Source organism: Strongylocentrotus purpuratus, unplaced genomic scaffold, assembly GCF_000002235.5.
Source record: "Strongylocentrotus purpuratus isolate Spur 01 unplaced genomic scaffold, Spur_5.0 spur5_scaffold_5, whole genome shotgun sequence".
NCBI classification, from domain to species: Eukaryota; Metazoa; Echinodermata; class Echinoidea; order Camarodonta; family Strongylocentrotidae; genus Strongylocentrotus; species Strongylocentrotus purpuratus.
Window position 1 is genome coordinate 44,098,330 of NW_022145611.1, and position 72,089 is coordinate 44,170,418.

A 72,089-nucleotide genomic window follows, 5' to 3' on the forward strand; every position below is an offset into this window, starting at 1 on the left:
TTGCAGTCAGTATGCTTAGGTATGTGTTCAAGGGAACGGAATACATTAATGCATCTGGAAGAATGAGTAAATCTTGCTGTAAAATATTTGTTAACATGTTATTTCTGGTTGTAATATAAAGTCAGTGTACATAATATGAATGAAATGATATGTATGAGAAGAAAATATGTACAGGCAACTGAAATAAAACACACAAGACATTATACTTGTATGAATGTACATGAATTATCTTTGTTTCTCCATTCTAATATACATCAGCACACAATATAAATCTACAATGGAATGTACATTGTAATATAAGTACATATTTAAACATATATACTTTCAATAAGACCTCATCAATAAAATAAAAAAACTACACTGTGCTAAAGGGTTTCACTACATACTGCTAAGCTAAACTACCATGCTGACAAGGTCTCGTATACATGTATATCGTCAGGAGCCAAAACGGCATTAACTCTGTGTTAAGGTACATGAGTCAACGTTCTTCTGGATCCAAACAAACGATAAAGGAGCAAATGACTGACGGGCAGAGACTAGGCATACATGTGAGCTTTGTTGACTGTAGGGCCTTTCCAGCTGCAGGACTCATGTTTTATATGGATGGCCTCGACCCCTCAGGGTGATCATGTGACTTGCCGCCAATCAAAAAAGGGAAGTACATGGATGCGAGAGTCCAGCAACTACGAAAGGCTGAAGACAGACGATGCTTACCAGGCGCGGATCCAGGATTTCTTAGGGGAGGGGGCCCAACTTTTTTTTTTTTTTGCTCCCGAAAATTTGAAAATCGCGCCAGCCGAAAAGTCGCTCAGTGGGGGGGGGGGGGGGGGGGGGGGGTACAGAGCACACTTTTTTTTTTTTTTTTTTTTTGCTCCCGAAAATTTGAAAAACGCGCCGGCCAAAAATTTGCTCAGTGGGGGGGAAGGGGATAGTGAGCACATTTTTTTTTTTTTGATCCTCAAAAAAATTTCAATTTGCACCCCCCCCCCAGGGGGGGGGGGGGGGCGCAACCCCAAAAAAGGTAAAAATCACGTGATTTTACATGATTTTTTTTTCTCAAGAGGGGGGGGGGGGGGGGGGGGCCTGGGCCCCCCCCCCCTGGATCCGCCACTGATGCTTACTTGAGGCATATGTCCGTCATTTCTCTCTTATGCAAGCCCTATCAAAGGCTAAATGCCATCTAAAACATTACATGTAAGTCAATAGTTAATACTGTCATGTATCAAGGATGAATATAAAGATTCGAACCATCTGGTAGGATACATATATGATCCCAGATTGTTTTACCATTAGCATATAATCATGTTTGATTTGGCAGTACATATACATTTATAATGAAGCTGAGACTACGTAGGCCACATCAATTCTATTTTCGGGAATAGTTTCAATACAATCTAAAAGTACCACTAGCACAGTTGATCTTTATAATAAACAATTTCATTAGTTTCATGATATTGTTACTATCAAAAATCCATCATTCACTGAATAAAATTCATACTATAACTTTAAAAAACAACTTCATATGTTTATATAATGTACTTTTATATACAGGCACTGTTACAAACTCTCAAATGGACGGAGGCACTTTCAACTGCTTTTATAAGTACTTTTGTGGTAAAATGGACGGACTTTTTTTAACAATGCAGCTACATGTATACAGATTAGCACTCGTGATATAAGATTATTGATTTAAATAACATCCTCAATTTTAGAAAGAACGTCTTCAAAGAAAAGTAAAAAATTGCTATTCAACTGTATTCCGAGCTAAGCATATACAGTACATACATTAAAGATGAGGCAGTAATAAATAGCTTTATCAAATTTGAGTATTCACTAACAAAAATCAATAAAATTCTCAATTAAAACATGAAAAAGTATTTGTTTATGAAGGTACATGTACAATCTATAATACATACCATTAACAGACATCGCTAGAAACAAAAATAAAAATTTCAAGGACCCCCCCCCCCCCCCCTGAGCCATGAAAGAGGCTGTCAGATTCCTCAAAATAAAAATTGTTTAGTTCCATCCCCATTTGTGAGCAACTAAGAATACCACAAAAGCAATAGAAATGTGATTGTCATTGCCTTAAAAAAAAAACATTCATGGTTCTATCAAAAATTTGGTGAAACAGATACATGTTTGCAAATGCATGCTTCGACTTCCAAAACAATTAGCAAAATATAAAAATTACAAATGGAATCAAACCCTAAATCATATAAACTAAATACATTAATTCCACAGCACTCATGTAAATGAAGTAAATGGCATCTAGAGCTGGGCTAAGAGCGTTCCAACAATCTGTGGGGAGAGAAAAACAGAGTGTATAAGTACAGTGATAGAAATAAATATTGAAAGCAAGTGAAGATGAGAGAGAGAGAAAAAAAGAGAAAGAGGGAGAAATGGAGATTGGAGAGACAAAGTATCAATACAATGTACATACAGTGTGTGGCAATACATATATTAATAAGGTGTAAGGGAATAGAATGAGTGAAAAGACGATACTTTCAGAAATATTACAGGGCATGGAAGCAATAAAAGTACAGAAATAATTTTGTATGAAGTTCAACCCAAATATATGCTGTTTAGAAGTATTGAATAACATCAAAACTCATCAAACAAAACTTTCTGATTCTGTATAGAGTATTCATAAGAATATTGGTTGGAGAAGGTATCCTATTTTATACTTGCCACACACTTGATTAACAATAATTTCAAAAAAATGTTTCATGCTTTGAAATAAAACTAAATTGAGATTGATCGGAATTCTATGTAAATTTCTCACAATTCTGCAAGAAGTGTTTCTCTGTTTATAATAAATCAATCCATGAAATAGGAATACTAATTTGCTGTCCTGACTAACAACCCATAGGGTGAGCGTTTGAATCTCAACCAAAATCATTCATCAACAATATCAATTGTGTATATTTTCCTCCCAAATTTATCCCCTAGCCCTCATAGTCGAAGCTATTTTCTATTAACTGGTGCCAAACCCTCTCTTTATCTCTTTCTGCAAAAGTATAGATGTAGGCTACCTATAATTGACCGTGTTGCTGAGATTAAAAGACAACTAATTTACCTCTGCTTTCTTTGCTATACCATCTTTCCTCTTGCATAGTTTGGTAATGATATCAGTCATAGCTATAGCACTCATGTAGATACCAGCAACACTCCTACAATCATATAAGGTGAAATATGACATTACATATTGTTAAACACTGTAAAACCTTGAGCAATAAAATACAAGTAGCTAGATGAATTATTAAGTGACATTACAATTATACATGCATTTTCTCTAAATTGAATGCATTATCAGTATCTTGAATAACTGACTTTGAAATCACAACATTGTGTCCAGATACATCCTTGGGGGAATACAGTAAATTATTAGAACTGCATATTACACGTAACAATGAATGAGGAGTACTATGTACCATATATCATGTAAATGTCTTTAGTCCGTTTCCAAAACAGCCTGTTATAAATTCTTGTAGTTGGAGGAAGAGGGTTGTGGGGGGGGGGGGGGCACGTATACCAGCAAAGATTATGCTAGAATACATTAGCTTTCCAGCCTCAGAGAGACCATGTATCTACATGTAGGTTTCTATCTTCATCTCTTGGTAACATTTCTCATGAAACTAATTAACTATGATTGAGATCAAGGTCCACTAGTCATGTAGGATTACAAAATTAATGTCCATGTACTGAACAGATTTAAACTCAAATTGAAGCCTATTATATCTGTGTATCATACCTGCTTTGTTGTAGATCACCAGAGAAACTTTGATTTCTGTGAGCTATCAAATCATTCCACCAGAATCTGAGCATTGTACGAAGCGTATCCAGACTGGTCTTAACATAGCTGCAGTAGAGAACAAAATAAAGAGATAAATTTACCCCTTTGGTAATGATGCTGATACATGTACTAGGTTCCTACACATCGATGTATAGTCTTTGTTTGATCAGTATGACAATGCCAAGCTGCTTCAAGATACATATTTACTTTAAGTTTAAATTCTTGTAAATCATCTTATCATGTGCTTTAAACAGGCAAAACTATGCCCTATTCCTTTTATTTTGTATATATATATTGTTTTCATTTTCAAGATCACAAAGAAGTATGAGAATAATAATGAATACAAGAAAATGAAGTACATTAACAAAAGAAGAAAATTCATTAGCAAATGCATGTAGAGCATTAAAAAGACTTTCTGTTGTTTCAACTTTCAAGTATGTCTTTTTAGCAATCCTTTAGCACATGTTCAGTATTGCATGAAATTGCAGTAACTTATTAAACCAAGTTTTAGAAATATTTCAGTATGCAATATCCATCCTGTTTGCCCATCATGACAGGAAATATCACTGATGTACAAGTAAGCTACACATGTCTACATGGCACGTAGCACTAAACCATCTCTTAGACCCTTGAGATAACTTACTCTTCAAACTTGCTGCTTAGAAGTTTCTTGAGAGTAGGCAGTAATTCAAAACAAGCTCCTAGAGATAGCTGTTTACTGACTGGTGTCTTGTTCTTGAAACTATACAAAGAGAAAGGACAAAATACACATACAAATATGAAAGTCATTGCAATAAACTTAATCAGTTGTCTGTGAAAAATATTTGATTAATGATTATCTGTGTTCATGATTTGCAGTGGACAATAATTCTGACACACTTTTATAATTTTATTGACAGTGTACTAGTCCAATGAAACATTAACTGTTTCCATTGAAATGCTATTTCATTTAACAATCCATTTTTACATTATACCTGAAAACTACAAACAAATCTGTTATCCTTTATTCACTGAAAATACAATTATATTTGTTAATGGAACAAATGAAAGGAGGCACAAATATTAAAATACCTTGGGCTTGCCCTCCTGAATAGTGAGAGAATCAAACATCCTTACCAATTGACTAGTGCAGGTAGAGTATCTACTGTAGCAGCATCATCTTCAGTCCTTATCACATAGGAGATATATTCATTCGGTCCTTGACGCCAAAAGGTTAATGCAGCATTGACATGAATCAATCGATTGGACATGACGGATAGGATGGTGGTGTGACCAGAGTGCAACTGAAAAAATGAAGAGGTAGGTATACAAATTATTTCACTGTGTGACTCTAATCGTATAGCAGAGAAATATAGAAAATACAGGATGGACTACGTAACAACAGCTTCAATACTATGAGCTTCATTTTCATCAGTGAAGAAAAATAGTAGGAGCAGAAACCCATTTTGCAATGGAAAAACAGAAAAAGAACTCTAGTAAATACAAATAAATACATAACTCAATCACCTTGAGAAATCCCACTTTTTACAATGGCAACACCTAAAATGTTTCAATGAACAAATTATGAAACAGTATGTAATTAAAGGAATCTATCAAGTTTATTTTCACAAAGTCATCAAAATACAAATGTAGGACAATCATATCTGTGCAAATTTCAAAAAGGTCTGACATGCATACAAAACTCACTCATTGATATTAAAATTGTGGGGACAAAACACTAATTAGCAACTTCATCCAGCAACACTGATGTAATATGAAAGCTACTCTCAACTTTTTTTTTTTTTTTGAGGGGGGGGGGGGGGGGGGGGGGGAGGGGGGAAAGAGAGAGGAAGATTTCATTTGATAAATGTCTATTTCTCTCATATCCTTTTTACCCCCTGAGACAAAGAGATAGTGATGGTAGTACGTTCTATTAAAACCAAATTGTTTCTTTACGAACAATCAAAGGGATATTCCAATTTGAAGTAAGTCTATGTACAAAAACGAACTGTGGCTATTTCAAACAGTAATATGAATTTTTCCTTTAAACAAAATCTGCAAGGTTTGCGACTCACTTCTGGAGGTGGTGGAATCTTTCCTTCTCTAGCATTGTATTTCTCATTACGAGGATAGTTCTCCTTTTCATCCACCTCATCGTAACCATCATCGTAGCCATGATCGTAGCCAGGGACTATGAAGTCAGCCTTATGATGGACAGGTCTTCTTGAAGGCTTCTTGGGTGATGGTGTCTTCATCTGATGGCAGACAAAATATATTCAGAAAGTATTTAAATTTGTTTTTAATGAACAATCATGATTATCATTACAAAATAATGTCATAATGAGAATGACTGAATACTGGCATTGTCAACTAATATCTTACCGGTACTTTCATTTAATTTGCAATTATAATGGGATTATACTCTTATTTCTCTGTATATTTACACTACATGTCTTGCACTATAAAGTCATTATAAAAATATCAAAATAAGCATTCACGTCTGATATTGAACTGTAAGCCTTCTTAAAAATTTAAAGATTATTGTTTAAATGAAGGATTTTTTTAGCAATCCAGAGAAATAGACATATTGTATCATTATGCTTTCTGCAAAAGTACCAGGATGACTGTGTAGCATATTCATAATATCTCATGGATTGGAGTGTGTTAATGTCCGAAAAGGCCAATTAACACAATGAAATACACATAGGCTAAGGCAATTGATTTGTCCTGATTTGTCTATCTTGAGAATTTTGTATATATTATTTTTTAAAGGGGTATTAATAATTTAGTTGTTAACTGTATGTTTCATACAACTAATAATATTATTATTGAGTGGCTTTCTTTTGTAAGGGTATATCTCACTTGTTTTGAGAATACTTGAGTTTGAGTTGAGTTTATTTTATTTATACACGGTAAACGCCCGAAACAGTTCGCAGACTGGTTTCAATCAGGGCCGTGTCGATAAAAAACAACATAATCATGACATATAAACAAAAGTAATATAACACTGACAGATTCACAACCATAACACGACAATAATAGGAAATAAGCTAAAAACACTTTACTTAATTAGAACTATATTGGTAGACCCAAAAGATAAACAATTAAATAAGTTACATATATGATCATCATAATCTGTTTGCATATTTATATATATAAAGTAAAAACAAAAAGAAGTTTAACAAGATTATAAAAATAAGTTAAAAACATATTATGTATTCATGTTAAATATTAAATAATCAAACTTTAAAACAATAAACAAAAGAAAACACACATAATGTAGAATGTAGAAGTAAAATGAAGTATGGAATAATAATAAATACTTAAGAGCATTATGAATATGGATCAGTTAAATACTACATATATAATTGTTTTTGTTTTTAAAGAGACAAAAACTGATAACGTATTGCAAAGATCATATTGCACACGAATAGACATTTAAAACATATTGCGTAGGTAGACTAGGAATATTGTGTCATTTTTTAGGTAAACGTCAAACAAATTGCAATAAAATATTTTTCACTGCAATGCATTTTAGTAAGGTCCCTAAAATAACATACTAAAAGTCCAAAAAAATCCAAGTAGTGGAAGTGTCCCTAATTTGCATAAATCCAATATGGCCGCTATTTCGAGGATTTTCACATAGATTTTATCATATTTGTCAGATTGTATAGGCTGTTGTGGCACTAAAGGAGTAGGAAAAGTGATCTGCTGTAAATGTTGTTTCAACTAAAATACCCATATACTACAGGTACATCACACACCTGAAACAAATCCCCCACACACCCCCACCCACACAATCCAATATGTAATTTATGCTCAATTTATCACCTCAGCAGATGATGTTATTTCATTATGCACTAGACAAATATGTCATTTTAATTATATTGAAAAAACTCAAAATAAAAATATTCAGAAAAACTGGCCCTTTTGAGTATCCATACAAACACAAGAGCTGTTGGTAGGGCTATTAGGGGGTTCAACCTGTACCTTACATTATCCTCATGGTCATTGGAATTAGAAGTTGTTCTCAGTGCAACAGTTTATTTAATTTTAGAGAGGTGACAAACAGAAGCATACATTGCATGCTAATGGCTCATCACAGTACAAGTATCCATATTACTGCGGTATTTGTGCTCTCTTTGTGCTCTCTATATAGTCATTATTTTTGTCAAATATTCAACTAAGTTAGACCCGTAAGCTTTTATTATGTGATATCCATGATACCTAATTCAGATATTGCAAAACTCTAAAGTAGAACACCCAATAATAGTTTCATTATAATACCGATGGAAAGCTTATAATGTGCAGAATACAATACATTTTTTTAAATTAAGATATCAGAATCCACTAAGGCACAATAACTAATCAAAGTTTGTCAAATCCCCCCCCCCCTTTTTTTTTCATCTGAGGTCATTCGGAGGTCAAATTAAGCCTGTAATTCATGACGCCACAGAATGTACACCATGTGCTCCAAAAGGCAAGCCTACACATGAGCCTAGCTACATCAATAGGAAGGGAGCTTTAGTTGTTGATGTGGTACTGGTTGTACTATTACTGTAGTTGTAGTAGAGATATGCATAAAAAGAAATGATACTTCGTCGCAAAATGTGTCTGGAAGACTTGCATCGGTCAATGATCTTCCCGCAGTTGATGCAGTATACCATAAACTATGCATGGTGAACTTTAAAACTAAAAAACAAATACCAATAGTACTCTGTGAGCACAAGCACTTCCAAAAAAGCTAAAACTGGCCGACCTTAACATGAGGTGAAATTGACTGCATTCTTTAAAGTAGTTAAGTCCCTTGAGGAAAATGATGAGGAACAAACAACAGTAGTTGATTTTGTGCTCCTGTCTACATGGCTGCCGTCCTAGAGTACCTCACTGCCGAAATCTTGGAACTCACAGGCAACGCTGACCGCGACAACAAGAAATCTAGGATGCAAGAGTATTGGCTGGATACAGATCATGATGCCGACAGTGGGGTATACATGAAAAAGAAAATACAGGGGCACTTCGGTGAGAGGATTGTATAACTGAACTGAATGGAAAGTATGATGTAGTAACATTTCGTAGCACAGCTAGTGCTATTCTGTATGAATTCCAGTGGTTAAGAAATATGAAAGAAGTGCGGCAATTTCTCAAGAGTGCATTCAGTATATTGCAAATAATATCGACACTCCTGATGGATCAGGTACTTTCCACAGATGGGCACATTGCTACCCAAACCCCAGGAATAAAGTACTGTAAGCCTGTACCTAGATAAACGGTATCCGCTGAGGACTTTGCTACTGTTGGACGTATCAACATTGAATAGTAAAAGGCATCTACAACTGTACAACCTCTGGTTTACCAGCCGATTGTGATTGGGGACCAGAAGATACAACATTTAATCTTGATGTGTTGTTGAAGACATCTTTACTACTTCGGTCCCCAAGGCCTTCAAAGGTCCGGAACGATACAGATAATAAAAACCACGGTGAGTACCCTGATCAGTCATCTTCTTTGTTTCTCCCCATGATTGACATGAATCCTAGTGATCCATCCTGCATTGTGTTTACTACACTCTGTGTTTTGCTTGTACCCATGCTAAACGGTATAATACTATATACACCTGTTTTGACGTTTGATAAGCTGCTATGGTGGAAGGCACTCACAATAATCAGGAGCCAGCCAATTGACAGTGACTTGAAGCAGATCGTTCTGCAGGGCATTTGGTAACGGCCTCAGGACCCCATGAACGTCTTGAAGTAGTGTACGCCATATATGCTGGGTGGAAAGGCGATTTCTAGAGCTGCATGTGCGGGGCCATTTACTCGTTGATGCTGCTCTAAATACCATGCTGATACCAGACTTGTATAATGTACATCTGCAACAAGTACAAACAACCTCCGGAAGCTTCTATAGTGATCACTATAGGAATTTCCAGAGGTTGTTCAACACCCAGGTGTTCCATGTGGAGTAGCTAATTTCGGGGAGCAGCCCACTTAAGTTCTCTCTCGAACAACTACTAACGGACAGCATCTTCCTGATCTTCATTGCGATGGAGCAATTGAGGAAAAGCAGATTCCTGGAATTAATTGTGATGCAGCAGAAGTTTGAAGCAAGAGCATCGGTGATGACAGAATCCTTCTCATCTTGCTGATCTTCTACGCTGATCTGAATGCAAAGGACTTCTTTTTTTGGACCTGAGCCCAATTAAGGCAACTCCAAGAAGAACCGAACATGGAATATCAAACAGCTGAAGGAAACTCTAGGAAGTATAGTGTGTGTGACTACTTTCTCTTTGCCATGTGCTTCTAGCTGGACTGCGACACAACGTCTCGCATATTTGGACTAGGGAAAGGCGTAGCACTGAAGAAAATCATGAAGAATGACGACTTCTCCGAGCTTGCCATGGTATCTAGTCAGCCAGCATCATACATGAAGGAGGCCATTATTCCAGCTGGAGAGAAGGCACTGGTATGCCTGTATGGTGGTGACTCAATAGAAGATTGCGTAAAGGTATATATCACCAATCTTGTCTGCCTTAGAAGCAAAGATTTTGCAACCAACTTCAGCAGCAGAAAAGCTCCACAGTCTGCGTGTGTACTATCAGAGATTAGAATGGAAAGGAATGTCAGACAGCCTGACATCGGGAAACTGAGTTGGCAGGTCATGGATGGGAAGTATATTCCCATAAAAACTGATAAAACACCAGCATCCGCAGAACACCTTAAGGTCATCAGATGTGGATGCAAGACAGATTGTGAAGCCAAGAAATGCACGTGCCGAAAGTATGGCCTCCAATGTTCAACAGCCTGCACTGATTGTCGTGGCACTAGTTGTAGCAACTTACCACCACTATAGGCCTACCTAGAACTTGATGATACTATGATCAGCATGCCACATAAATATTTGTTTGTTGGAGACTACCAACTCTAATCAAATTAGAATATGTATACTTAACTGTAGGCCTCATGACCTGCATCCTGTAATAACAACTGCACTGGGTTTGTAAATCAACATAGACATAGCTGCTCTGAAATGCATTGTAAGGTGAGAATCAACACAAAATTTATGCAAATTAACCCGCTTTAAAAAAAATGTATGTGTACATGTATATGCAAATTAAAAAACCTAATTATGAAACATTTGTACAACATAGTGTTGTCGCAATTAGTCTGAATTAGTCTAACATTGGACAAAAAATATAATTATATATATATTCTTTACAAAAATGCTTAATTTAGCAGCCATTTTGAATTCAAGCAAATTAAAACATTCAACTGGGCATATAAAACCTTATGCAAACAAAAGATTTTGTGGAAATAACATTTTAGACTTTCAAAGTAAACTAAAAGTGTGCTAAAAGGTATGTATGGTGAATATTTTGACCAAATCTAGGAGAAAACCCTAGAATTGGCGGCCATTTTGGATTTATGGAAATGTTTACACAAGTAGTCCACTACACGGAGTAAGGTACAGGCGCTGTACCCCTACATAACCCTATAACAGCTCTTGTGTGTGTGTACGGATATAAGGGCCATTTTTTCTGAATATGTTTGTTTGAATTTTTTCAATATAAAAAGACATGATATTTGTCTATTGCATAATGAAATAAAATCATCTACTAAGGTAATAAATTGAGCATAAATTACATGTTGGATTGTGTGGGTGTGGGTGTGCGAGGGATTTGTTTCAGGTGTGTGATGTACCTGTAGTATATGGGTATTTTATTTGATACAAAATGTACAGCAGATCACTTTTCCTACTCCATTAGTGCCACAACAGCCTATACAAGCTGACAAATATGACAGAACCTATGTGAAAATCCTCGAGATAGCGGCCATATTGGATTTATGCAAATTAGGGACACTTCCACTACTTGGATTTTTTTGGACTTTTAGTATGTCATTTTGGGGACCTTACTAAAATGCATTGCAGTGAAAAATATTTTATTGCAATTTGTTTGACCTCAAAACACAATATTCCTAGCCTAAGGAGTAATATAACATAAATAACAATGATAAATAGGTTGAAATTATGAGATAAAAATTGTATACAACTATAAAACCTTAAAAACAAACAACAACAAAGCTCTCTTAAACTAATAAGTTAGCCCCTCCCCACACACTTATTTCGTATTACGTCAGCTTTGCCTTAAAAATATTTAACGATTTAGCACCTTGTACTTCATGTGGCAAGTTATTCCATGTTAAGGCCCCTCTATATTTAAAAGATCTTTTCATAGTCTCAGTCTTTGGTCTTATTGTTTTCACATTATACAGACTTGAACGTGTATTGTATGTATGGTCTGCAAATATAAACCTTTCTACTAAATACTCAGGAGCTTGTTTTGAGACAATCTTATACATCATAATTGCTACATTCTTTGTTCTATTATTGTCAAGTGTATTCCAATTTAGTCTTGTTAAATTTTCATCTGATGAGGAATACCAAGAGGACCTATTAATTATTCGAGCTGCTCTATTCTGGATTTTTTGTAATTTGTTTTTCTGTGTACTTCCACATCCACCCCATACTACATCACAATAATTTAATTCACTTGTTGTGCTGACTCTTGCTCATCAGCTCATGGGATACACCCTTGTACTCCAGTCAATGCCATTCAATATTACATAATTAGTCAGTAATGTAGATTAATCTTTTAAACAGTCAATCTGAACATCGGACAAGATTTCAATCTTCAAAGTTATGGCCGCTTATTTCATAGTATGCAATTAGAGTATGACAGCATACTTGTAGAGTACAGATTGTCTGTAGACACATTCTAAAAGTTATTTTCATCTTACTGATAGACTCAAGCTGTGAATACTAAGAATTTCGATGAACACGATTAAACATGTTTTGAGGCAATAACCTCTTTAAAAGGAAATAAAGTAGTGCCAGACATTCTACGTGCTGATGATCAAGTTTACCTTGAAGGTTGTAGTCCAATTAGTCTTACCTTGCCATGTTTGTTGGCTACCTGCAAAGGTTGTCTGCAAGCCTTCTTCACAGGAACTTTGAATGAAGGTCGTCTGGCTGCACTGTAAATCAACAGAGATCATCACCTTTAACTTCCTCTAATACTACCACATTCATACTGCAGACATATTCATGGGTGGACCTGGGCATTTCAAGAGCATCATTAGTGATTTTGTAGATACCATGGATTAAGAGAAGAGAGAGCTAAAAAGAATGGCAAGGAGTGGCATTTCATGTAGGCCTGAAGTACCGGTATGGCCTATACTTCATACAGTGTGCTACATGTAAGTGCCATGCTTTTATTACTGAAATATTGAATATAAAAAATAGGTCAAAGTCAATCACAATTCTTTCCTTTATTTCCTTAGACTTTGTGATGTTAGTCTCTTAGTTGAGCATTTTGAAAATGTACTATAAGCACCTACATGTACAAGAAATATAAAAAATGAGGAAAACATCAATATCAATAGCACTAATTTATACCATAATGTATACAAGACATAAACTTACATTGCATGTGGTTATAATATCAAAATATTATTGTTTGTGTACTCAAGGGATGGATACAGGAAGTTCTCATGTTGGCATCCTTCCAATCTTTGTAACTGGAAGTAATCATGTCCTACACACTTTCAACATTACGGCCTACCGGTATGTTCTCCTATAATTGTAAACCCTATGCATGGTTTTATGAATTTGTCCAAAATCAGGTTAGTTTAGGAGTCTGAGGTCTATTTTTCCTTTAGTTAAACATTATTTTAGACCCAGGGTCAGATTTAACTTAATTACATGTAGTATATATTATAATATAAGCCTAGAAGTTTAGAACTTACACTTTGTTGCCATCTTTCCATGCATACTTTGAATGACCTGGCTTGGATGGCTGGGGAGAAAAGAAAAGAAAAAAAGAAGAGGTTATTCTGGGTGTAAGTGAAAAAATATATGTACGTAGCACATGCTCATACACTTTTCAAAGGTTTGAACAACTGAAATTTCTAATTAGTGTTGGAGATGGTCATAACAAAATTAGAAAAACAAATTCTTTCTTTATAGTCAACATTAAATTCTGTATTGTGAAGGATAATAAACTGAAAAATAATTATCACAAATCATATATCACAGCAATATTCTAGTAATTTTTGTTTTCTTCAATGTTTGAGCTCTTCACATGCTATTTATTAATAATCTTCAGACAAACAAACAAATCAAATATATGTGCATGTTTAAACAAATTCAAAATAATCTTTCTTTCTAGTAATGTATTCTAGTAATGCTTTTATTACGATGACCTGGTTATATTGTGAGTAGCGTATATATCAATGTAATGCAGATGAACCTAGAGTGATCTACCCCCAAGATTGTTTAAAGGGGAGGTCCACCCTGATAGTTGATTATAATAAAAGCAGAACAATGAAGTCTAGATGAGTGAAACCTTCAGCAAAATCTGATATAAAATACAAAAGTTTTATAATTTGAATCAATGAAAAAACAACAACTAGGAAACAGACACAGGATCATGTGTCATACAAGTGACAAAATATGATTCATTATGAGAACATGAACAACAAACCTTATTGATTTCATCTTTAGAGACCCAGATATACTTGTTCTTGTTCCAATCCCACTTCACAAACCCTCCATCTTCATTTAGTCCTCTTGCTCTAGATGCCATGTCAATTTAGAAACTCAATTTCTGTTGAAAGAAATCAAATAAAAGCATGGGTTAATTGTACAGTCATTTAAGGGAATTCAAAATTGGTATGAACTTTCCACCACTCTTTTTAGAACATTTTTTTGCAATGTTAGTCCTCAAAAAAAAAGGATGTTGTGTTGCCCTTTAGGTACCAAACATTAGTCGGTCGGTCAGAAATTTCTTCTTGATTTCTCCCTCCTTTGGGCTGATATTTTTCAGTTTTGAATGCTTTAATATTTTTTTTTTCTCTAAAAAACTGTAATTTTTTAATTATTTTTTTAAGTCGATCGTAAATTTCAAGATTTTTGGGTCAGTCGCAAAGGGCAATAAAACATTTTTTTGGGGGGCCGGCCTTGTGCAATATTACATCTTCGTCAGCCCTGTTCTCTGCTCTTGTTTGGGATAATCTTCACACAAGGCATCTCTTGTTCAGCTCAGTCACCTCAGTGCACTCTCTTTCACAAAATTTTCCACTATCAAGGTGGTTTACCACTTCCATGGCCCATGCACCTCCCATTACCCCCAGCTACCCACATTAGAGTCATTGGACAGGATGATCACAACCTCAAATATGCAATCTCCAAAGAAGGTGATCATATCTTTGTCATGCACTCATGCACTGTTACTTTACTGTTAGAACTTGGAAGTTGCATGGAACCATCTATCGGGACCTGTTGACTGAACATAATCACCAACTCATCTGCATTCAGAGAGGCTGCACTACCAGTCATTTGTATGATGCTGCCCCCTGTTCGCTATAAACAGAGATGCATATTTCACTTACGGTACATGCACACACATTTGATTGTACATACAAGATTCTAGATCTATGTGAAAATCCTATTAGATCTACATGTATTTACTTTATTGTGGTACATATATATGTAGAGTCTTGATATTACAAACAAATCTGTCTGCTTGATTTGGGGAATTGGGCCAAGTCGCTAGAGGATTTTTTTCCCCCCTATATAGACTTTTCTTGTCTAGAAGTCTAAATCTAAACGTATTTTGCCTTGTGAGACTTTCCTCAGAATATCCACCTTGAACTTTGAAATAGGAATTCAGCAGCTCCTAATACCAAATTTATATAGACTCAAGTCAATTCTCTCTTTTTACTGGCCTTAATATGGCTAGACCATAAGTGGCATACACCCCCCCCCCCCCCCCCCACATCCCTCCACTGTCAACATGGCCCAATGTTAACGATAGAGGAGTAACTGAGACTGAGTGAGACTCTGAAACTGTTTTCACACTGGAACAAATTTGCTTAACTCCGGACTAGGCCTTATAGCCTAGGTGGGGTTAAAGGGGGATCTGAGCCCCACCTTTAGTGCGGGGTTAGCTGGCCCTGCAATTGCGGTGCCATGCAAGCAAATGAATGAGAACAGAACCGAAATTTCGGTACTAGACTATGCAATGGAGCCAATGCATGTGTGTGGGCGCTTAGTTACTAGGGGCTCGTTCCTAGAAACCAACGACAAGACAGTCATAACTTTATCCGCCAACTACGGAGATGTCTCTGATCTTCCTAAACCGTTTCACGAAGAGCTTACTAGCTAGTATCTCGTGAGATCGATATTATCGGCGAGAAGAGGAGCCGAGAATTAGCCTTAGTCGCAATACCACCAGATTATTACAAAATTAATATTAGGGAAAATGCAATTATTTAAATGAATTAGTAATAAAAAAGATTGAAAATGATACCAAGAAATAAGAGATCCAATATATTTCCAAATTTGTGTAGATTAAACAATTGAAGTACTTGTAAAATATAATTGTGAGTTTTTCATTACATGACCAGTGAATCAGTTTTGTTGTTGAGATGGGCACCCCCCGAATATTTTCATTTGATAGTTTATAAAAATACACCCTTATATTATTCTTTGAAAAAATACGATGTAATGAAATTTGTGTTCAATGTTTTTGGCGTCAGCACAATATAAAAAGTATAAAACTTCAATATTTCAAAGATTAAAACATATGTTTAAACCATTCACTTTACATAATTGAAAATAGAATTCATCTCGAAATTAATATGGGTCTGAAAACTAAAGAATACACTTCAAACTATGGCTTGCCTGCCGTGGCAAAATACATATCCCTTCGACGAGTTTACAATGTGGAAATAAAGGCGTATAATCAGTTTATTTAAGTGGAAAAATCCTTAAATACAAACATGGCATATTTTCATGAGATTATCAAATACAAAAAACGATAATTCACTGTTTAAGTGAATGTGTAGAAAAATCATAGTTGGAGGATTTATTGTCCTTTTTTGCCAGCCATAGTCTACCCAATAAATGACATGTGATGGCGCTGCCCATCGACTAAATAGTTATGACAGAGATACGACGGTGTCAGAGGTGTCATAACTCCTTAGTCAGGATGTTGTCGTTGATCTTGGCAAAGAGGGCTTGGTGAAACACGTAGCGGACAAATTGTTCACTAACGCTGATTTAGTCAAGAAGTTAGACTTATGACGGTTTGTAGGAACGGGCCCTAGGTCTACAGAGTCAGGAGTTGATAGTGTCAGGACTAAAAAAAGCGTGTGTGAAAAGCCAAAAAAATTAGTCCGGGGTTAAGGATAGTACGGGGTCAAGCAAGTAGGCCTAGATCTATACGGGGTTAAGCAAAACAAGAGTGAAAAGAGTATGAGAAGTAAAAAAGGTGACGCCGCCGCGCTGCAACTGCTCTCATCCACAACCTACACTTATATCCAGCGGACACTATCGTTTTCCTCCCCGCAAGCGGCGGGGAATGTATCCCTAAAAAAGGCTAAAGTACGTGATCTAATCGAGGCTAGCGCTAGCCTATCCCTATGCTACGTAGACCTAGATCTACGTTAGTTCATACAAAATAACAATCTCAAATTATTTACCTGAATATTATTAGTTCAAAACTTTATAAACTTACCAGAGACTATAATTGTGGATACTCGTAAACGTCGATGACGATGTGTAGCAATATATGTCGTCGTCAGCTTTGCTGTTTGACTTTGGTATTTAAATCTACACAAATCGATAATGTAAACAATGCACGTTCATTCAAAGCAGCGCTGGGTCTGATCTCTCATCTGATTGGTCCGCGTCGAACGACATCAAGGAGGTGTGTCGATCGGTGGCCTTTGACAGACCATGGACTCATGTTTCTCCCTGCTATGACATCTCTAAGGATCATGAATGGAATGCTATGTGTGGCAAGCCTCGATCAAGATTTTTGATTGTCAAGATAACTTTTGTTTAATAAGTATGAAACATCTCTATTCAATTTGAGGGACGAATTCCTCTTCTTTTTCTTCAAAAGAGAGGAAAAGGAAGCGAAGAAAATTGATTAACCTTGATCGAATAGGCCAACATAATATGTATTAGGCCCAAAGACGTTTAAATATAATTAGGCCCTATATGCGCTCTCAATGAGCAGGGTTAATTAGTCTCAATTGCGAAATTTTCATAAACTCTGGTCCCTAATTTATTATTACTGGTTTTAAAATTAACTTTATGAACGACGCAAATGGCACAGTGCTTCCCAATTATTCTAGTAACTACCTTAATTTTTTTTTTTTTTAACCTTTTGATGCAGAAAAACTGTCCCTTTTTCTTTAGAATAAAGACCCCTTCCCACTTCTCATCAGCACAGTTCCCACACAAATAAAAAACAAAGCAAAGAAAATGCAATACATTTTCAATAATGCATTGCATTTTACCCCAGCCCCCAACATAAAAAAAATCCTCTGTACGACCATGCATTATGGCTCAAAGCATGGGCACACAGATTTTTCCCCCTACCCTAGCCCCCGCTGGGTACATTCGGTTCAGTGGCAAAGCAATGGCCTCGTAACTGTGAGGCACCATGATCAAAACCGTGTCGATGTGCCATATAAGTGCCCTTTTGTGGAGCATTAACCCTCATTACTATCATTTATGACTTAAGGGCGTAGGTCCCCTAGTTGATAAGCATAGTAGCATACACATGCTTTAGCAGTCACGCAAAACAAACACTGGCAAATTATTATTCAATAAAATCTAAGAATGCTATTATCTATATCTATTAGGAATAAATAATTGTCAAAATAATTCCATAAATTGGGGTACAAAAAAATATTCCAACTTTATGAGCGACAGTGTATTTTTACTCGATGGTTATAAGTGACAGGCGCGGATCCAGGGGGGGGGGCCGAGCGGGCCTTGGCCCCCCCCCCCCCCCGGCAAAAAAAAAAAAAAAAAAAAAAGAGAAGAAAGGAAAAGAAGGGAAAGGGAAAGAGGAGAGAAAGGGAAAGAAAGAAGAGGAAGAAGAAAAGAAAAGGGGGAAGAAGGAGATCGGGGGGGGGGGGGGGGCGAAAGGGCCTTTCCACCCAGGCTGTTGCCCCCCCCCCCAATCAAAAAAATAATAGAGAAGGAAGGAAAGGGAAAGAAAAAAGGAAAATAGGAGATACTGGCATACTGATAGAGGGGGGAGGGGGGGGGGCGGGGCTTGGGGAAAATCAAATTCAAACGTGTTTTATTTCTAATTCCATAATTGTGGATTACAAATAATGCTGAAATTACATAATTTCGGAGATTTTTCCTCACTTTTTAGTAAATTATACTTTTGTATGCGTTTGTTGGAAAATGACAAATTCCTAAATTTACAGCCAGGCAAGAAATACGATTCTTGAGATTCCTACATGTCAGGGACCGAGGAACGGCGGGAATCGGGAGCCTCAAGCCCCCCCCCCACACTTTAACAAAAAAAGTATATTAAAGAGAAATAAAAAAAAAGAAAGAGAGCAAGAAAGAAAGAATAGTTAACTGCCAGTGTTAACAAATAAAGAGGCATCAAAATATGATCATCTGACCGTGATTAAATGCCTAAAACCCCTAAGCTTCCGGGGCATCTACCCCCTGGATTCCACCTAGGGCCCTAAGGTGGGCCCTTCGATGCTCATCTGACGGTTATTTAATGCCTAAAACCCCTGATTTTGGGGGGCTCCGCCCCCTGGATCCCACGCCAAATAGTGTCCTGCCAGTGACACAAAATAATAAGGATTATAACAAAATGCTCATCTGACCGTAAATAAACGCCTAAAACCCCTGAGCTTCCGGGGCTCTGCCCCCTGGATTCCACCTTGGGCCCTAAGACGGGCCCTTCGATGCTCAGTTGACGGTAATTTAATGCCTAAAACCCCTGATTTTGGGGGGCTTTGTCCCCTTGACCCCACGCCTAAGTGTCCTGCCAGTGTGACAAAATAAGGATTATAAAAAATGCTCATCTGACCGTAATTAAACGCCTAAAAACCCCGAGCTTCCGGGGGCTCCACCGCCTCGACCCCACCAGGGGCCCTAAGGCGGGCCCCTGAATGCTTGTCTGACCGTAATTATTGCCTTAAACGTCTGAGCTTCCGGGGTCGGACAAGGTATCAAAATGTGTTAATCTGACCGCAGGCGCGTAGCCAGGGGGGCGGTGGGGGCGGTACCCAAACAATCACCGCCCACCCCCCCCCTAAAAAAAAGAGGAGAGAAAAGGAAGAGGACGTAGAAAGAAAAAGGAGCAGACAAAGAACATCAAAGAACATAAAATTCAGACAAAGATTAGTGTAGAGAACGATACAACGCATCGTCTTCTTTCTCTAATAATTTAATGAAACGTAAAAGCCCCCGCGCTTTGCGCGGGAGGGGGGAAACTGAACTCAGACGAGGATTAAGCATGGAGAACGGTACAACGAATCGTCTTGTTTCTCTAATGATTTAATGAATCGTAAAAGCTTCCGCGCTTCGCGCAGGAGGGGCCGGGAGGGGGGCGGTGAAAATGAATTCAGACGAGGATTATTTTCGAGAACGGTACAACGAATAGTCTTCTTTCTCTAATGATTTAATGAATCGTAAAAGCTTCCGCGCTTCGCGCGGGAGGGGGAAAACTGAATTCAGACGAGGATTAAGATTCGAGAAAATATTTACAACGAATCGTCTTGTTTCTCTAATGATTTAATGAATCGTAAAAGCTTCCGCGCGGGAAAACTGAATTCAGACGAAGATTAAGAGTCGAGAAATGTACAACGAATCGTCTTGTTTCTCTAATGATTTAATGAAACGTAAAAGCTTCCGCGCTTCGCGCGGGAGGGGGGAACCTGTATTCAGACGAGGATTAAGAGTCGAGAACTGTACAACGAACCGTCTTGTTTCTCTAATTATTTAATGAAACGTAAAAGCTTCCGCGCTTCGCGCGGGAGGGGTGAACCTGAATTCAGACGAGGATTATTTTCGATAACGGTACTATGAATCGTCTTCTTTCTCTAATAATTTAATGAATCGTAAAAGCTTCCGCGCTTCGCGCGGGAGGGGGAAAACTGAATTCAGACGAGGATTAAAAGAGTCAAGAAATGTACAACGAATCGTCTTGTATCTCTAATGATTTAATGAATCGTAAAAGCTACCGCGCTTCGCGCGGGAGGGGGAAAACTGAATTCAGACGAGGATTGAGAGTCGAGAAATGTACAACGAATCGTCTTGTTTCTCTAATGATTTAATGAATCGTAAAAGCTTCCGCGCTTCGCGCAGGAGGGGCCGGGGGGGCGGTGAAAATGAATTCAGACGAGGATTATTTTCGAGAACGGTACAACGAATAGTCTTCTTTCTCTAATGATTTAATGAATCGTAAAAGCTTCCGCGCTTTGCGCGGGAGGGGGAAAACTGAATTCAGACGAGGATTAAGAGTCGAGAAAATATGTACAACGAATCGTCTTGTTTCTCTAATGATTTAATGAATCGTAAAAGCTTCCGCGCTTCGCGCGGGAGGGGGAAAACTGAATTCAGACGAGGATTAAGAGTCGAGAAATGTACAACGAATCGTCTTGTTTCTCTAATGATTTAATGAAACGTAAAAGCTTCCGCGCTTCGCGCGGGAGGGGGTAACCCGTATTCAGACGAGGATTAAGAGTCGAGAACTGTACAACGAATCGTCTTCTTTCTCTAATGATTTAATGAATCGTAAAAGCTTCCGCGCTTCGCGCAGGAGGGGCCGGGGGGCGGTGAAAATGAATTCAGACGAGGATTATTTTCGAGAACGGTACTATGAATCGTCTTCTTTCTCTAATAATTTAATGAAACGTCAAAGATATCGCGTTTCGAGGAGGGGGGAGGGGGAAACTCGCCCCTCCCTGCACCCCCCCGCATTACGTCACTGCTGGTCACCATTACGTTCCAATTTTTGGCTCGCATAATTTCAAATTTGGGCCCCCCCCCCCCTAAGAAATCCTGGATCCGCGCCTGATAAGTGACATCCACTTTATAGGTGTATGAAAGCATAGTTTAATAAAAAAAAAAACTTATTCTACCAAAACAATATAGTTGTACTTAGACTTAAGCAGAATACGGGAAAGGAACAAAAATAATTCATATTCAATGTTTCCTCCATTTGTGATACATATCAGTATTATTTCCATTTCCCTTTTACAGGATAATTACGAAGATACGTAATTGTTTTGCTCATAATGGCTATTTGATGCAGCCAAGTAACACTGCACGTTTTCCGCAAAGCAGCAGTTTAATTACGTTTGTAGGATAACGATATCCGGATTTTTTATTTGTTTTAATATTTTTTGTATTTATTATTTACTGTGTGTAAGCCACAAATATGTTAAAAGATATCCAGATTGTATTCTTACAGTGGATGGTTTAATTAGCACTGAAATACCTGCACTTTTCTTTATTTCGGGGATACAGGTGGCAAGTTGGGTATACCAGAATTTGTTTTTAAAAACTCAACAAGAGCCTTCATCACCCAGCTAGGTCTTTGGTATATTTTTTTCTGCTCAAAATTACAATGTCATTGATAAATGTTAGCTGGAGAGAATGAAGAATAATCGAAAATTAACAAAATATATCCGATTTTCTTTTTTGTTTTGTTTTCAAATACTTTAAACCAAAACCACCATTAAGTGGGTAGGATGGGGATTCGATAAGCAAAGGAACCCCCCCCCCCACACACACACACACACACGTTAAGCCTGACATAAGTGATTAGCGGACAGGGATGGGGAATACTCCACCCTGATCCAATTGAATAGAAGCCAAGAGGGGTGATACTCTTCAATGGCATGCAAACATGTGCCCCCCATTGTACACGATTCATGTACACAACGGATTGGGGGATCAGCATTCAAGTACTCCCCATTATCTATTATAAAACTAAAAGGGGAGAAGTAATGACAGTACTTCATCTTCAATTTTGCCCCTACCCCTTATACCCCTTCGAGAAAACACCAGATAGAGGATTGAAAAGACATAGTTGTTCCTACTATTATCAAGACGTGTGCCAATGGGGATGGGCAATAATTTACTACATCCCAACTTTACCGGCTTCCAAATGGACAGGGAGGGGCAATATGACCCTATATCTACCCCTTTAAATCTTACTCACAATTAAAAGTGCACATACCTTCTCTCTCTCAATCTGGCATCTTGTCAAAAGACTATTTCGTAATGCGTTCTGGTATTGTTAATGATGGTATTTATTTGGCATTAGATCCAACATTCATCCATGCTCTGTACTTATTCAACTGTCACCTGCAACCATGGTAACTGCACATTATGTGCTTTGTATCGCCCAAATGGCAGTTGCTTGATAACAATATGAGACATAGATTAATGTCTCTATGACATCTGCCATTATAACACGGTGGGTAGGGGCATCGAACCCTCTTAAGTACTGGGGGCAAACGCATTGATTGGAATTTTATTCTCCATGCCATACGCTGTAAATTCTGAAATTATTGGTGGGGTAACTGCCCCTACTTTCCAAAAGTATCGGCGCCCCTGGAGTGAGAGCACATTGTTCATATCTCATTGCAATAAAAAAAAAAGTATACAATTTCATTAAGCATATTGATAAATTGTATATTATACACATATATCTGAGGTTTGTAACCATGTCTTAAATTATAATCAAGGTATTTTATAAGCAAATCAAATCAAATCGATGTATTCAAATGTAACTAGACATGTTAAATATGTTACTGATTGTAATAGTCGGTTTAAAACTGTATTATTCTATGAAACAGTAAATTATATGAGAGCTTAAAATATCCATGATGTAACTTGCTGAAAAATATACAAATTTAAATGAGAACTAATCCCAAAGGAAAAGTGTACAACTGTAGGTATTCTGAAAAAAACGAGATGAATTCCTGCCTTTTGATGAACAAAATCTTACGAACATGTACAAAAAATATATAAATGAAGAGTTCTTGGCATGATGTGCAATTTTCGTTCTGGTTATTGGAGTACAAAGGATAATAGCAGGTGAATGAAATGCTTCAACACCACAAACACTTGGGATGGAAGCATCCATAAATTTGAATACATTTACGACTCTGCATATAGCACTGCATGTACGTCATGCAATCAAGAAAATGGCGATGCCCATGTCTTGCAGAGAAAATGTACTTCATTCTAGCTCGATGCCTTTCTCATACACTTTGGTACGGAATCTTGTAGATTGATGAGCAAGAATGCAGTAAATCTCTTAGAACAACTAAATCTCTTGGAATAACTAAAACAATTCTTTGGGGCGAGTTCTCCTGTAATCAATGAACAAAATGATATATGTTTTTTTTTTATTTCCGTATAATAGCCACTGTGCCGTACTTGTGTAACGATTTGTACTGCTGAATGATAAAAGTGGATTGCAAGCTGTGAAATGCCTTTATTTTCTAATATGCCTTCAATAAAAAGGGCTTATCCAACCCTTTCCATTGTTTTCTGTTCGCTGTTAGTGCATTCAATTTCCTTTTTATCCTACTTTCGAATTTTGCTACTATCCGACATGTGTCCTTCCATCATGCCTTCTACTATTCACTACCCTTTACCACAGTGCTTCTACTATCCAACCTTTCCTAAATTATATCTACTACCTCTACTACCATCCTAGCTCTGCTATCATCCGGCCTGTACTACCACCCTGCCTCTACCAACACCACCCTGCCTCTACCACCACACCCTGCCTCTACCACCACCACCCTGCCTCTATACCACCACCACCACCCTGCCTCTACCACCACCCTGCCCCTACTACCACCCTGCCCCTACTACCACCCTGCCTCTTCTACCACCCTGCCCCTACTACCACCCTGCCTCTTCTACCACCCTGCCTCTACCACCACCACCCTGCTTTACTACCACCCTGCCTCTACTACCACCCTGCCCCTACTACCACCCTGCCTCTACCACCACCACCCTGCTTTACTACCACCCTGCCTCTACTACCACCCTGCCCCTACTACCACCCTGCCTCTACTACCACCCTGCCCCTACTACCACCCTGCCTCTTCTACCACCCTGCCCCTACTACCACCCTGCCTCTTCTACCACCCTGCCTCTACCACCACCCTGCCTCTTCTACCACCCTGCCTCTACCACCACCACCCTGCTTTACTACAACCCTGCCTCTACCAACACCCTGCCCCTACTACCACCCTGCCTCTTCTACCACCCTGCCTCTACCACCACCCTGCCTCTACCACCACCACCCTGCCTCTACTACCACCCTACCTCTACCACCACCACCCTGCCTCTACTACCACCCTGCCCCTACTACCACCCTGCCTCTTCTACCACCCTGCCTCTACCACCACCACCCTGCTTTACTACCACCCTGCCTCTACCACCACCCTGCCTCTTCTACCACCCTGCCTCTACCACCACCACCCTGCTTTACTACCACCCTGCCTCTACCACCACCCTGCCCCTACTACCACCCTGCCTCTTCTACCACCCTGCCTCTACCACCACCACCCTGCTTTACTACCACCCTGCCTCTACTACCACCCTGCCCCTACTACCACCCTGCCTCTTCTACCACCCTGCCTCTTCCACCACCACCCTGCTTTACTACCACCCTGTCTCTACCACCACCCTGCCTCTACTACCACCCTACCTCTACCACCACCCTCCCTCTACTACCACCCTGCCTCTTCTACCACCCTGCATCTACCACCACCCTGCCTCTATCACCACCCTGCTTCTACTACCATCTTACCTCTTCACAACCTACCTCTGCTATCATCGTATCTTTATTCCAAATTTTCATTCAATACCATCCGTCCTCTATTTCCACCCTACCCTACTGCCACCTTACATCTACTGCCTTTATATTTCTACTTTCATCCTACCTACCTATTTATAATTCTTCTACTTATTTTCTCCATATAATTAATACATACAATTCTACTATCCTACCCCTCCTACATTCCTACCTGTCACTGTCATAAATGTTCAATCACCGCGTCAAAACTCCCCAAAGTAACTCGCTACCATTGCATGCAGCTTTGGTTCGTCAACGGCGCCAACTACGGTTTAATGATTTCAGACTATGACATATTGTATCTCAGTGATCGATTGGAAAAAATACTGCGAAGTAGACCTTTTGTTCAGAAAAGAAAAAAGTATCATTTAAATTTTTGTATCATACAGATTTTATTAACGATAGTCAAGACCCTCAGATTCAAGGTTGTCGAAAGCCAGTGTTTATAAAGATTGAAAATGGGGCTGCATCCAAAGCCCCCCCCCCCCTTGCGCCTAATGAAACTCTAATAATGTCTCCTTTTTAGCAAATTACATAATAAACATGTAGTTTCCGTAAGTTCTTGATGAAGAAGAAAAAACATACGTGAGGGCATAGCGCGCATTGTCCGCTTTAAAGAAATAATAAACATGGATATTGTTCTCAAATTCTTGCTGAGTAGTTCAACTCCCAGCATTATCTGCCAATGTCTAGGAAACAAGAATTATTATTAAGGGAACATAAAGGAGTCGCTCACAAGGGTTTACCCTTACACTCACCAAGCTTCTCTGCACCCCTTTCACTATCCTCCCCACCAGTTTCCTTTCCGTAGTTTCATTATACACACCTTGTGAAGTCGTACTATAGTTTATAGTTTACAAGAATGAGAAGGGGACAATAGTTATCTATAAAAGTTATCAATACCCTCTATCATATAAATTTGTGGCGAAGCCAAGGAAGACATGATTCTGACCCAATAATTTGTTTTTCTCAACCACTTATCAATTTACATAAATATTTAATGTTATTTAACAAGTATTTGAAAACATTGATAAGAAGGGCATCGATCTAAAACACCTCAAAAATCAACCCGAGGCAATTTCAGAAGCCTATTGAAACAGGGTATTGAAATTGCTCTTGAAGTTGATTTACCGAAAGCCCTTACGATTCTGATAGCGTTATTTTAAGTCCAGAGTTTGAACATATCACATTAGCTGATCTGCTTCTTGGAAGTATTTAATTAAACCCTCTACGCACAAAGTGTGTTTATTTTTAATCGATGGTTTTGTTTTCTTGAATTTGTCCTGAACAAACTTTTAAGTATACTCGGGTCGCCAAGTCCCTTTGCTTATTTTAAACATGTTAAGTCCATTCTTGATTATCAAAAATAAAGAGATGATTGAAGGTAATCGTTCTACCATCATTGTAAGCAGCTACTGAAGCAATCCCTTCCTGTTACACCCACCCTACTATGATGGATAGGAGGAGAATAGGTCTCGGATCACCGCTAAAAGTATTGAAAATTATAGTCTTTAACTCGTTGAAAACGATTTGACTTTAAGCGTCGTTTGGAACACATTTGCCATTCAACGGAGAAGGTAAGACTAAGAGCAAAACGAAACAAAAACATCAATAATAAATCACTTGTAAGTAACCTGTGTCATGTTATTACTACCATTATACCTATAATTATTGCCTCGTAAAAAAATATTTTTCGATTACAATTTGAATAAAAATATTCAGCATATGTGTTATGGGTCATAAAATCTAGGTTAAAGTTACGTAATTCATCACTAGCACGGGGTTTAGGTGTTGCATAAGAAGGCCTGTGGGTTACCCAGGCAGCCAAGCTGACGCAGCCCATGTTTTTCATTCAATCCTTTTCTTTTATTGTTTACCATGATGTGCTGTCAAATGAATCGTAACAATTAAAGAAAATAAATGAAACCTTAAAGTTTGCAATGATTCTCTGCGCATTAGGCTAGATAGTTGAAAGGATGTTAAAATCATTTGTGCATCCCTGTTAGACAGCGAACTACTAGACCATATACAACACACATCCGTCACATCACAATATCAGGTCACAGATGAAGAACCCCTGACATTTAGATTAATTATTTAATTACAGTTTCCTTGAGGATAACTGGCATCGTTATGTAGGGCAGTTTCCATACCTTTAAAAAAAAAATTACAATAACTGAAAATACATGAAACGACAAAAAGATAAAAAAAGAAAACCGAACAAAAATTACCGTAAAAGGACACAATGGACAAAATTTCAGAAAAATCAACAATCTAAACAAAATGTTGCTTGGCAACAAGCACTCTGTTCGTGACAGTCCGTTTCCCAATTGTATAGATTCGCTGACGAGAAAATGAAAGCAAATACGTGTAGAAGTCACTTGGTCATAGTCAAAACGTGACGATGAAAATTGTTGAAATCAATGAGATGAAGTTTAGTCATAAAGACGGGAGTTGATTGAATATGATTAAGCTTTTCATATGCAGGAATTGTTGTTAAACAACCGAAATACGGAAGTTGACCTGAGCTTTTGACGTATGACAGTGGTACATTTGTGTACATGTCATAGTGGGGTCACAAACGAAAAAGATTAATCTATTGCTTTGAATGAAGTTCTAGGGCGAGGTAACCTCGTCGAAAAGAATAGTTCTCACAAAGCTTGAACACGGATGGAATTCGATTCAAAAATAATTCAGCCTGTTGGCTATGTGATTGTATTCCGGTTGTTCCACTTTTTCATTTTGTATAGGGCACATTTATGAATTAAACATGGGGGGGGGGGATTTTTTAAGGAAAACATTTCTTCTAAATGGACAATTAAAAATCATTTTGATACTCATCATTTTCTACCAGAGATATTGTGAAATAGTGTCTATATGCAATGATGTCCATATCCTTTCGTTCACCGCAATAAAAACACAACTCTCAGCATGTCGCAGAGTTCGGCAATTAGATAATACTCTGTGATATTGTTCGGTTGAATCCTCATCGAATGTACTAGTAAATGTTCATGGTTGACTCGTGTCATTGAAGTAACTCGAGGTGTTCTTCTTCCCCCCTCATTTTAGAGGATTTTAAATCTCTTCGTTGTCGACTTATATTCCTTTCACAGATTCACAACAGTTTTAGTAATGATGTATAGTTTCAAGAATACACTGTTCTCGAGAGGCAAGTTATAAAACTTCCTTTGTTTTTAGTTGAGAGAATGCAAAAAAGGCGACAATGTGAGGGTGATATGTACCATATTGGACATATACAAATTATCATTTAATTCCTATGGAAACAAATTGTCTTTTGGACGCGTAACTCATCAAGCCTATTGAACAGGTGTTCTTAAAGGTAGTATTCCATGCTAGTGGCGTAGTCTGGCATCGGGTGAAGCTTCAGAAGCCATATCCCACCATTGTGATGGCCCGGAGAAGAAAAAAAATCAATGCAACTTGCAAATGGCCAACAGCATTTAGAGATGCCCAGGTACATCTCCTCCCCAGGCCCCTGTCTGCAGAATATTATGTTTCCTATTTTCAGATACGACACTAAACAGTTATCCACTTATCGCATGTATGTTATAAAATGTATTTACAAATATTAAGATTATAATTTATTTGTTGTTACTGGAGACAAAGAAAGAATTAAGGAAGGAAATTTAGAAATCAAAGTCACTTTCATGCAATCTCTGTTTTACTAGACATGAAATATTGCAACGAAAATAATGTGACATGATGTAAACGAATGAATGAATGAATCACTTATTGAAATGGAATGTAATATATATGTCATCTTCGATAAAGAGATAATTGGTATAAAGGTATATACCCAAACTGTGAAATCCTTGAACAAGGTTTCGTCATTTTACCTTGTAAAAATACAAGTTCCTTATTTCCTCAAATGAGTTTTAAAAATACGCCTACAGATTCGTAATTCAAAAACCTTCGTCATAATTAGGCTAGTCCAGCAATCCATCTATACAGATGGTATGATAATCAACACCTTGCCTCAATGAAAATGCAAAATATATTACTTTTATGAGAAGACAGTCGGTTTGATTCAACTACCTCCTACGCACAGTCTTCACTCAAGTGCAAATGAAGATCGAAGGTTGATGACATTTTCATTTTCAGTTACAGGAAGAATGACATAGACATCTAGAGAAATCACTGGTGTGTATGAATGTGGGGGGGGGGGGGAGGGGTCCACTCTGGCTCCCTACGCCCCCTCTAGAATATATCTGTGTGTATTGGTGTTGGAGCGAATGCGCAAGATTACGAATCAGGACGAGTTTTAGGGTTCCTTTCATGCAGACATTTCAATTTCACAGATTTTTACTTATCTGACTAGAGTTGAAAATTTTAATTTAACGTATTGCAATCACCTTTTTTCTATACCAACGACATTGAGTAAGAGCGCAATTCATTGCGACATCCATCGCAATTGAAGAATGTATGGTAAGTCCTCCGTGGTATATGGAGATGTATCTATATTCCATGCCGCCTATACACAGCTTTGATATAGATCTGATAAATCATTCAACGACGTTTTTAAAAGCCGTATTAAACTAATTGTAAATTCAGAGAAGTAGTCTGTGGCTACTGTGGCGACGGGAGTAGGAACGAAATACGTGCTCCTCCCTCCCAAATTAGTGGCCCTACATGGAAAAAAATGGAAAGAGACCATCCCCCTTTCCACAACCCCTCCTTGAGTAATTCGACTACTGCCCCCACCCTCCCCTTATATAGATGAATGAGTTTTAGACTGATTCCACTGAATTCTCATCCTTCAATGTATTCTCCACATGTGAGATGGTCAGGTAACGTCTTGGAGTTAGACTGCAAGGTTGATGAGTGCTCATCGGAAGTGTTTATCGGTGAACATCAAAGATTAAAAAACCTCGCCCTAAGCACTACCCCTTGACATTGCCACCTCAATTCGCCCTTCAACAGCCGTCCACTCAATCAGCTAATCACATTCACTAGATGCTCGTACAAACGTAACGTCGCATACACGTTCACACTCCATATCGTCCAAGATGGCAACATTGAAACCTTTTTTTTACCTGAATCATTGGGCTTGGCATGATAAGATCTTTCTTTTGATAACATTGAGAATCTAGAACAACGGATATCTAGAAGGTAAACGAATATTCTCTATCGAAGCTATATACGAAATCAATGTTGGCACTGTATATCCCTTCTGATGTTAACGAGAGATGGGGGTGAGGAGGGGGAAAGGAAAGGAAAGAAAAGAGAGAGAGAGAGAGAGAGAGGGGGGGGGCAGAAGGGGGAGGGAATAATAGAATGACGTGATGGAGGGAGAGGGCACGGGGAAGAGGGGGGGGGGCAGGAAATAACGATTTCTTTTCTTGTCCGTCGAGATGTAGGTGTACAAGGCTGGACAGGCCGGGGCCCAGGGGCTGCACAATACTTGTAAAAACCCTCCTATACCTTGTATTTGTGACTTTCTGGCATTAATATTGTTTCCTTTTTAAGCATTCTTATATTATCTTCTCTGAATGCGACAATATCTTCTGACTTCGAACAATTCACAATATCATTGGCATGCAGACAAATATATATGTGGAAGTATCCACTGATCAACTTCCAACTATAAAGGCTTATCCCATGATACGCCATTGAAACAACAAAATTGGTCAACTATTGTGCAACTCAATTTATTTAGGCTAACCATTATTCCAGATCTTTGTTCCACACTTCCAGACACATTCAAGAAGAAGTCCGTGGCAGCTAGATACATGTATGTGGAAAACAGAGAAATATATAAAAACCTTCATACCTTTTATTTCCTCCCACTTTGTGCAAACTGTCTTTGTGCAAGGATCACAGGGATGCACCTATGCTGCTGCATGCTTTCTGCAATATATCAACATAGTGCAGCGGAACTTTGAATCATTTTTAGATGCCTAGCAGCAAGGGTGTTTCAACTTACGAGCCACTAATCAAGAGATAACTGAATTAGGACCGGGTCTTTGCTATAAACTAACGATGCATGTACAGTCCCACCTGTAGGTCATTGTGTTTGTAGACCTCACTCGAAGCTAGTCGGCTTCATCTCAAGTTCATAGTGGTGATATTTGGAGGCCATTTGGCTCTTATATTAGGCCCAGATATAGAATCATCAAGAATGGACGACGCAAAGACAATGTTTTATTTCGAACAGGGATATTGATGTGTGGAGGCAGAGGGGGCAGTTGCCTCCAAATAAACGAAATCGGAGGCGAAAATATATAATTCCCGTTGTTACAGACTTTTAACACAATTTATTTAAGTGAAGATATTCACGATACTATATTTTTCATTTGTAAGTCATTCAAAATAAAATATATGGGTACATGAAATATTAAAAAAGATATATTTGTGATCAAGCAGAAATTCAAACAATTTCCAGATTTCACAAGCACTTTAACCGCTATCTGGTTCAATTATGTCAACCATAGAGGATGTTAACCAATTTTTTGACATTTTACAGATGCTATTTCCTCAGAATCGATTTAAGAAAGAGATCGTAGTTATTTATAGAAAAAAAACGATTATTTGTAGTATACACATTATACACATTCACAATTGAATATGATAGTCGTGTCAAAGGTGTTGTGTTTGAGAATGGTACCATAAAGAAAATAATAGGAATGAAGAAAAGAAAAGCATAAAATTACAAAGTACTCATTAAATGGCTCGCTTGGGAAAATTATTTTGCATTATCGCAACCCAAGCGATCTACGATTTAGCCGGGCAAAGAAATTTATCTTTTCATAGATAATAAGAAGTTAAAAATAATTTGAAAACCTATAATAATGGATAGAGGCAATCATGATAGAAAATGACGTTGTTCTTTTTTGATAACTCAAACTTTTCATACTCGAGCTTTAAAATCTACGGACTAAATCTTCATTTGACAATGATTGAGCAATGCTTTGATCTTTTAAAGATTTTTTTGATTTTTTTTTACTGAAAGGTCTATCGCTCATAATATCAAGCTGCATGCAATAACAAGCTCAACGATACAATGAACATACCATTGCCATAGGTGTCAATTAATTAGCTTTTCTCCCTGTACAATGAGAGCCTAATTTGGCATGTTATAGATTAAAATCACTCACATCAAAGAACTCGGTAACTTAAGGAGAGAATGTGTTAAATGGCTATACCCTATAGTCCTAATCGAAACAATTAATGACGGAAGGTTGAACTAAGTCCATATCTGGAGGGAGTATTGATAAACTCTCGATGGGATTATAAGGTTTCCTTTTATATGGAAAAACAGGTATCGCTATGGGACCCTCAAAGAACAAGGCACTGAGGAAATACAATAATTGTCACTACACCTACATGACCGCTGAAACATCACCGGTCTTATACATCGCGTGCAGAGAATGAATTAGTATTCTTGATGGGAGCACTCTTGGCTCACATCCGTTCGATCCGTGCTCTCTACTTATATCCTTGGACAAGGTGTTTTACCCATAATGTGTCCCGCTCCTCTCTACCAAGGTGGGTACCTGCAATCCTGGGATAATGCATGCTAGCATCAAGGGCACTTTCCTCTCTACCAAGGTGTAAATGGGTACCTGCAATCCTGGGATAATGCATGCTAGCATCAAGGGCACTTTTCCCAACAAAATATAAGCTGAACTCCGGCACGTGGTTGTGTTTCGGCATTCTTTTATTATCTTTATTATTGCTATGTATTTAAATCATTACCATTGCCATGCAGAGACTATGACGGTCAAACGTAAGTTGAAGAGATCTGAGATTACATCATAAAATGCTAGTAATTGAAACTGCCTATAACTAAAGTTCCCATATTTGCGATTATTATCTTTAAGTGGACCGATTATCCCGACCAAAATATTTATTTTTCATTTCCCTCAAGCCTGTCAAGTGTTGTTCTGAATTTGAGTTTTGGTCATTCTTCCCTCTGATGATCCCGCTTTGAAGAAAGAATGCATGAAACCTTTAAAGGTAATACAAAGTTTTGGTGTGGGGTCATGAATTCGGTTCAAATGAACATTATTGGAAGCATATGCGAGCCTACAATATTCAGTGATCGTTTCCTGTTTGAAATCTAGTGTAAAGTTACGGAATTGTAAATAATACACTCTTTATGTTGTATAGCTCCCTCTCAAGTCAATATAATAATTAAGCTATGAAACAATATTTCTTGACTAAAATCGACCAATTAGCTATTCCCGTTAGGAAATTATATATTACAACTACATATTCTGAGATTTGCATGGTCCCAGCTACCATTGTACGGCCGTAGGCGCTATTTGAAATTTATCAAAATTTACGGGGAGCACCGGTAAATTTTTATATTCAATTTTTCTCGAAAGCAGAAATGTTTTAGGGGCTAAATTTTCTAGTGCATATAAACATCCACAGGGGCATCCAAATATATCAAAATTTTAAAGAATTACTATCCACCCAATTTTCCCAAAACTTTGTTAATACCATAGAAACTACTTATTTACCTGTACAATATACAATTTATTTATTTATTTATTTATTTATTTAAAAATATTTATACAGGATGACAATATCAACCAAGGCTGTTTTTCATATTGGTCCTGTATATACATACATGGTAAAATACAAACAATGAAATACAATATATCAATGAAATACAAATATCATTGAAATATGCAAAACATGAATAGATTAATGAATATTGAATAATATAACATTTTATAAAATAACCAGCAACTGGATACATATATTTACATTCAAAGGTTTACCCAGGATCACAAAAAGAGTGATTTGAAACAATGTACGAAAAAAAAAAAAAAAAAAAAAAAAAAAAAAAAAAAAAAAAAAACTAACAAACTTGTATTTATTACAGTAGGGTAAAAAAAATATATATATACACACATCCATGAGGATATTGGTTATTTACAACATTAATGAAAGTACAATCTTTTATAAAGGTATTTAAATGAAGAAATAGATGTAGAATTCTGTAAGTTAATAGGTAATGAGTTCCAGATAACTCCTCCTGAGTACATAAGACTGTTCTTAAAACATTCTAGATTAGGTTTTGGTAATATTACATTTGTTTTGTCAGCGGCTCTAGTATTTAAGTTATGTCTATCGCAGACCATTTCAATAGCATTACACAGATGTGTTGGTGCAATACCATGTACAGATTTATACATTAAAACAGCTAAAAAATAATTTCTCCTTTCGTCAAATGATTGCCATTTCATTAATTTTATTAAATCATCACCTCTAACATTTTCATAGTCATAGTTGGATGTAATTATACGTGCTGCTCTCTTTTGTTATCTTAAGAGTAACTCTTTATTTTGCCTTGAGCAATTTCCCCAGACTGTGCATGAATAGTCAATACATGGTAAAATAATTGTATTATACATGAGCTTTAAGGATTTAACATCTAAAAATTTGGACATATTACGTAATGAAAACAGTTTCATAGAAATCAATCTGGTAAGTCTTTTAACATGAATATCCCAAGTAAGGTGTTCATCAATTTCCACCCCTAAATATTTAAAATTATGAACCTGTTCCATTTTCGTTCCATCCATGTATATATTCAAGTTATATGTTTTACGTGTACTTAAAAGCATAATTTTGGTCTTTTCAGCATTAACTTTTAAATTATTCTGAGTATACCATCTATGTATTGAATGAACATCATTTTGTAACAATATGGTTAGTTCATCAATATTTTTATGAGAAGTATATATAACAACATCATCAGCAAACATATTACAGGTACATGTCTTCAAAGACTGAGCTATATCATTAATAAAAAGTAGAAATAAGATTGGTCCGAGGACACTCCCTTGGGGTATTCCATTTGATAATGTCTTTGAGTTTGAGAGTATACCATGACAGAAAACCATTTGTCTCCTTTCAAACAAATAACTACTAAACCATTTCAACTGTTCATCCTTTATACCATAACATTGTAGTTTCTTAAGTAATAATTTATGGTCAATTGAATCAAAACATTTGGAAATATCTAAAAAGCACGCAGCTACTAATTCTTTTTCATTAAAAGATTCCAGCCAATCATCTATAGTTCTATGAATACATGTATTGGTTGAATGGTTGGGTAGAAAAGCTGATTGATCAATAGAAATCAATTCATTCAAGCGAAGATAATTCAATAATTGTTTTTGGATGACTTTCTCTAAAATTTTAATTACATGACAGGTTACAGATATTGGTCTATAGTTGGTTGGATCATCTTTTTTTCCCTTACCCTTATATATAGGTGTTACTTTTGATATTTTCCAATCAGACGGAACTGAGCCATTTCTTAGACTTGCATTATATAGTAAAACCAATGGTTTAGATAGAACTGATGCTCCAATACAAAGCAATTTAGAATCTACATTAAATAGGTCAAGATTACTTACATTTCCTAATTTGCATAACAATTCATAAACAACACTTTCCTTTAGTCTTTGAAATTCAAAACTATAAATACATTCTGGATGTTTCCAGCTAAAATCGTCATTTTTTGGTTTATTCATTTTTCCAACTGACGCAAAAAAATTGTTCAATTTATCAGCACTTAATTCATTAGGCAATACATCATTTTTACGTTTCCTGCCGGTGATCTTATTCAGCTCACGCCATATTTTTTTACTATCTTTTTTACAATCTCGAATAACATCCTTGGTATAATCCCTCTTATTATCACGTCTTAATCTAGTAATACGGTTTCTTATGCATTTATAATCTTTTTTTATTGCTGGGTCGATATTAGATTTCCTCTTTAAAAAGTCTCTTTTATAAATCAATTGGACTAATTCTTTTGAAATCCAGGGACAATATCTTTGTTTCATACGCATAGTTTTAAGAGGTGCATGTTTATCACATACCTTAGTAAAAGTTGATTTCCATTTAAACCATTTTTCATCAATATTATACGTATCATCTTCAAAATCAAGATTACTGGTATCAAAGCTTCTTTCTAAGTCCTGTAAAAAAACATCTCTATCAAATCGTTGATAATCACGAAAAGTAACCTCTTTGTGATTATTATGTTTGGTCATTGAAAAATTTATGCATGTATAGATGAGATAATGGTCACTTAATGAAATCTTTGCAACATTGGTGACAGCATGTCTTTCAGGTATCGTAGTTAAAATATGATCTAAACATTTTGAAGAATTGCTTGTAACCCTAGTAGGCTTCAACACTAATTTGTGTCATGAGAAATAAGTTTTCAATCAAATTAATTGGATTATTACATAAATTATGGTCTAAGATGTAATCATAATTAAGATCACCTAATATTATAAGTTCCTTATTTTCTTGTGACACCTTTTCTAATACATCCAATAGATTATTAAAATATGATACATCAGCATTTGGTGGTCTATAAATACAAGACATCAATACTTGTTCATGATTAAAAAACATTTCAAACCAAATACCTTCCAATGAATTACTTATTAGATCATGTCGCAATGTGTATGGAATAGATTTTAAAATATATACACAAACACCACCACCTCTTTTCTTGTTCATAGTCTTTGGTCTATCCTTACGAATTATTACATAATTGTCTATAAAAACATCATTATCATTTATCTGATCATGTAGCCATGTCTCTGAAATACATAAAACATCAAATTTTATTTTCATAAGTAATAATCGAATCTCATCTATTTTATCTAATAAACTCCTAACATTTAAATGCCCGACTTTAAGGCCATTATGTTTAGATAATTTAAAGTTACATTTGGAATATTCATTACTATGTTTTAGATTTGTGGTATGATGAACATTATCAGATATATCATTAGCAGTTATAATGGAAACACGGTTTATTCAAAATAAAAGTAGGAATTAGACCATATTCACTAATATTTTCTTGTGTACGTCAGATCTTTCTCCATCATTTGCTAAATATCACCGAGTGAAATAACTCGGTCTCAATAGCTTTTTACTGGAAGTTCTTTAACTGTTGTTTAATTCTTGGTAAATCCAGTAATTTGGTTTCCTTTGGAATTTCCTATATAATGACATTCACAGATAATTGTGCTAAATACACCCAAACCACTTATTTAGTCGCTTTAAATGATTCTGCTTTGATGGGAACGAGACAGAAAGACTTCCATTGCGTACAATCCCTCTCACCCTGCAATACAAAGTCTATAGAGAGAAATCCATTTACTCTCTATAATGCATATTGACAGGTATAAAATACGAAGGACGAAGGTATTATTAGAATCAACCCTCCCCCGAGAAAATGAAATAAAATAAATAAATGAATATTTTTATTCATAAAAATAGAATTCGCTCACATTTTGTATAACAGGCGAATATCTATCTTGTATATTATACCTGATAAAAGAGCAAGTTTTCCGTGTACGTTAAATATTGGCTTCATGATATCATGCTTAGTGATGTTATGAGTTTGAGTCTGTCTCGATTGTCCCGTCAAATAATTGATTGAAGAATGTGTTGGAGGAAGTAGTGTGATAAAGAGGATCACCAGAGAAGCTAAAAATGGCAGAATATGTTCTATTAAGAGCAGAGAGCGTCTAGAGGGTGCAATAATACTCACATGGTGCCCTCTTTGGATAGGTTATTGAGCAGGAGATGGTGACAGGGGAGGAAGGGGTCGGGAAGGGGTACATCCCAAGAGGGAGATTGGTCCAGTAGGGAGAAGAGGAAACGATCTTCCGCCGTTCAAACCGCGTGACATTTACTCAGTCATGATCAGTCCCACCCCTTCAAGCTAGATCTCATCGCCACTCTACTCATCATGCTTTTGTACCACGTAATTATGGTTTGGCTCCACGCAATCATGAACCTCAAACACCAATATTGTTCATCCTGAGAAGAATATATAATGATTCGAATCCTGATCTAATTAAAGATGTCTGAAAGGTGATTGAAAAGACAGCCACATTATTATCAGTATAATCATTTCAGTTATCGTGGTCAGTACAGTCAAATTATATATGTAGTTCAATTTTTGTTTAAACGCCAACGATACTCAAAACAGAAGGCAACATTTATCCATGTATTGCAATAAATTGAATGATAACATGTAACGAACACGTACGAGAGCCTTAAAAAAAAAAAAAAAAAAAAAAAAAAAAAAAAAAAAAAAAACGATAATAATAAAAGCCAGAAACTGAAAAAAAGTTTTGCCAAGCTCAGAATTGAATGAATCTTTTATTATATATATAAGGACTCTACCAGGAAACACATAATGTGCTGGAAATACAGACAAATAATGATGAAAAATATTTATCACACACTATGTGTCAATGATTAAAATTAACAGTACATTTGAAACATTGGAGTTTTTCATTCATTCGACTAATATTAGTCTACGCTAACATTTAAATTGCTCTTCGAGGATTCTATTAACATTGTATTCATGCAGCTACGAAGGCATCCCCTTCTGAGACATTCAAATATACAGAAAATTGAGAAGAATTAGGAGAGGGAGAGAGAGAGAGAGAGAGAGAGAGAGAGAGAGAGAGAGAAAGGGGGGGGGGGGGAGAAGAATTTTTCTTTTCCATTTGTAATCAATTCCTAATCATTGACCATGATTCAGGCAATCGTTCGGAGAGTAAATCCCCAATCATGATCTATTTTAAAATGCATTGAGAGCAACAATTATTACTCACCTGAGCGGTTCCTTAGGCACTGTTTAGCAATGCAGATCATTATCATTTCCCGCGATGCTATCGATTTAGCAAGTGTGCTTATGGAATTCTTTCTCGAAGTGACTATTACAAATACTTTTTCTTCTTCAGAAGTACAGCCGAACGAGCCGGTACAATGGGCATGAACCCTACACGCTGGAACCTATGGCAAAAGAGAAAAGATGATGACGAACACCTCTTTTCAAGAAATCGCATGTTTTTATTTTTGTATTTATTAATTCAACCATAAAACAACATCAAATGAAAACAATAACAGTATATCAATTTAAAACAGTAAATAAAATTATGGTTAGGAACACCGAAAAGCAAAATGCTTGTAACATGGTATCCCAAAAGAAGAAAAAGTGAAAAACAATTAAAGATTTAAAATAAACAAACAAGACTACATACATTATTAGTAAGTAACCTATAATGCTCCCATTTACTTATTTATTAAATGCAAGCACCGTTCATATGGATATTTTCACAGTTGAATACATGCTACCGAAATAACGTTTACTTTTCCATGAAAAGGCTTTATTCTAAACACAATTCCGTAAATTCTTGAGCCTCGCCTAACTTTGCCAGTCTCTGGTTATGTCTATAATACAGGACTAGAGTTCAGTAGACCAAAGTCTTTATAGTCTAAGAGTTCAGACACTCTCTTGGACATTACAACTGACAAGTGACAGATATTACCTACAATTAAGCCCAAGTCACTTTGTAATAAAATAACTCCCAAGTAATTAGAAATAAATCGACTGGAGATTTCCTTCCGCTCACACCCTTCCTATGCCAGGTTAGATGCTGATTCTCTCTTGAGATACGACCCCGTTAGTAGAAGAGGTCAAGCCAGTTTCAAGTCATACTTCCATCTATATCATCCTTTATAATTAACAGATATTAAATCTTAATGATATGATCTTCATAGATTCTCGTAAGATGATAACACAAACTTAATCTTAATTTTAATCAATTTATTTGAGTTCAGACAAATACAAATCAAATCAAATCCATTTGAAATGGCTCCCAAACTATATGATTGAAAGTTTTATGTGTAGAGGATAGCTTCATATGAGCAGAAAGGTATGCCACATCGAAAATATAATAGCACACATAGAACATCCTTACGAACAGATTCAGAATAAATTCTTTTCCCATCATTAATCTTTGAATAGTGTTGACCCTCTGGATCTAGTGTAATGAGCAGACACTCTCTGGTAGAAGGTGTGCCCATATAAGAAGGTCTACATTTGACGAATAATCATTTTCTAAGAGATACATAACAGCATGCTTTGCCCCTTCGTGTTGGGTGTACATCCTTTCTTCTCTAGTCATTGCAATAGTACGAGGACGAATAGTGAGCAGCCAAGATATTTTCAGGGGAAAACTTGACAGTTTTGAAGGCCGATTATCAGCCCGCCCTGGATCGCCTTTCTCGAAATGAAAACGTCTTATATTAAACCAAACGTTTTTCGTTAAGGTCCTCACCATGATTTATCCCGACGAGTCACCTTCTAGCCAGGGAAGGCATCCACTTTGCCGCTTACAAAGATGTTAAGTACTTTAATGTAGTCGCCACTCATTAAATTATTGAGAGAACTACAGTTATTGACAAGTACTCTGAAGAGTGTCCATTTTACTGTCACGAAAAGTCATGACAGTTGCGTGAGGGGAGCATTTGAAGATCTGCGTCAAACACGTAGAAGTAGAAGAAGAGTCACTGTTTTTTTTTCACTGGACTCTTGCTCACCTATCTGTTAGCCTACATGTATGCTTATAATCAGGTTATTAAACATTAACCATTTCAAAAGCAATTTTGGTAATAACTTTCTCGGTTAAAGAAGAACATGGACAACGGTGACTAAACAAATGTATTGTAGTGTTAGGCAGGGGGTAAGGGGAGATGTCCCTCCATCCAGTCGAAAATTAAGAAAAGAAGTAGGACATGAAGGAAGAATGGAAATAATCATAAGAAAATACATGTATAAAGAAGATGGAAAAGGAATGATCTGTTAAATAAAAATGTCACCTTCTTTCTTACTCGACCCGCTTTGACTCGTCATGTTTCCTTCTCCTTGAATGATCCATTGCCCCCCCCCCCCCACTCCTCCTTGGTGACCAATGCCCCAGTCTCAACAATCGCTCATTGCCAAAAGTACACTATCGTCATGCAATGTCAATGGCTGTAATGTTATTCTCCTCCCGTTTGATGGCCCACAAAACGAATCAATAAGATAAGACTAGCACGTGACTACGGTAAGTCCGAGGTATAAGTCGCTCTGCACGGTCTGAGGAGGATACCCCCCACCCCACCCCCCCCCCCCCATTCTTAATTCTCGATACGTCACTGGCACTGGTTAATGTTGAGTCTGTTCTAAGTAAATAATTAAATCCTAAAAGCTGTTATATATTTTTTCTCTCATTTAATGGTCTGGTATCTTCGTGAATTAATAAAAACAAATTAACAGAAGACAATTAAAAAAAAGGATTACAAGTTTATAGTAATTAGTATAGTTGTATAATACACTTTGAATATACGTTTTTCCTATATGGATTTATAAGCAACCCAGACTATTCTGTGTAACGAAATACGAGATAAGAGGGTGGAGTGTTCCAAGCTTCCGGTGTAGTACTCCTCTGAACCTTTGCCAAGATAATGGTTAGATCAAGTATTAGGTCTATGGCTAGATCAAGGAGAGAGGCTCCTTCTACCTCCTTGTATAAGACTAATCTCATCACACTGTTTTAAAAAATGAGGACAACAGGTAGTATTTGATCATTATGACTGATTGATTAATAATGATGAAGAAGACTGGATTATACCCAGAGAATGGGAGTATCACGTAAGAAAAATAATAGTCTCTCTTACACTTTTGTGATCATGATAACCACAGCGAAAGTGAACATTAAGAAATTGTTCAGTGTTGCTTAGGAACGTCAACAATTTAATGATTATAGGTAAAATTGTCGAATTTGCAACATTAAAACCTTGTAAATATTTAAATGTATATTCAAAATAATTGAATGCGGCGAGTATGTCAAAGAAAAGAAAGAAAGGGGATGTGGAAGGTTACTGTTAATGTGAAAAAACACTAGTTCGTGTATACAGTCAACCTGGTCTGAGGAGGATACATGTACCCCCCCCCCCCATTTCTCAATTCTCGATACTTTACGTCACCCACAAAGCCACCTTGGTTATGTGTTAATCTCCTTGGATAAATTAAGTGGTGGTCAGACTAATTCAGCCGTCATTGATGCGCCCTAGCTTCTCCTAACCATCCTCCCATCCTCCCGTCTGGCTACACCCTAAGGTTTCAATTGAATTTCGCCCACTTGTCTTGCACCGTGCCCGTGTCGAGATTGGATGAAATGATACGTACCTGATCTGATTCGGCTTCCACACGCAAACATTATAGAGAACATTTAGTCCAATGAGACGACTGGCAGGGAGATACGGGGAAAGTATGAGTGAGAAATTATAAATTATACAGTGACAGCACTAGGATATTAAAGGGAAAGTCCACCCTGATATTAAGGCCAAATAAAAAAAAAAAACATGTTTAGCGTCCTGTTTTTCGAAAAATAGGAAGGAGGAGGCCCTTTTTTTTCCCTTTTTTTTTCTTTCAAAATGGCCGCTCGGTACATTTTCCCTGACAGTCGGGCTATTTTTCAAGATGGCCGCCGACATTTTTTTTTTTTTTTTTTTTTTTAAATCAGAAATAGTGTTCTTTATGTTCTTTTTCTTAAAAAATTCCAAAAAAAATTCAATCCAAAAAAAAAATCCAAAAAAAATTTCAAAAAAAAAAAAAAAAAAATAGGAGGCGGCCCCCCAAAAAAGTAAGCGGGCGGGGACGCTAAACATGTATATTTTTTTAAATGGCCTAAGTTGGTTTTAACAAAATCGAAAAATGAAAGACACAAATTAATTAATGAAAGGTTGATCAATCTCCGATTATGAATAGGAATGTTATGAATGTTTGAAGTTGTCATCAGTGAAACACAAATTAGCAACACTGTGACGTATTACGAGCTCCCCTCCAAATTTAGTACAGAATAAATGCGAGGGAACCTAGATCACGAGTTAAGTACGTCAAAGAGTTGCCGATTTGTGTTTGATTGATTGCACCTTTAAAACAAAAATCAAAACTTTCATATTTTTAATCGGTATTTGCTCAAACTTTCACTGACCTGCTCCTCTATTTTGTTTACTTCTTTAAAAATCAACTTGATATAAGGGTGATATAAGGGTAAGATTAAATGTCGTGGCGGCAAAGTTTAAGATTCATCTAGAGAATACTGAAGCTGATTGAGGGGCATTATCCCTTCCCCCTATCCTGGTGCCGCCTTTGGATCTCAGCAATTCCAGAGCCTTCTATGAACACAATCAATGTCAATTACTAGTTTCGAGTGATTTCAAAATCATGCGCCGATCATTAATGATCTGTATGTGACAGTTGGCAGAGGTTATAGGAGGAATTTCTTCTAAATGCTAAATGGAAGGACATCACGTTTGACATTTGAAGAAAGAAGGAGATGACATTCAACTTTGAAGGCAATTGCTTATTTTTGTGGTTTTATATCCCTCTTTTTTTTTAACCTGCCGAACGCAGGAGCTGCTATTCAGATATGTGACTTGCGCCCCCTTTGGATTTCTTACCCATGTATCGAGAAGTATTTTTGGCCTCTCATCCTCTCTCTGATACAAACCAATTTTTCAGAGTGATTCTGGAACTTATCACAATCAATGATTATATTAAAGTGATTTTAAGGGAAATAAGAATTAAGATGTTATGAAATGGAAACATTGGAAAGCAACCAAATGCATGGACGCTTATTTCAAGTTGACATGAAATTTTAAGTTCAAGTTCAATTTATTTAATTCCGATAAAAGCAATTACACATAAAAATCAGAAATTCAGAACAGATGCAAATCGTTATATATACATGGTATCAAGAGTACCATGAATGGCGTAGACAGTCTTGACAAGATAGTCCCTTATGACAACAAAAATTGAAAGTTTTCGAAAGCAAGAGGAGAGTATATGTTTGGACATTTAGTTACGGTAATTAAATATGCAAAACCCAAAACATTAAGATATTAAAATGACACATAGAACGATTTATATATAAAAAAGGGGAATGACCAGAACAAACCCAAACATTAAAATATTAAAGCCCGTCTGAATAGGAAATTCAGTTTGGCCAGGAGAGATTAGACCACCCAGCAAGGTCACTGACAGGTGGCTATCTCATCGACTCAGCTCTCAATTAACATAAGAAAAAGAGGATCATGTGGGACCAACGGGTACCGCTTTGGCATTGTTTTCTATATAGAGGGAGCAAGTAGCTACAAGTAGTACAATGGGACTTTAAAATAACACATAGAAAGATATATCTAAAAAAGGGGAATGACCAGAAATTCTCTAGCGAATATATAGAGTGGAAGTAGTATTCATGATGTCCTCGACCAGTAGATGTTACTTGGACTCAGTCTACAATCATAACCATGAAAGGCTTGGGCTTAATTATCTTTAAACAGCGAATGATTCGGGCACGGTGTGAAATAAGGAATAAATTAACTAATTATCTTTATCTTATGGCGTCACTAACCACGTCTGTGTATGAAAGAATAAAATGTGTCACGAGTGACGTCACCGCCTTAATTGGACAATAGTTGCTATGAGCCCACATTTTCCTGCTGAATACTGATATATCTATTATTATCTATTTTATGCATGAGTTTAAACAGTTCCTTTTTGCCATGTCGATTTCTGCTCTGATGTGAATTTCTGGAGAGAGAAAGAGTGCGTGTGTGTGTGTGTGTGTGTGTGTGTGTGTGTGAGTCAGAGATAGTGAGTGACAGAGAGAGACAGAGAGAGAGAGACAGAGAGACAGAGACACAGAGAGAGAGAGAGAGAGAGAGAGACAGACAGACAGAAATGATTGTGCAATTTTCACCAATTGTCTGAACATTTGATTACATAAACAATCGATTCGATTTTTCTTCTAAAATATGCTTCTTTCTTTTTTACACAGTCGTGAAAGTTGTTGAATGGTTTATACATTTGGCTAAGATGCTCAACGGTGAGTAGGTATTCTATCGATATATCGGTACGAAATGTCTAACATCCAATAATAGTGTTACGAGTAAGAGCCATTGTCCATTCATCCCACTGTAATCATACTTATTACCGATTACGCAATGCGTCTGTAATTGTTATCATTATTTCTTCTTTTGTTCTCTACATATCTATCATTGTGTTATTTTTGACAGACGTTGAAACTTTGTAATTGAAAGCCGATCAAGAATCATTAAAAGCGAATATTACTACCCAGTCCTGGTGATCCTTAAATAATGTGAAACAAAGCTTCGTACTCCCCTTTTTACAAGTCATTGGAAGGCAAATCTATCATTTTAAGATGTGCTTCAAGGCCTGTTGCCATGGTGATATTATTTACTGCACTCATCATAATTTCATTGCTATGCTTCTACAACAGGAACAAATCTATAAAGGCAAACAATTTGACGGCTCAATTTGTGTTAAGATTTGCGGAAGAAAAACATTTAAATTGAGTTCCTCCGAATAAGGTAATTGTTGAATTGATAGCATGTTTATCGACCCACTTGGCATGACACCCGTGATTAGCCTGTTTCCCTGCCCCTCATTTACCCGTATGAGATGGGTGAATAGAGAGGATGAGTTAGGCGGATGAAGATGGGTGATAACATAACAAACTCATCTCTTGGGAGTCATATGGGCTTCATTAATTAGGGGGTATCATGACAGTGAGTGGACTAGGGTGTTTCTAGGGCAATCAAACAGGTTTATCATTCCCGTGTGATCAAGCCAAGCTATTGACCACTAGCAATTACTGTAATCATGCGACTAATATGAGCTTGGAGACAGTTCTGAAGATTTTGAAAATATAATCAACTATAATCAAGCTCATGTGTTCATCTTTGAAAGGATTAATTGAATCCTTGAAATAATTTCAACGGTGGATACGAAGTGACACATTCAGTACTAGGTAACAAGAGTGATTTGAAATTGAAGTAGATTAAATTTTGTTCTCTAACATTAACCGTGTTTCCCTCCCCTACTATAGCTGTGATATTTAAAGCCGAGCACACCCTCCCCCTCTCCCTTTTACGCTACGCCTTTAAATCAAATGAGAGTGTGCAGGCGATAATTCATGGAAATTGATTCCTTGTGGGTTACATTCATCTAATACTCACAATCGTCAAGGCTACTGAGATAAACCCCCATAATTCTACAAGCCATCTCAAGAAAAAGATATGAGAAACATCGTCAATAATTAGAGGATCATAATACCGAAAGGTCTAATTTTTTATCATATAATAACCTAACGTAGCGTTCAAAATATCATTTTCATAATCTCTTTTTGTTGTAAAGAAGAAAAGTTAATTCAGTATAATATATTTGTTATGAAAAAAAAGTTTAAGAATAATTCAAGGCCTTATTTGAAGAAAAAAATAATAATATCAGATCATATCACAAATCCTTTATACAATAACATTATGAGGTCAATGTTTATATTTTCAGAAACATATATCGAAAAAAGAAAATATATTCGTCCTGATACAAAAATGGAGGTTGAAACATAAAAATGTTACGGTTAAAATGACTTATTATAATAAAATCATTATGTCGGTTTTATTAGTTAAATGAGGAAATTTAACTGTACAAACTTTCAGTTTGATACAGGGTTCGTCAGTCACTGTATTTTGTAATTTTCAAACAATTTTAAAATGTCTTTGTATTTTGTATACACTATGATCGTAATCATCATACATGAGTGGATAGATTGATCGTTGGGGGTATTCCTTTTTATGGAGTCTGATGTTAGAAATTAAAAGCAAGGAGATTCCTGACGCCAGAATCCTTGAATTAATCTAGATATACAAATGGCTCTGACAGGAACGAAGCAGTGAACGCAATTAGTTTTTCTGCTTACTTACGCCTCGCAAATTTTGCGTTCACGAAAATATTTCCGCTCCTCAAAGTGGCTTCCTACACATTATTATTTATCTAACTCTCCCCCACCATTGTCACCTCATCTCTCTCTCACATCTTCCCTACCTCCTCTCTGTCTCTCTCACTTGATTATGTTTCTTAATCTTTGTTTGTCTCTCTCTTTTTGTTCAGGCACTTTCCTTGATTTATTTTTAACATCAATCCGAATTTAATAGTATACATGAAGTAAAGATTGCAATGACCAATCAATCTTTGTTTGATATATAGCGCTATTAATGTCACCAAATTTGTCCGAGCGATTCGGCAGGTGTTTGCTGTTTTTTACCCTCGACCTGTTCATGACCTAGAGGTCAAGTCCAATCTGAAGGAGCTGTTGAAGTCAATTATGGTTTCTACCACTAACGATCAAAGGCGGAAGTAATATATAAAGTACAATGACCAGTACAACACGAAATATATCTTTAAGAATTTACTGCAGTGTCTGATAAAAAATGTGGGTGGGCGATGGAGAGAGAGGGTGGGGGAGAGACTGTGAGGGGGATGGAAAAAGAGTGAAATAGAGAGAGAGAGAGAGAGAGAGAGAGAGAGAGAGAGAGAGAGAGAGAGAGAGGAGGGAGGGAGAGGGGGATGAGAGAGAAAGAAAGTATATTGACCCACCTTAGTGCCACATTAGGATTGACCTTCAGCTTGAAGATGTTTCTGGGCTAACTGATAAACAAACATCAAGTAGATCAGCCTACAGGCAACATATCCATTACCATCAAATTGACTTATATCATCCCTTACACGTTAAATAAACTTGATAAAAAACAAACTAAAATCAATAAATGGCCTAAAAATGTAGAAATGATATTAATCAAATCAGAATATATTAATTTGAACATGTAGGTTTGATGCTGTGGGAGTTGTGTTCTATCTCTTATTTTCATGGGACAAGTCTTGACCTAACCAGGGAAAAGATAGGCCTACATCTCCCTGATCAAAATATATACGTTGACCGAACAATAAATAAATACGAGAAAATGTTTGCCATAATGTTTACATGACAAAAAGTAACGTGAAATATGATTGCGCTCATCGATGTCACCATCATCTTTTTCGGTTTTGAGAGCTTTCTGAAGAATTCTAAAAACGGATTCTATGAATAACTAGATATTATTCGCATATAAGAACATCATTTTCTTGGAAACGTTGTCCAAACTATAGCTCCCTAACTTATTTTCATTTGATGAAACCCGACACATACATGTATCAGTAACGACACTCTCGTTCGTCTTGTTTTAGTTCTCACACTAATTTTCATAGTGCGTGACATATATCTCATAGTGGATCTATTCTTGACCTTGATCTTATACACGGCTTTGATTTGTCATCACCAGGAACTCTCCTTATACCATGCGGGAATCCTCCGGCTCTAGTCCTCTATTGAAACAATATCACCAGAACTTGTCTGCAGCTGCTGCAGATCACTGGGATCTTGAGTCCTGCATGGTCATTGAATGTCATTCAGTAAAACTGAAATATTCATAATGCACTATATGGATTGTTCGGACTAGCAAAATATACACGCAAAAATATACACAAAGTTGCAGGAAATCACAAAACTTCAATAGCACAACTCTCACACATGTATGACTATACCCAATATGCATATGGTCGGGATAAATACTCTCATCTCGATTGGCTTTGAAAAATTCCAAGATATTACTCATTTGTTTTAATACCATATTCGCTTGGCAAATATTATTTATTTGTAGTCTTGAACACTCACTTCATATAATTAAGTAAGAATGTATGTTCCATCAATATCAGATTGGCTTTGAAAAATTCCAAGATATTACTCATTTGTTTTAATACCATATTCGCTTGGCAAATATTATTTATTTGTAGTCTTGAACACTCACTTCATATAATTAAGTAAGAATGTATGTTCCATCAATATCAGATGTGCAGAAGACAGGATTATAAAGTGATGAGATTTGATATGAACGTGGCTCGGAGGGATTCAGATCACTTAGATTGGTTAGCATTGACCTGATGCTCTACGTCTCATTGACCCTGTTCTCAATAGATGAATGTCAATGATAAGTCTGCTTTACTCGTCATCGCTCTTGAGATTCAAGGGAAAATACTCCTTACAACCAAGATGAAACTGTCACTTGATCTAATGATTATCGCCTAAACACTATAGGAAGGACACCCACTATATCCGATCAAAATAATGACGATGCACCTGCAACAGGAAGGAAAGAATCTATCTAGGCGTGACATAACCTCACCTCTTGAGCTAGTAACCATAGACGCACGAGTTCAAATTCCTTGCTTCATTAGTTGCATATGGAAAATGCATATTTCCAGCATTAATTACTACTGAAGCATTTACCTTTTTATCGATTTAAAAAAAAACTCTTGTAAAAACTTTCTTTCCATTCGATTTCTAGCAATGTAGGTCATATATATACTTAGATTTTCGTATACATCACCCGAATGCTGTTTAAAGCAAAGTTTATGTATTACCACGTGACACGCGAGAAATGGCATCTTAGCAGTCAAGGGAAAAATGGGCTGTAGTGGTCAAAACTATCTCCAACATTGCGGCTTCTACTTAAAACGCAATGCAGTTTCTCTTGTTCATTTCTTCCTTCGTTTACATCTTCCACTCTTCATCTTTGTTTTCTTTGATACCATGTTTTTGTTTCCTTTTAGTTCCAGAAAAATAAAGGGACCGTGATGTTGCACATCTTCATGCACGTCATTTTGGGGATATGGAAATTCTGAACGCAAATAATAATGATATTTTCCCCTCGGCTTCTTTTGAATTTGGAAGTATGAGTTTTATCTTAGTTGGCCATTTCTGAAAACCTACAATCCCTCCTTTTGCGCAAATTTGGTACGACATCCCCTATTTAAAATTGTCTAGTCACATCATGTTCCTCCCATTATTCCATTACAAGAAGGTCTAAAACCTTGGTGGCCAGCTCGGGAATGCTCAAAACACGGTTAGTCCATTTCGAAGGCGACCGCTTGTTAATGACACAAGTCTTCATCACGCGATGTCATTTAAAGTCCTATCAATTGCCTTGGATCGACCAAGAACAGGTGTAGAATGGTCCCTTAAAGGTGACCGATGGAGATAAAAAACAGACAAACCATACTTCCTCAACAACCGCATCCTCTCTCTTGTACTCATCCAACTCAATACAAAACATTGCCATAACCCATTTTACAGACTTGCAGAATCTCATTAGGAAAAATAGTGAAATAAAATAAAACAAATGACAAAGGAAAAAAATGAAATGATTCTAAAAAAAGACATAAACCAAGACAGCTGATCAAAAAAGGGTAGCTTTCTACAATAGACTACAGCCTTTTTGTTTAATTGTTTTATCATTTTCCTTTCTATTTTATGATTAATTTCCTTATTTCTTATTCCGTATTCCGAAATAAGGATTCTGAAAAAGAAAGGAATCATTTACCAATAATATCAATATTGCGTGTATTCTATACGAGCGTCTCCTAATAAGCGTCTCCGTTATGTCTCCATTGAGCAGGAGTCTGCTCTTATCATCCATTCTTATATTGATTAAAGGTCGAGGATAATTTCACGACACGACATTTGTGATAATTAACTTATGTTGCCAGTTTGAAAAGAAAAATAGTTCAATAAAATGACCATGCTGATCCCCCCTACCCCAGTCGAATACGACCAATCCACCGACACCTACCATCGTGACCATAGCAAGATGGTGTTGACCCCGAAACTCTGGCGTAGCTATTAGCAGGATTAGAGTATCTCTTGTACGACGCAGTCGAATTAACGTTGTGATTATGATTTCACTCAATTTTTTTCTATGTGATATCAATTCATGATATAGATAACGTCGACAACCTTGAAGCCTTTTCACATGCAAAGAAATAGTAAAGCAAAATGTACGCCAATAATTAATCAGCAAATTGTGTATAAACATGAAATACGATATAAATAAATACTGTCGCTGACGGAACTATGATTATTGCATTAGTAATATAACCATATAACCTCATATTAGTTTAGGGGTTAATGGAGCAACAAGTCCCAAGGTTTCGAAAGAATTATTAATTACGTTTGACCCAAATGTATACTGAAATAAAAAGCATTGCTAAAATATTATACCATGTGTAAAAATATATAAGTATATGTAAGTGTGTTGTAATACCATTTTATCAAGTCGGTGACTTTCCTCGATATGCTAGGTATTTTTCTTTTATTTAGATTAAAAATGAATACGAAATACAGTGTGATAATCTCCATGTTTATTTTGTTGTGCATGCTGTTAACAATCGGAGAAACTAAATAAGTTCTCTCTCTGAAATGTCAAACGTTTTCACTGAATTGATTAAAGCCAGATGTTGAAAGATTATTTCTCATAATTGAAAATATTAATAGCAAAACCAAGTATGCTGATAACATGCACCATGTTGTTAGTACACAAGTTCATTCTGCATGTTCCATCATACAAATGCAGCTTACAACTATAGTATTCCGATTAAATTTCGTATGCACAAATCAATATTATTTGCAAAATTTAAATATGAACAGCTGTTTTTCCTCTGTGTCTATTATAGTTATATAGAGCGCATGTAACATCTAACCAATCATGTCGTTAATGTGTTATGGTCACTGGAAATCATTACTATGACCCTAAACTTGCTCACAGTTTAACTACCGACAGTCCTTAACTTGCAAAGAGAGCATTACGAGGACTAGATATTATCTGGTTTATACTACGTTTTTTTAATTCACATAATGTCAAGATGTCTTGATAATGCTTCTAAGTAGGCTCTATATTCCCTAGGTGAAGGATCTAAAAGGTTGCTGACACGACAAAACACTTTCCTCTCAATTACATTGATTCCGCTGGTCAGTTATTTAAAGCCAGACTTCTACCTTAGAAATATACGAGGTTCTGTCCTAGCTAGCTTCAACTCATCTAAAACCCTCTCCGATGTCACGCTGTTCGAAGATATGTTTATTGTTCGATACGTAAATGTATTTGTGAATAAATGTATTTTTATTCTTAAAGTATGGCAGAAGGAGGACAATTTACAAGTTAACAAAAGAACTGATTTAAACAAAAATGTTGGTGTATATCTTAAAGATGAAGTTGAGTTCTGGTCATGCGATTGCATTGTGAAAGAAACGGTGTGGAACCGACCAGAAAAGGTTGATCATCTAGCATATAAGAGTTTGTGTGTATTGCAAGGTTCTGGAATCATCAAAATGATAAGAAATGTGGCCAAGTCTTGGTAAGGTTACAAACACTTGCACAGAAAGATGTATATGGGACTACACGAACACGTGGCGTAAAAAGCCGGCCCCCGATTTTTACGATGTTACATACATATTTAGAATATGAAGGCATTTGAAGAGCCATGCTCTTCAGGGAACATGTCTTAACTGATGTTCTTCCACACTTGCATAATAAGAATGAGTAATGCTCACAATTTATTTTTCACCTCTTCCCAGAACTCAACCTTCTCTTTAAATTAGATGATGTAAACTTTTAGCACAGTCAAACCACATTAACAAATTAATTATCTATAGTATGAAATAATATCCCGCATGACAGATAAAAAGCACTACACTTAGTAACTTTAGATTATCTCTGAGGTTGTCGTTTTAGAATCAGATGGCAAATCTTTCCTCCGGATCTTCACCAAATCGGGAAGTGAAGCCGAGCGATATTTAGGTCGATTGAAGCTTTCAGCCGTACATCCTAAAAACAATATTTTATTATTGACATTGCCTAAAGTGCTCTTATATCTCTGAGCCAAAACACTGAAAGATAACACGTCGTATACCATCGCTATAAGCACGGTTGAAATAATGACAAAGTCCCAATGAATGCAGATATACATCAAAGCTCAGTAAAGTTAAGAAAACGACAAAATCCATAAGCTCATCAACGACAGCTTGTTTCGTAAAGTTTTGAAAGCTAATCAATAAATTAGAATAGAAAACATCACAAATTAGACTATACTAAATATAAAGTATCACAATCTTAATGTGCTCTTACAACATGAGGTAAGTTGCAAACATATTCATATGGTGTAGCAATGCAACTTACGTATTGGGTGATGACTTCAGAATCTGATGTCATTTTGAGTTTACACTATTAAGATTGGATCACTATGTTATGATAAGAAACCATTGATACTTGGCGCAATACCTGGATTACCCTTAGGTATAGTGTTGGCCATCTGGCGGGAATTCGATGTCACATTCAATTGGTGAAAAAGTTACGAAGCAGAGGACCAAACAATCTAAGACTGCCCACTACATGCTGTAGCACGCAGGAAGCAGAAAGGTTTATCTTCCCCTCCCACACTGCTTTATTTCTCCTCAAACCTCTTCTACGAAAAGTGTGGTGAACATACATACTGGGTGTAATTCGAAGTGACACTTGATCTATCAGATCCTTGCTTTCTTTTACTTTTTTACTTTACATAGGCACCCGGAGACTACATACTAAAGATGTGTGGTCACATTATTTATTTTATGGTAATTTAGATCATCATAAACCCGGCCGTATCGGAAGAGATAAACTCATGAAGTGGTATAATGACGCTAAATAAACTATAAACCTTAATGATTATTAATACCCCGGTCACACATTGCTTCGACCTTATGAAGACCCTGCCGACCATCCCGAAAAAGTTATCGAATCGGGGCATTATCGCCGTCTAAATCCAGCAATTTTGCAAATTAATGACGATATCACGTTACTGCGATACTTCTACGTCAAGAGCGCTGCTGACTCACTGCCATTACGATTACACCTAGACAAATGCCGACCATGTGGTCGTTTCTACTACGTTGTTGCTACGACGTACAGGACCATAATACGTTGTTATACAGACCTATAAGACTGTATCACGATGTCGCTACACTGGTGCTGACCATATTACGCTTCTAGTACGCTTCCACTACGATTTGTGGTAATATCTAAATCAGGGATGTCCAAGCATTTCTTTCCCAGCTTCGAAGATGAACGACCTAAAGCGGCCCGAAATAGTTGCCGACGGTGCTGCGTTTTTATTACGGGAATTTTACACAGACATCTCACCACGATGCTACCACGCTGATTGTACGATAATAGCGTTCCCACTACGTTTTTATTAAGACTGTGCCCCGCTTATTGTTGGCCAAGAACCGGCTACGCTTATTTTGTGCACGTTCAAAATAAGCGTGGGGAGAGCATGCAGCTTCCCGACCTAGGAGATCTCACCCCGACCAGACCACGCTCATGGAGAGCCTACCACGTTTGCCCCACGGTTGGCCCCGATTGGCCACGCTATCGGCTACTTTTCCATCGTAGTAGAAACGGCATCTGTGACCGGGTATAAGGTATAAGGTTCTTTATGCTTACAAGCGTGAAGTAGTCGTGGATATACGAGACGCTTGCAAATTATGTGAGTCGGCCATAATATATACTGATCTTGATGTCTCATTATGTCATAATTTAAGAAAATATCTTGTACCTGTATGCTTGAGGTGGTCAAAGATTTAATTCGATAACAAAAACAAAAGAGTTCTTTAGAACTGTCCAAAAAGTTTTAAATATGTGAATTAAAAACAAATCCAGATTATGATATTGAGGACAATAGAGTGAAGATCGCTGAATAGAAGGTTATGGATTAAGGGTCAATCAGAAATGGTCAACGGAAAAATAGACAGGAAATACTGAAGTAGGTGCATGTATTGATTCAGCATTCTGATAATAACTTGCCCAAATTTATCACCTTATCCCACATTGTCAAAATAATCCTAAGACTCAGTAGCAGAGGAAATGCTGTAAATTGTAAATTTTAAATTTGATAATCGACTTGTCTCAAGAGTGAATGGTGACGCCATGATATCCTACAAACAAACAAAGAAAGAAGCTTCTCTATAGGCCTGTTTATCTGATATATCGTGATATGAAGCCAGTTGGGGGTCAGTAAAACCATGAATCTACTCCAAGGTAAAACTATATCATCATGCCAGTTTGACTTGATTCACATAATGAAGAAGAGACCTGTGCATACAGATGGGCTCACAGTGTGATCATGATGTATCATCGTGGTGTGGTTTTAATTCAGTGAAACGAAAACTAGATACACTTTATAGAATTATTTTCACGCTGAGAAAATAGGTGTATATGGTCAGAAATATGCTGTACTAACCACGCAAACAGTGAGAGATACAAGACATGCATAGAATCAGGTTTGTAATAGCTAATCGGTTTTTGGAGCAAAATTGTTTCTTTTCTTGAGAATAACAAATATTCTGTTTGGTCAAATAGTTTGACGGATTCAACAACTGTTTTCCAAGGAATCGGGTAGAGATTGACAGATTTTTAATCTGATGACAACGCTCCTTAAACTAAAAGGACAGGCGGACACCTACAAAGAATAGGTAGAAATTGACAATGGAATCGAAAAAGACACAACAGACTAGGAAAAAAAAAGAACGAATAGACCACTTTCTCTTATTATTTTTCTTTCAATAGGAGTGAAAAAAGCAATGTGAATCACTGCACAGTGGCTTAAAGAGAAGGTTGAGTTCTGGAAAGAGGTAAAAATAATTTGTGAGCGTTATCATTCTTATTATGCAAGCGTGGAAGAACATCAGATAAGACATGTTCACTGAAAAGCATGGCTCTTCAAATGCCTTCATATTCTAAATATGTCATGTAACATCGTAAAAATCCAGGGTAGGATTTTTACACCACGTGTTCATGTAGTCCCATATACATATTTCTGTGTACAGTGTTTGTAACTTTTCCAAGACTTGGCCAAATTTTTTATCATTTTGATGATTCCAGAACCTTGCAATACACACAAATTCTTATATGCTAGATGATCAACCTTTTCTGGTCGATTCCACACCGTTTCTTTCACAATGCAATCGCATGACCAGAACTCAACTTCATCTTTAAATTTGTGATTTGTATTACTTTTGTTCTGGATTCGTTGGCATGGTTGGTAAAATCTGTTATTTCTGGACTTTAATAAGAGTTTGTATAAAACTTCATACTTGGATAATTTATAATAGGAATCAATGGAATGGAACGGAAATATCAAAGGGAAATAAGGTAGAAACTACGCAGTATATTACATCCCTTCATTATAGATAAGTACATTATAATATGTTCACTCATTAAAGGATTCCGTTAATACATACAATATCTTTGCATGAACCTTAATCTTTTATTTTGAAATCGATTATAGTACTCTGATCACGTGAGCCCAATCATTATCTACCTGATAAAGGGACTTTGATCACTATTTAATACGATTGGGGTGCAGTAATTATTAGGATACATGGTTAAATCCAAAACTATTGGGGATTTCCCCCCCCCCCCCCCCCCCAGATTGACTAATGACGCTTCAGCACATTCCTACACGCACTGACTTAACAAGTTTGGTGCTTTCCATGTTTTTTTTGTATACGTCTTGTCACACTTTTTTCGCCTACAATATGTGGATGCTGCCTTGTCGTACTTTTAGCGGGGGGGGGGGGGGCACAGCAAAATTGGAGAGAACGGAAAAACCCCGCAATTTTTAATTTTTTGTTTATTGATTTCGATTATTCTCTTTTCTTTATATACACTGTGGTCTCTTTTGTGTGATTTTCAGAATTATACAGAAATCTTCATTGTCAAACATGTTTTTAACTCATCAATACCGAATTTTCAAACACAATGGCTATGGACATTAATAATTTGTTAGAATATTGACTCATCAGCATTGTACAATAATATCAGATAATAGTAGATTGAGTTTTTGTCTTCAAACGTGGAATGCGTCAATATCCCAAAATATATGCGGTTCCACACAGGTAATAATAGGGTTTGCACGGATGAAGGAAATAGCGTGACCAACAAACTGATATGATATAGATAGGGTGGTTTGGAGTAATTTGAAAGTTAGGAGAGTAGAAAAAAAGAAAGAGAGAGAGAGAGAGAGGGAGAGAGAGAGAGAGAGGAAGGAAGAGAGAAAGAGGGGGGATGGGGGATGAATGAGATAAGTAGTAGTAGTAGTAGTAGTTGTAGTAGTAGTAGTAGTATTAGTAGTATGAGTATTGTAGTAGGAGAATTTGTCGTTATTTTCCTATTAAAAAAAACACATGAAACATACCAAGCGAAATATATACATAAATATACGTATGTTCAGTGAACACATCATGACGTCACTGACTTTCAGAGGATAGTTAAAGATATACAAATTATACAATATAATGCAAACAAATGTAACGATACTAAAGCAATGAAATGCAAAGTGACATGTATATTATGATACAGTATACAAGCATCAAAGAAAAGGCATTGAAATAGTTTTAATATTACATTCCGTCTAGTTCATACTTCATGCTTCGTTTGAACCACGTCTGCTACATTAATCACGTAAACCTTTGAAATTACCGGGTATTATTGCCATTAACATTTCATCATCATGACACAGATATCCCGCCGTGCATCAATATAATTGAATATTATTCCAAGTGAAGCAAGCCTAGAAGTGCATATTGATCGGCGATGTCTATCACTGCAATTTCAGTGATTCGAGGAATAAAACAAGAAGAAAGAAAGAAACTGAATACAGGGACAATTATTATGAATGCTTACACCATACATTTAGAAGAAAACATATGAATCAAATATTAATAGGACAATCAATGACGTGTAAAATTGTTGAGACGAACAGAATCGAATGCTGCAGTTAATTTGTGGTACTTATGAAGGTTATTGCGGTAAGCATGTTTAGAAGACTACGCTGTAATCTCATCACAGTGGTGGTTAACATGGGATCGACAAATAAATGAAATATCTTTGGCAGTGAATTATCTATTGGAATTAAAATGACATTCAGATGTCCATTCTATTTATTATTGATTGGATAGAAGCGTGATATGTGGTTAGTTAAAGTGTCCAAACTAACGACTACCGTATTGACTTCCCTTATTCTTAGAACATTGAAAAAGGTCAATATCTGCTGACAATGAATATCAGTAAGACATACTACAACTTATATTCTCAATCACATATCAATTTGTATGTTAACTTATTATTTTTGTATATAGCAATAATCTCGCTCTTGTTATTCTGTGCTTCATACGATTACGTCTGTATATGTACTGTCTGTCAGTGTATTGACTCAACATCAGTTTTTTCAAGAACACAAATCTTTCTCCTGGCACATAAAACATGCTGAGTGTTGGATAGGATATGACCGGTAGCTGTGAGAATTTGAGATAAGATCATCCGAACTATTTCCCAATTCTAATCTTATGAAGATCTATATCAAACCAAACAATGAATGACGTATCTTTGGCAAACAAAAAACCATTCCTCAAGATGAAAGGAAGATTAAGTCGATAGAGAAATTCCTATTTTTCTATTTAAAAAGAGGAAAGATGAAGGAAGCATTGGATTGCAACATAGCATCTCACTTCCCCATACGCTCAATAAAGAAACCGCACTCATCTAGAAATCCTGCTGAAAGGATTAATAATAGTGTGTCCCATATTTCTAAGAAATGGCACCTCCGCCCCCTCACATGTGTCTGATTTACGAATACTAACTTGACGATAATATTTATTTTTTTAAATATATGACACTAGCCATATTTACAATGCTGATTCAACACATCTTTAAAAGTTATAGTGCATAATAGTGGTATAGTGGTTTATTTACTTGACTCTCAATTCAAAGATTGGGGGTTCGAATTCAAGCCTGGCACTAAGATCTTTTGGCAAGGCATTTATTCACATTAATCACTCACCACCCACGTGTAAATGTGTATCCGATATGCCAGAGCCGCCAGCTATGACCGAGGTAGTGTTGGAGCACCGTGAGCTTCAGAGCGTGACGGACAAGTGCATTATATAAGAAGCCACTATAAAAGTTAAAACGAAATAACTAAAAGTACATGAACTTGTAAAATAGAATACATGGTAGGGAAAATGGAAGTGCGGTAAAGAAAGAAGGAGAGGAAAGACATATAGCATAATCTGATTCTTAGTTGATAGCTAATTGACTTTATATAAACATGATCATGATATCATAACAATTAACGATATAATACCCCCAGGAGAAAATTGAATGTAAGGAAATAAAAGGGTAACGCAAAATAAACATAAGATCAGGTATGCCCCCCCCCCATGAATATCAGAAAAACATTGTTGAAAATACGTATGTCTTTTGTTAGCTCGATATAGTTCAACAAATATTTGTATTTTTAGTAGTCAACTTTATTTATATTATAAATGTAAATTACCTTGAATGTAATATGTTTGTTAATTTGTTGAAAGTCAATAAAATCTCTGTGGAGGGAAAGTATGATTTAAAAAAAATAAAAATGGGATCCGGTAGAAGTTTTTGGTTACCATGGTAAAATGGTAAGAAGGGGATGTAAGTTTATGATTTCGTCACTATAGATGTTGAGCATTTTTTTTTTTTACAATAATTAGTGATGGCGATTGCAGACGATGGTGTAACACGGTGCACCTCAGCAACGGCGTTTGATATCGGATGTGTTTCTATTCCGATTCGTAACGATCCTCATTAATTGGATAGGAGCATGATAGCTAGCTGTCTTGAGTCTCTCGCTGCGATGAAGGCATCGGGAAGACTTGATGTTCATGGTCTAGTGGGTCTACAGTTCTAGAGGATATGCAGAAGGTCTTACTGTGAAGGAGATGGGGCATGATCAACCCCCGACCGTCTCAAGACACGAACCGTGTTTCCTCCACGTGTAGGTTGAACAGGATCTTGGGTAATTAGATCCACTCACAACTAATCTCCTCCCCCCTCCTTCAACCCACTGGATGGCTTTACAGGGGTAAAGGTGGGGTGTGAGAAGGCAGTCATTTAAAGTGCATCATATTCACCGTGAAGTCTGATATATTATAGGCTTGTAAATTAAAATTTCTTTTTAATCTCACGCTAGTTTCCTATTTCAATAACCGTTTGGGCTAAAGATCCAAAGAGAGATAAAAGTTTGAAATCGAGTAGATTTTTGCATGGCCACACAATCATGTGGGAAGTCTTAATGGCTAATAATGAATTGAGAAACATTTGAAGCTCTGTAAGAGTTGCCCTTGATATAGTGACTTCTTAAAACATTGCCCCTCTGTTGTCCCCCACCCTTCAGTCTTTTTTCCAACTGAACACTTCGACCCCTAAAATTTAAATGATTAAAAAGATCAAATATTTTATGCATTTATAAACGGGTTCTAGAATGTAGGCAATCCAATTGATTAATGACGCCACGTGACCGTGCATCATTCTTTCCTATCACGCCTACCGTGCAAAAATAGATGAAAAAAGTGATAACCCACATCTAGACAAAATAAAGCACGACTAGGATGCCGGATAATAAACTGGACAAGTCTTGATCATTTTCTTATTGTGACATAACTTGCGCGCAGTGCGTATTCACTAATTCACTTGCAAATTTTTTTTAAATTATTTTGTATACTAACCTCTGAACCTTTGCTTATATGTGGTTGCTATTCATCCTGAATAACACTCAGAAATGTAGTTTTATATTCATATGTAGTTCAGACCAACCACATGAAAGTACAGGTATCATGTGTGTATATAAAAAACATCAAACTGTCACAGTGAATGGCTGATAATGTTGGGTACACAAATAGCAACCTTGGTGTTTGACTGCTGTTTCAATATTTAAAAAAATACATATGTGTAATAACGAATTAATATCATTATCAATAAATAATTCTATTTGAAAAACAGCTATTGTCTTGTATGTTATCTTACGGTAATTTATATAGCTTTTAGTTCCAAGTTGTGGCGCATTCAAACTGTACCGAATCTATCGATTATGTCGATTTCATGTACAAACAGCGCCATCGTTTGTCGAAATAAAATCAGGAAAAGTAAAGGTACTCAATTGAATGTAATGAAAAGAATGGTTGAATTCAAATTTTGTCGTCAAAATGGCCACAATGATTTGAAGAAAAAAACACACCAACTATCCCTCTGTAAGATTAAGAGAGTATGAAGATGAATGATTAATACGTGGATTTGAATTTTTTTTTTTAGTAGATCGGTATTAAAATTGAGTGCTCAAGTCTATAAAGAAGCTTGTTTATGAGTTAGGAATGGCATTAATAATTACATTCTGTATCAGGTATCATTATTTTGTATGTCATGACTGATGTAGAGTTTTAATTGTGCCTTCTAAGATTCAATTCTGAATAAGAGCCTTTGTTATGATATGAACAAAATCATATAATAAGATATCGATACACAAGCCGAAACAAAACAAAAATCTGGTCCATAGTCTGTATGAGAAGTGACGGATGCGTTGACTTTGACTTCTTAACGAACCTTTGATGGTGTAAAATTGACTGTATATCTTTCAATCTACAATAATTAAAGTTGTTATGCATGGTATTGAGAGAAGTAGGCTGCTTGATAGTACCGAGTTCTTTTCATTGAGAAAGAATCGAGTTAAATACATGTATGACATTCAGTTGGCGCCTTTATTGTGTTTCAGTTTGAAGGATCAGGATTAGGAGGTAGAACATCTTTCTGAATACAGCCGATTTATTGTCCCACTACTCACCTAGTTTAGACCTCTTTTAGAAAACCAATTACTTCTCAATGAGAGGAGAAGAAAGGAATCTAAATCGGGAAACATGCCATTGTTAGCACGCATAACCCAAATAATTTAGTTGTATGAGCGTTTGAAAACAAGGTTACAAAAGCGACTGGAAAATGTGGCGCATATATCACCGCAACCAATGAAAGTTTTCTATATCAAGAAGTATGTGCTGATGAATCATAGAGAGACTGCATCGTGCATGTTGAGCCTGGGTTATAATCTGTTCAAATGATACACGAATTGCACTTTTACTTTTAACCGAAATTCGAATTGTTTGCATATACATTTTCTACCCATATAAGTGGTACATTGTCAGTTTAATGTGGTTTCTAGATTATATGCTATTTGTCCTTACTCACATGTCAGTTGTTTTAACAAGATATTGACGGATTTGAATCGTAACACTTAGAGTAGAGGCTTTGGAAATAAAATTCCTTACAACTTAAAACATGTGAGTTAATTTTGTTCAATCTTATGGATATGTTTTGCGTGTGTTCTCATAATATATTTCTTTCCACAAAAAAAAAGCTCAGCACAACTACTTTTTACGTCAAGTTTTAAACTGGACACATTCTAAAGGAAAATGGAAGAAAAGTTATGAAAGCATCTTTCGAAATATTAATTTTTGTCTTCAGATATCTATAGAAAATTTCATTTTGAAACCCTAAACTATCAAGGTAGACTCCCCTTTTGAGAGTTAAAAATATAATTTTTTTAAATTTAAATGTCAGATATGCTAAAGAAAGTCATTCAGCAAGTAAAATCAAGGCTATGATTCACACTGTCTAAAGGTGTCACATTTTTGGTAATCTCTCAAACCTCATTTCAATATTCTAAAAAGATTTGTAATGTTACACATGATTCATTGACCCGAGGAATGATATAAATGTGTCAGGAAATCACTAAATCGAACACTCATAATCCCTAAAGCAAGAATAGGAAGAAGAAGCGTGAATTGATGATTTACGGCTTACCAACTCAATCTCCCAAACTCATTCGGATTAAGATCATATTACGCACGGATTTAGTTCAAGTCGAATTCCTTCCTTTCCTGTCATCGTTATGTTGGATTGATATTCCAAAACCAAAATTACGATTTCTTAGTTCTACGAAAATAAGGGATGTATACTCATCATAATTTGATATAGGTTAGGTATAACGAATAATAGATATAAATTATAATTCAAATACCTTATCATAATAATTATAATATGGTATTTGAATTTCCCAAGAGGTGATTTTCAAGTGGAAAATTATATGTTATATATTTAATTAGAAATAATATTCTTATAATAATAGAGGCCTACTCCAAGAAAAACGGGAACTGAGAAAATGAGTAGAAGATGTAAAATATTAAGTGAAACGTGAGAGAAGAAGAATGTGAAGATAGAGTGAAATTTCAGATTTAATATTGAATAAGTCACGCAATCGTTCGGTATTTATGTTGAACTCAGTAGATCAAGTATTTCAACGAGCTATACAAATAAGAAATCACTGTTAAGTATTCAAAGTTACTAACATTCTGAAATATTGTTGGGTTTTTTAGCATTTTCTAACTATATTATCCTTCAAATATCTTTGTAGTTAGTGGTGATATGCATTAGAAAAGGCAAAACTAGTCATTTTTGACTGAATTGCCTTAAAGCTAATCTAAAAAAAAGGGAAAACGAATCTGATATTTATAGATTATATTATCAATTGAATTTGTCTGAAAGTAAAACCGTCTTCTTGTCATCCTAAGAATCTGCAATATATCTCTTTAGTTTTCCACTGATCGTCTGTATATTTCCCGACCTGTATTTTCTTTGGCGCCTCGTTTCCTTTTACGTGGTCCGGTGGAAACTCGGCACTGTTCCTTCCCATCTCGATGAATAATTACTAGCGTCCTCCCTCGTTTTGTCGTTCTATAGGATAACACAAATTTGATCAATTAACTTCTAGTTTCTCATCGGAAAAACATAAAATTTACTACGTCTGAACAATTTCAAACCGCAGGTCTGTACAGTTACAACATCATTATCGTCTTGGCATTGTATGTTTTTACTAAGCAATATATTTTTAATAAATGAAATAGTATCACACGAGATAAGAAATTGTTAACGTATTTTTTTGTAATATACGAACTGTGTGAATAAGATACTTTTCGCTAAAATACTCAACGCCAAAATACTTTACGCTAATTTATCTTTTGATTTGTTTTGTTTAAATTTTATTTGTGTGTTTCTTTTGTTTTGTTTTACTCATGATAACAATTAATTACCTCTACATTGAACGATGAACTGTATATTGCATATGATAGGCCTCATTTGTTTTATAGACTACATACACATTTGTTTTCTTCTTAGATCCTATGCAATTCAAATGGACATTTCAGTCATCGTAATATTTGAATTTGAGTAATATTATATATTTATTTCTTTAATGTGAGTCGATGAAAATGGCCGAGACTAGCACTTATACCGTAATTATCATGAAAGTTATTAACATTAAAAGTACGGCATCCTAGTCTCTATAGGGTTAATCTGCCTGCCGTATTAACACCTCTCTCCATTAGCCCAGGGTGCTTATTTAATTATGCTTAAACGGAAAACTGCTGCCAATTTCTTATTGAAATCCAAATGGAATTGAAAGTGTTTGACAACGCCTTAAATCGTTGAGAATCAACATCTTCATTGCCATAAACAGCAGCTTTGACAATCTTGATTGCAATCGCATATTTCTAATTTGACTCATAAATTCCATGTCTCCAGTCCTGCTTCCGATCATCATCACTATTCCTATGAATCTAATGAGAGTAAATGCGTTATACCAACTGTCATTGAGATGAAGCCACTTTACATTTCCTCGTTTTAATCCCAAATTTGTCAACATTAAACGATAAGATCGGACTTAATTCGAGTTATTGGAGTAAAGTGTTATACCTCGCTATCAACGATCGCTTGGTGACAACTTTATGGCACTCGTTTCGACAATTTAAGATGTAAAGCATTATTATGATAGCACACTTAAAGACACTTTGTATATGGTTAAATTTTAAATTTAAAAAAACGTGCATTTTTGTTTAAACTTTCTTACTTTCATACAGTAGATATTGTCATTTCTATGGACTAGATATGATGTTCATATTGAGTGCATGTATATATACACTGTTGGTCATAATGGTGGAATAATTATTTTTACCCCAATTTATTGAATGATTTTGACAATGATTTATTCGCACGGTGAATACAATTTTGCTTTTTTGACGCGTTTCTGAATATCATTGCCACAGTGTATCACGTAACCTTTCTATGATGCATGCATGCTTTCGTTACATATTTTTTTTTCAGATCATGACGATTCAATCTCCTTGGAACTCAGTTCTATCAGATTTATTGCTCTATCTTTAATACAATTATAAAACGACAGAGTACTTCAGCGTGCTTCCCGTACTTTACACGCAATTCTCTAAACCCTAATCGAATGATGCTCTTGTAATTAGTTTATACCTGATCAAACTTTGCCAAACAGCGGTCAGAACAGGTAGAACCGATTTGTTTCCCCCTCAAACCTGGGCATGAAGCTAAGACAGGATCTACTGGTTAAAGGTTAGAGGATGCCAGCCAAAAAAGCTTGAAAATTAGAAACACATGTGACCGTATGAGCTTCAGCTTGTACGCTATATTTAAAGTAGAACCGGGGTATTTGAATGATGTCACATGGTTTATGAGAGAATACATTAATTTATTTGGAACTGGTCCCCGGGTACAAGCATTACTCCCTCTTTCCGCCCTGTAGACCAATGTTTTGCTCCCATTTCCTTGATCATCGCGTTATAAAACTTGAACCAGACTAGTCTAGCTTCGACGCGGCATTTATTGTTTTAAATTCCAGCCAGTCTCACCATGCTCACTGAGGGGGCGAAGGGAAGGTATAGTATGAAACAAATAGACATATTACACTGATAACAAAGTGAAGGCTTAAGGTTGGAGATGAGCTCAAATAATAAATTACGACGATAGAGAATGATGATATAGGATGATATTTTTAAACAACTATTTATTGATCAATGTGATACCATGAAAGACAAGGAATTTCTCCGCTCTGTTGAATGGGTTTTACGTTTACTTTAATTATGAGAGCGTCGATAAGATGATATTAAATCCAACCTACGGACTATGAATGTTGTTGTGGATCAGTACACGCTTTAAAGGGCGTTATAGTCTTCATTTTGAACCTGGGATCTACATGTTTGAAGAAACCAGCTCTACCCACAGAACCAAGTCTCCTAATCACTCTAGTATTACCAACATATTTAGATTCCCTCTCACGCCATCGCTTTTCAACCGTAAATGGTGCAAAGAGAAAAACTTTATTTCGTATCCGTATTTCTGTGTTATTCATTCTATATTTTATTTCTGGTTAGATTTCTTCACTTTCCTACCTTAATTTCTTTTTTGGGGGGTATTTTTGGGTATACTCGAGAAATCATTTTGAAAAAAGAAAGTTGTAACACCCCTGTGAAGAGTGAGAGTGCAGAGTCCATGAGCTAACAGAGCAGCTCTCAGTCAGATACACATTCCTATCTTATACCATAATCTTGAAGTGAATTACATCACACCAGCCTCCCTACAACTTCACATCATGTATCCTGGCTGGCATGACAGCTTTCTAGTGATGATATCTCCGATCGAGGCGTTACCTCGTAAAAAGATATATTAGATCTAATGTAAAAATGTAATATAGTATTCAAAGAAATGTCGTGATAATCATTGGTCTGGTTACGAGGGGAGTAGGCACGGACCCCCATGCTTACCCCCGATGCTTACCCCCCCCCCCCCCCCGCCCCCCACCCCCTTAAAGGGCAATCCAACCCTTGTAATACGTTTGGTTGTATGAAAGCAGGAAAATAACAGAAACAGAATGGCAAACGTTCGAAATGAACCGGACCAAAAGTAAGGAAGTTGTGAATGTTTGAAGTCTATGCGAATCTCAAATTGGCAGTTTGGTTAGTGAATTGTGACGTAGGACTTGGATAACTCTTCCATTTGCCGTGTACAAAAATATCTCTAATTTCTGTTTTTCACGTAACTCCCTCCTTTCTTGGAGCACTACTTAAAATATATTATAGCTAGCATATTATTATAGGTCCTCTAAAAAGAATAGACCCTCCTGAGCCATGAACTTTTGAACAATTTAAATTTTAGTCATTTTATATGTTGGAACAGAAGGGAAAGTAGTCCGGCACTACATCATATTGACATTTACCGCTTCAGACAATAATATTTGAAGTGTTCATACGTATAGTGATTACAACTTTCAAAAATTCGAAACTTTCTTATACTTTGTCAGATTTAATTGAAACTTTCACCAGTTTACTTCTCTGATTAGGGGAAAGACAACATGGATCAGATGACCCCCTTCCACACCCTCCATTCACTCTGTGGCATTTACCCCCCCCCCCTCAAGACCGGACTTATGCACTCTCCCTTCGATTCTCTTTTTTTAACATTGGATATCATCAAGCATCAGTTTCTTTCTTTCTTCAAGGTGCACGATTATTAATGTATTTGTAAACTAGTGGCGATATGAAATCCACGCTGATAATGATAGATCATTGCAGTGAAATACAACGTGGTTTATGTATCCCGTCGTGTCTTAGCAGATGATGTGAAACATCCCGCAAGCTGAGATATAAATTGACAAGCTATAAGCCACCTCCTTCTAATAATAATACATTTACTTATTTTTTCTATATCAAAATTAGATTAAAGAACAAAACGAAACACAAATTCCACAAATCGGCAGGTATTGAAATTGAGGCATTCTTTATGATGAAAATCTGAATGACAAATTTGCCAAGTGAAAGACATAACACGTGGGAATCTAAATCTAAATTGTGGCGAGTAAATGTGACAGGTAGATTATGAGTTGAAAAAATGTCAAACTAAAATGATCAAAATGTATAGTGGCGCTACACAGTAATTGTAACGACATAAATAAATCCATAATATATCTTGTTCGTGTATACAATGAACATCACATTGTATATTATATTTTCTATCAACAGTCCCAACTTCAGTGTAGTATGACGGCATGGGCAAGATGAGGGTGGGCCAGAAAATTCTGCCCCATCGGAGCTAATTGGAGGATGGGGAGGTGGGGGGGGGGGGGTAGGTGGTAGGTATTAAAATAAAAGACCAGACACGAACTATTTCCCCTTCCTCTCTCATACCCTTTCTTCATGTTCTACATATTTTTTCTAAGAGGACGAGTTGTGGCCGTTTCCGCCTCCTGGATCCACCGATGATAAAACCGTTTTTGATCGTAGAACCCTTTATTGAAAACACCATCTGTTTGCATGTGTGAAAAACATAATCCACAATTTAAGAGATCCAGATATCCCGTAATTAAAAAATTCGTAATTTACTTCAGAGCCAATGTTAGCTTTAAATGATAAATCTTGGCAAGTGCATTGGCAACCTATAAGACATTGCCAAGCTCGGGTATGTCAACGGGATGGCTTACAACTGTTTCCGGGTTCATTCCAATCGCTTAATCCGAGAAGAGAGGAGGGGAAGGGAGTGAATCCATTGGATATAATGGATAGATTATATCTGTCTTTTAATTTTTATAGGCCTACCTCTCGAGTGAAAACGAATTGTGCGAAGTTTAAACGAGAGATATACGTAAGCGAACGAATAAATAAATGAATGAATGAATACATGAATGAATGAATGAATACATGATCTAATGAATGAATGAATGAATGAATGAATACATGAATGAATACATGAATGAATGAATGAATGAATGAATGAATACATGAATGAATGAATACATGAATGAATGAATGAATGAATGAATGAATGAATACATGAATGAATGAATACATGAATGAATGAATGAATGAATGAATGAATGAATGAATACATGAATGAATGAATGAAGAAATGAATGAATAAATGAATGAATGAATGAATGAATGAATGAATGAATACATGAATTGAATGAATGAATGAATGTATACAATCAAATAGACGACGGCATGAGATAACGAATTAAAAGTATCAATGGAACTTCCGCAGCAATAGTTAATGAGACCTTAGTCTATATCTTCTCTCTATCTAAATTATTCTACCATTATTTATCGTGTGCAAAATTAATAAGGAGATAGAAAAGGTAACTATTTCAATTGAAAAAACACACACATATCTAGCAAGAAGTGGCCTAGGACAGAGCCCTATGTCTTGTAAATACAAACTGAAAGATGCAAGCGAGTGTAACGAAAGTAAAGCAGACAAGATAGTAAACGCCCTATAACATAGATTGTTTATAAATGTATTATCTAGGTGATTTATTTCTTCTTCTCATGGGAGCATTATGAGAAAAATCATAATTTGTCACGTAATATAAAGATAGACGGATAGAACCTCAACCATCCGCCATTTTATCGCATCACGTATATCGGATAATGTTACTATGGTAACGTGAAACATGAAATGGGTCATTATGAGATAGGAGGAAGCAGTAATGATAACAAGCCTAACCGGTTCAAATCATAAATCTATTACTAAGTCTTGATCTCTCCAATCCAACTTTAAGGCATGACTTCACATGTCTTCTCCAGTGATTGGTTTGTCTGATTGCATTAAATGATATACTGTAAAGTTTGTAAATTCCTAAATTCATTCAATTTTAGTCTTATTTTGACAAGGTAGATTTAACTGTTTAACCATGGGGCCCTGTTTAAAAGTAAAACAGATTATTATACCATGATCATAAACACACACACATATATATATATACACGACGGACATGATGACAAAAACACAACATAACATTTTATAAGCGAAATGTGTGTTGGTGGGGGGGGGGGGGGGGGGTAGAACACATTTCTGCACTATTATACCTTAATATTATGAGGGATCATTCAGTGATATCAGATTCTGTTCATAACCCCTCTGTAATTATTCCTATCTATACTTGATACAAAGCCCGAAATTTTACCTCGAATAACACTTTGCGTAAGCTATCGACTTTCCTTTTATCTCATAGCCTAAACCAAACAAAAGACGAGTTTTTTTCTTCAGATTTATTACGTTTCCTCCCTTGTTTTTATTAAGATATTGGTCACTTTCTATATCCGATGGTATGTAAGTATAATAGGAATACCGTCAGGGCCTGATATGTGAAGCTGATAGGCGCCGTATTAAGCAAAGTTGTCAAATAGAAAGACATTACACTGGGGCAGATGACGACATACATTCGTAAACTACCGGTGACAGCCAGATGCAATTATATTCATTTACCATTCTATAAGCAACTAGTTGTCGTACTGACGTTCAACCTGTCCTTCCTAGCTGCCACCCGTTATATCAAATCAAACGGGTTGGCTGCGGTTGACTTACTCTAAAAAGGGCTCGAAATTTCAGACGAACCTGACATTGGACTTGAATCTGCTAACAATCAGTCACCAACAATTCCCTCGAATATTTGACGAATATACATTCCGGCAGGTATTTGCACGGGAATTATAGCGGCGATGACAGATTGCTCTTTTTTTTTCTTGCAGATTTTTTCTTGGTTGATGAAATGTAGGTTAAAAAGACGGGAAGAATTCCGGCTAGAATGTAGAAAGGAATAACTTTAATCTGACCCCGTCAAAATAACTTCTTCACGTTTGACTTGTATTCGACCTTACGTTCATTCTCTATGGAGTTGATATAGACAAGTGTGTCAACACTGCACTCTTCTAGAGCAGATTACTGCCACATTTTTGTTGAGTGAGAATATCTTTTCTCTAGACATCAACACTTAATATGACATCATGTAATATTTAATTTTTTAATAATTTGTCTCGATGTACATCTTCTAAAAATATTGCAATATTATATTGTGTTTCCATTTTGACTTAAAAGTGGCTCCCCGATTGTTAATTCAACAAGTGTTTTTACAATCGTCTGTGAAAAAACAAAGGCATCATTCTAATTTCTATCAAATTTCAGGTTCAGTACACTTCTTCTTATTTAAGAATCAACACTAAAAAAATTACGAAATTCATATTTGATTTAAGAACTGGCAAAATAAACGGATATTTTTTTCAAAGTATCGTCACGTTTCAGTCACGGTTGATAGCTCCTGAGTTCGTGGTAAGGTGAGTAGTCATGGTGTCTGGTCTGGTCTTCTACTTCTCAGAAAGAATGCAGAAGTTTAGATGGCTGATACCACAAATATCTTTAAAAACGGTCAAAATGAAGTTTATGTCTGGAAACATCAGGTCCTATCTTCGTCAACGTTGACGTTCAAGCAATACATTGAAACATTCAGCAAAAGATGGCAAAATTCTAAAAATCTGGTAAGTCCACTAACTGTGAGAAGATATAGGCCCTGTATGTAATGGGGTCTTTGAAGCTTAGTACAATGACCTAGCTAATATCTTGAATGTCAATACGCTGCTGGACATACGATTCATCATCTATGCCTGAGTAGTCCAAGGATCCAAGGACAAAGTCAAACCATCTATTGACAAAGTCACGATCAATGATGCAAAGGTAGGGGTGGCGTTACGTGGGGGTTGGTGGACGTAGGGGGCAAACGCCCCCTGTGGCTTCCAAAACACTCCCATTTAATTGACAAGCTGTTTTTTTGTTTTTTATCGGAGACTTTTTAATATGTGCTCTGGTGCCTCCCCTCCCCCTCCCCCCCCCCCCCCGCCCCCCCCCCCCTCTTGAAAACTCTGACATCGCCCCTGTGAAAATAGTGGGCTTATTAACACAACCCCACCAGAGCATCATGGAACGTTCGGTTCACTGTAAATGGAGGTTGGTCACGAACTAGGTAAGAAACCATGCAAATTAACGCGCTAGCATTTCTTTTTTTCATAAAATCGTCTTTATATTTAATTGTTAATTGCAATGTAGAACGGAACGAGATTTACACATTCAGAGCATACGCTAGGAAATAGGTTTGGGTCGCCCAAAGCTATTTGCATTTAAGAGGAGGAGTCAATTTTTATGTAAAGTGAATGACAAAATACAATTTAAATGAATACTTTCTGACACGTTTACTATCACGGGTCAGTCTTGATGAAAGCTTAAACATTCCACTATTTGAAATCTTAGAAATCTTGGAACACTTTTGAAATTTAATACAATAACCAGTCATCTTATCCCCTGTCTAGTCTCTGTAGGGACCAGGCGTCAAGTCCAGGACTAATGACATAGATAGATTAGAGTGAGATCGGTCTGTAGAGACCAGACCATCTGGTCTGGACAAGTAGGAGGGGTAGCTGCTCACTTTAG

At 36.5% G+C, this 72,089-nt stretch overlaps 1 protein-coding gene across 1 annotated transcript; it reads right to left on the reverse strand.

Annotated features, from left to right (window-relative positions):
• Positions 1-1,063: 1,063 nt before the first annotated feature.
• LOC752578 lies at positions 1,064-17,483 on the reverse strand. The gene is made up of 10 exons (XM_030999043.1): positions 17,355-17,483; positions 14,319-14,441; positions 13,582-13,631; positions 12,729-12,810; positions 5,851-6,030; positions 4,913-5,079; positions 4,440-4,538; positions 3,755-3,862; positions 3,080-3,173; positions 1,064-2,301 (listed from the first exon to the last, which is right to left on the reverse strand). The coding sequence occupies exons 2-10, from the start codon at positions 14,418-14,420 to the stop codon at positions 2,272-2,274; spliced, it is 912 nt and encodes a 303-aa protein (XP_030854903.1). The 5' UTR covers positions 14,421-14,441; positions 17,355-17,483; the 3' UTR covers positions 1,064-2,271.
• Positions 17,484-72,089: the final 54,606 nt, after the last annotated feature.

What these genes read in the sequence shown, in the direction of transcription:
- LOC752578 (XM_030999043.1), bottom strand. Translation starts at nt 14,420, where the DNA reads ATGGCATCTAGAGCAAGAGGACTAAATGAAGATGGAGGGTTTGTGAAG. An exon ending in CTAAAGATGAAATCAATAAG is followed by an intron (nt 13,632 to 14,318) that starts GTTTGTTGTTCA and finishes TTTTCTCCCCAG; the next exon opens with CCATCCAAGCCAGGTCATTC. An exon ending in CTAAGCAGCAAGTTTGAAGA is followed by an intron (nt 3,863 to 4,439) that starts GTAAGTTATCTC and finishes TCTCTACTGCAG; the next exon opens with CTATGTTAAGACCAGTCTGG.